Source organism: Eupeodes corollae, chromosome 3, assembly GCF_945859685.1.
Source record: "Eupeodes corollae chromosome 3, idEupCoro1.1, whole genome shotgun sequence".
Classification (NCBI taxonomy): domain Eukaryota; kingdom Metazoa; phylum Arthropoda; class Insecta; order Diptera; family Syrphidae; genus Eupeodes; species Eupeodes corollae.
The window spans coordinates 123171382-123240375 of NC_079149.1; the positions used below are offsets into that span (position 1 = coordinate 123171382).

Here is a 68994-nt window from a genome sequence, read left to right on the forward strand (position 1 = left end):
TTTGTTCAAAGAAAATCGATTCGCACAATTGAAATAACAATAAAAATTACAGCTGTCAAGATTGATCTTTAAGTATTTTTATGTCAGGGTGCTTCCGATTTTAATTTCGATTTAAACTCCAGGAGCAAATATCCCTACTTTCAGAATCAGTCTTTTATGATTTTTTCTCAAGTAAGCCTTTTAAAAAAGTAAACACAATTTTACTCCCTTAGAGCCCAAATTACAATTTAACGCGGCATAAATGTTAGCAGCTAGATTAAGAGTTCAAATGCAGAGTAAAAAGGTAGAATATTTTTGCACTGAGAGTGTTAGCACATTATATTATGTACGTTGCTGGTTTGAATGTTCCAATTCAAATACATTATAAGAAGACATGGTAAGACTTCGCAATTTAATTAAATACAAAAGTAAATATTCGCCCAGTGTGCAGTTAAATTATTTTTCCTATCTGTCTGCAAAGTTGAAAAATAATAAAAGATATTTTTTGTCTAAACAAAAGCAGATTGTAAGTATTAAAGAATCAAAGCCTTATGAACACATTATTTGTATTTAAATAGCATTGCCAAAGCAAATAAAACATGACTAAAAACAAAATTGGATTGGTGGAGTTTACATATTTTCATAGTTAGTTGGGAACATTCAAAGTTTTTGTTTCCTGTTTTTAAAATTTGAACAATTTTGAAAGTTTACGCGTCGTAAAAGATTTCGGTATATAATAATTTTTTTCAAAATGAAAATAATCAAACTATTTCGCTTCCACACCTCAAATCCTCGTGGATATGCCCCGAGGTGACTCTGAACTAATCGTTGTAGAGTGCAGTTTCAACATTACAAAGATTTACTTTATTTTAAGAAAAAAATTCGTAATTATTAAATACGTATATTTTTTCTATTAACTATTTATAATTAGGTTCAATTTATAAAAACAATTTACTTTTCACTTCATTTACAAGACAATTTTCTTTTACAACAATCTGGGTATGGAAGGCTTATATCCAAATAGTCTCCTTGAACACATCCTTCATAATACTCACTCACGCATCTATGGGAATAAAGATAATTTAAATACGTTATGTACATTTTTTAAACCTTTTTACTAACTTACGTTTGGTATTCAGCAAAGCTGTCACTTCCACAAATAAATTGACCACAATCATCAGCAGGGTACTTTATCGTTTCACCAGGAGAGAGAACTAAATTCGTATTGATCGTACATTTACCTGGGTGTTCTTTAAAAAAACAATATTAAGTTAAATAAATAATGTTTAATATTAATAAGTAGTAAATTTCCTCAACAAAAATTGACAACTGATTAATACCGTTATTATTTGCAAATCTGGAAAGCCTTTTCGATATATGTATGTCATATTTAAATTTACAAATATAAGAAACTTCAACATCTGTGTAATGTAATTCGGGATGGGAGAGAGATTCTGAATCAGTTGGAGCATAGACACACCATATATATATTGTTTGTCTATGAGTTGGAGTATCAAATAAAAGCGAACTTCATATACATATGCGCAAATCAATGTATGTACTAATTTACATAATTTAATCGAACCGTACTCAATACACGGAAAAAAGGTGAACACTATAATTGAATTAATCCGTTTTGTCAATGGAAAACCTTTTAAATATATAATTATACTTACTGGGATCCTTAAATTGTTGTATGGAAACAGCACCAAATGATAAACCGACAAAAACAGTTAAAAGAAAAACAAAGCAAATGGAAGACTTCATATTGACAGGTAGACGTTTCAAAATAAACTGCTATTTTGAATAAAAATTGCAAAGTTGATGCAAGAACCCAATTAAATCTTTTATTTTTTTGCATATGCAAATATACTCATCTTTATCAATAGCTATAAATTTGTATATTAGTTCTTATCGAAAACATACGAAATTTACCATATTTACACTTATATGAACAGTAAACACACATGCATACATAAAATAGAATTTAAAAAATAAATTCAAATTGTTAATCCGTATATTGTAGATTACTTTGTGACAAGTTCAAAATGTTAAGGTCAATGCCAATGTCACAAAACATCAACAATGATTAACTTAATATAATTGTGATAATTCATACTTGTTTAGAGATTCTAATTGCAACATAATAATTTTAATTTAAAATTTACACAAATTGCTGGCACTTGATTTTAAAGAAATCGGGTAGGTTCAGACAAGATAAAGGGTTTCATTTGCAGTCAGCTGCATTCTCTGAACGCAATTAAATAATAAAAGAACAATGTAAATAATCCTTATGTCATTAATGTCAAAATAATAGAGCTCTACTTGTTTACTAACCGACTGTTAATCGTGTATAAATGAACTTACTTATGTTTTCATTCAAGACTCAATCGTAATAAACAGAAAATATAATTTTTGTAATGCAAATAATTTGGAAAATTTAAACTGGTTGGTGTGTTCAACAGTTAATTGTTTTGATAAAAATAAACTTGACAGCTGCCCAATTAAATACTAGAAAGTTGTCTTACCTCTGGAGGCCTTATGTTGTCTGAAACATGTCATTATTAGGTGTCAAAGCGACATGAAATGTAAACAGGTATTTTCGAATAGAACTATATATATAAAACAAACAAAAATATATTCAGTTCAATCTTTGGGTATCCGGATACCTTTTTGTTAGTGTTTTACGTGCAAAACAACAGCTGTTCTAAAACAGCTGGGATGTCAAAAAATATTGATAATCCAGTTATTCATATAAACTCTCCTACTCTGTCAAGTCTTCCAAGAATATTTATTTAGTTATAGCCATTAAATAAGTGGACAATAATGTTTGTTGAATGAAAATCACTGCACAATTTAATAACAAGAAATGACAACTTCCGGTTTTGACGTTTAAATAAACTGATGAGTAAGTGCTCTGATTTACAATAAATACAAAATTGATTTATTGTTTATAGCACAGATAGTCATTTATTAAAAACATAATTTTAATCTATTTAAAAAATAAAACATTTTATATGGTATTTTATTGGCAAATCCTTTCTCGTTTACAACAATCCGGGTATGGCAGACTTTTATTGATATAATCTCCTACGATGCATCCTGGATAGCTGACAGCTCCACATCTACGAGTATGTATCAAAATAATAAATTATTTTTAAATTATATAAAAATTTTAAAGAAAATAATATAATTAATAACTAAAAAGTATGAATGATGGTAAACTAGGATTTTTGTGACAAAAAAAATATTTTTTGTGACAAATGAAACACAATTGAACTCTTATCATTATTATTATATTGATGCTCCTTTTATCCCGAGACTAGTGACTAGCAAAGTTCTCAACGCATATTTGATTTAAAAAAATTGCCATATTTGTATTTTAAACCATTGGTTTTAATGTAATGGCTTGAGAATGTGAGGATGATCTTTAATAACGTTTTAATTTGGAAATCCAAAATCTTTTTCCGATCCCCAATTAAATATTTTATTTTGTCACGGTTCTAAAGACTTGTGTGAATTTTATGTGAAAATTAAGTGAATTTTGAACTAACAACATGGTAATTAAACATTTTATTTCAAATAAAATTACAAATCTAAGACTGATAACTGTCGAATTTGACGTTTAAGTAAATTAATTTGTAAGAGCTTAGGTTTATTAAGGCATACTTCTCAGTCTTCCCAAGGGAATACTTTCAGAAGACATTAAATAGCTTTTGAATTTCCTAATAAATACGACAGTTATTATTTTATTTCATAAGATCAATCAACTTGAAGTGTTTTTCATTGGTAAATAACTTAACTAAATTAGAAAATAATACAAATTTTTCATGGCAAATGGAACCCGATTGAAAATTGATTGCTTTGATTGCTTTTTTCTTTTATGTTTTCTCAGTCTGTATATCTACCAAATTTTCATCAAAAATCGTCTTAACTTGGTCATTTTCAAAACAGTTTTTATATTGGATTAAAAAATGTTTCCAAAATATTTCACAAACAAAAATCATAAGACTGACAGAACTTTCTTGTATTGTTTCAAAAAGTTGCACATCTCTCAAAACGTTGAGATTTAATTAAAATAGGGGTTTTCCACCGGTAAAATAAATCAATTTATTCTTGATCTAGATCTGTGAAAACATAAATTTTAACTGATTTTGCATTGCATTGGGCAAAATAAATAGATTTAGATGAAATCTGCAGATCTCGATTTTTCGGCACCAATACTAATACAGTTTAAAAAAATAGCTGGAAATTTGACAGATTTGCTAACAGTACACGAAGTGACACTAAAACAATGACAAAAAACACAATTCTGATCGTTTTCCATGCGCCAAAATCAAGGAAATCTAAATGTACCCATGAAAAACCACATAAGATCAACAGAAATTAATTATTTTATTTTGGCCCATGAAACGAAAAAAGGAAAAAATCTGCCTTTTGACACATTTAAATAAAACAAAAAAATGATTTATTAACAAATGGAAACTTCAATCGCCTGCTACCAAAATATACACTATTTGTTTTCTCAAAATCGCTAATACAAAAATAGTAAAACTTTATTAGATTTTCTGAGAAATGTTATAATTTCCAAAGTTTGTGAGGGTTAAGGTTAGTTTGATGAAGATTAAAATTATTTATTTATTATTATTTTTTGCTTACGTTTGAAATTCTGCATTGCTATCCTGGCCGCAAATAATTCGTCCGCAAGCAATATCTGGATTCTTGATTTTTTCACCAGGTGAAAGAATTAAGTTGCTTTTGATTGCGCATTTACCTGGATGTTCTTTTATAAATAAAATTAAGAACAACAATAAAATAAAACAAATCACCCTTAAAAAATTAAACTTTCTTTTAAACTTACTTGGATCCTTAAATTGACCCCTTGAAATAGCAGCAGATGATAAAGTTACAAAAACGGCTAAAAGAAGTACAAAACTCAGAACAGACTTCATCTTGATGTTAATGGTTTAAAGTTTAGGTATGAACTGTTTTTTCTCAGATTATTAAAATATTTAATTTACTATTGAATTGATAACAGAAATTTTTGTAATTAGGTTGTTTAAATTTAAAAAAAATATATATAAACCATATCAGTATTTGGTAATGCAGACATATGTACCTATACGTATATTATATACACATGCTAATACAAATTTGTTTAACTATACAAATCTTTTTAAACTGATAATGAAATTTTAATTTTTTCTCAACTTAAAGCAGCCAATTGGGTTAGGCACTCTTACTTTTCAATAACCAGCGAAATTGAGACAATAATGGCCGTCATAATTAATAGCGAATCAAACCAAGCATTTGACTTAAAATTAAAATTAATAATTTAGGAAAACCAAGGTGTTTCAGTGAACATTGGTTTTGAGTTCCTGAACATAAAGCGTGGTAAGGCATTCCACATTCGCGAAGTACTACTAAAGAAAGAATATCTATACTTTTAAGTAAAGCCAAAGTTGGCATCAAAGTTAAACTGATGAATGATTGAAGCGCAAGTATATTGTTTTAATTGATTAGGGGGAATACAAGAGGTTATTTAACGGTAAAAATAGGTAAGGCAAGCAACTTCAGAAATGAATTATGACCAATCATTTTTCTTTTAATACTCTCCAACGATTTAGATATGTTGTTGAAATACCAGCTCAGAGATGGAAGTTTTATTCAAGTTTTGGGCAATACTGGTAGTCATTAAATGAGCTCATCATATTTTGTAGTTGGAGATCCATATGGATAGCCGAAAGGTGAACTAACGACGAACGTTGGATCCATGGGATCCAGAGCTGTGTCACTTGAGTTACCTTCTCAGGAAGTAAGAGCAAAAGAACAGATATTGCTCTGAAGAACCAGGTCTAACGATCTCAGTCATGCGCAAACCTCACAAGCCGTCTATGAAAGGAAATTTTAAAGTGTGATGAAAACACAAGTAATAACCTCAGATGAACGGACTGATAATGCTGTCGGAACTAGGATCTAACTAAAGAAGGTACAGAATACTTTAGTATGAAGATATTTTTTTTATAATGACTCTGATTTCAATTTCAAAAAACTTTCAATAATATTAACATATATTAACCTCGATAGTCTGCCAGCTTGTCAAGAGAGTTAGACTTCAGGTTCTAGTTGTTCGCCTGGATTGACTGTTCTTGGCTGTCCATCCTTATCAACGGCTTTTTTACCGGCTTGTGTTCTTTTCCTTAAAACGACCACAGGTTTGGGTTTGTTTATATACCTATGGCAGAAATGTTACCGTTACTTTTTCTGTTTTAATTTGTAAATTTCTGTTAAATGTGAACTTCGTTTTCCATAATGTCTTTTGAGCGTTGAATGGTCTTGATCATGCATTTGGTTGCAAGTGCGAATTTTCATATACATAATTGCCCATGTACACTACATCAAAAAATTGTAAGTACCGCAACTGAAAATAAATGGGTTTCCCTTACATTATGAACTTACTACCACAAATCTGAGCTTATCGACTTTATTTGATAAAATTATAATGTATAATAGGAAATGCAACAAAACTGCAACAAAATGTTCGAGCTTTGCCTCATGGCTTTTTTACCGTTAGTAGAATTTTGCCAGGAATGTCAAAAAATTGCTCGTACATCAAACAAATGTTAGTACACTGCTCTCTTTTTTAACAAAATGGAAATAAAGGTTCTTTTTAAAATGTAAATTGTGTACTGTAATGATATTGAGAGACCTAGGCTCATTATGCCGTGGTGTATTGAACTTTTCAATTGTTTTTTTTTTTTTTTTAATTTTGCGAAGTTTATTTTGAAAATGGAGACTTCTTATAAAAAAGTACCTCTTGAAGTAAGAAAACTGATTTTTAAACTAAGAAACGACGTAAAATGTTATGCTGAGATAGTGGTCTACCAACACGGTCTAAAGTTCAATATGTATTAAATAATTATATAAAAAATGAAAGCTTTGAAGTGGCCCCAGGAAGAGTACGAAAAAAATATTAGACGCTCATATGGAACGAAAACTTGAAAAGAATGGTAAAGCCTGATCCCAAGTTAAGTGCTACTAAAAAAAGCTGCTGACATTCAAGCAAATGATGGAATATCGCTTAACCCTTTTAAACTGTTCGGAACTTTCTGCATTCAAACAGATATAATGGTCGCACGATACAAAATAAAAACCTATATTTCAAAAGCAAGCGTTTCAAAACGCTTGAGCTATGCAAATGCATAAGTTTCAAAACCAGATGGTTTTTGGAAGAATGTGTTATTCCTTGACGAGAGCTAGTTTAATGTCTTTGGGTCTGGCGGTCGCAGATTTGTGTGGAGAAAAACAACAATGGATAAAAATAAATATTTACAAATTTTGAAAGAAAATTTGAAAGCCAGCGCTTTAAAGATGACTTTTTACTTGTGCAAGACATCCTAAGCATTCATCAAAGATAGTAAAGGAGTGGGTTCTCTATTATAATATTAAATCGCAATTTCCTCATCCTCCCCAATCTCCAGACATGAATCCCATTGAGCATCTTTGGGATTATTTAGGAATAAAGCCGGAAGTCACTTCAAAACTAGTTCTCTCTATGAAGAATCGCCTTCAGCATGTTATGAAAGCGAAAGATTATCACACTTGCTACTAAAACTTACATATATAATTAAGTTTTTATCACTACGTGCAATTTGACTTTTGATTTCCTACTTTGCCTAATTTGTTGCGTTTTTTTTCTTCATGAAGTTTGCACTAATTTATTTTGTTTTGTTTTTAATCCTCATAAAATAAACAATACCAAAATTGAAAAAATAAAGGTTGAACAATTTTTTGATATAGTGTATTTTTGAAACACGTCACTTAAATTTGCAAATGTCGCAAGTCTTAACATATTTGGGCTTCAATAAATAAAACAGTAGTGAATTATGTTTTTAATTGAAAAAAAGTTGTCCTCTTCAAAGCCTATTGTTAGTGGTTGCGCACAATTTTGTTTCGTATCGCTGGCTGTGAAGTTATCCTCAAATGCATTTTTAGATTTTCCTCAGCACTGTAAAATGCTCTAAAATTGTAACTTCAAACCATTGAACCTTAATTTCCCACAGTTAGATCTTTAAAAATTCAATTTGACAAAAAAATTACTTAATCAAATATTATGAAGTTTTATTACTAGTTTTTTTTTGTACTCACATTCAAGTGGGTGTTTAGTTTATATCAATAACAATAATATTTATAATATATTCCTAAAACGTTCTTAACATATAAAAATACATATAGGTACATATTTTCGTAACAACAACAAAATTATCTTCTATTCTATTTTTCATAATCTTTTAAAGGTTTTCATCATACCAGAAGCAAACAAAACTGAATTATATCTTTTCCTACGAAAAAAAAATAATAATTTATTGTCAAAATATTATAAATGTTTAATATCTCTTAAAGAATAATTCAGCTTTGCAAGCTTTTTCGGTTATGTGCAGCTTCATGAAATCACTCAGATCCTCTGCATCAACATCTATACAGTCCATATTTTCATGTGCAACATCTCCAGAATGTTCATACCATCTCTTCAAATCCCTGTCCACTTTGGATGTGTTCCTTTGCTCTGGTTGGGATTTTATCTCCACGATATGAGAGCTTGCTAATTGGTCTAAGGCTTCTCCTAAAAAATATCTCATAGAAAAGAAAAAGCTTTCTGAGTTTGATGTTTGACTTACTGTGGGATTCCATAAATTGCAACAAATCCATACTGTCTAGCCAATATTTACAAATAAAGTAGAGATAGTGTCGGGTTAGATAACCTTTGTGATCAAAGAGCTTCGTCATGTAGAAACGGATGTAAATCGTGTGCAAAAGCCGTACTCCAACTTTGGCTATGTTCTCAATGAGTTTTACTTCTGTGAATCCAAATGTTATATGACCTTCCTTTGCTTCTTATTTTGATAATCAAACTTCGTACTTACCATGTTGCCGTTCCATGCGTTGCCATTGTCGCATGACCTGATACAACAACTTAACCACACTGCTGCACATCATAACATAGCACTGGCACTTGACATTGACTCCAGGTTGCTGAGACATCAAACCTTCCTCATCCACGTCATCATCGTGTGGTAGAATATTGGCCACGAATCGTGGAGGTGATGGGAAGCAGCTCGTGAAGAAAATCACATGATTGTAGCAAATCTCCGAAAGCAATTTAAATTCACTCCTACTTAGCTCCTGGTTGGCGGGGAAAGCAGTCTCCAATAAGCACGCATAGACTTGGAGGAGACATGATTCTGTAGTGAATTTGTAGAGGACTTGAGACACACTAAAGTTAGGACTTCTTGAATTCCCGCATAGTTGATCTCGAGCGGTTGGTGAGAGTTTTTGCAGACAGAGTGTGATGAATTTGCTCGCCCATGCATTAGGCCTACAAAATACCAGCGTTTTGAGGAAACTCATCAAATGCTCTTCGTCCTGATCGCCTTCCGAGTGATTGTCCCACAGCGTGTCCAGGAGCATGGCGAATGATTCAATCACACCAAAATGCTGGCAGATTTCATTTGAAAATCCCAACTTGTTAAGTCCGTCCACAATGATCTGGATGAGGAGATATTCGTTGTGATGTACAGTGAAGAGAAGTGCTCCAGCTTCAGGGACCAACTTACAGATGATACTCAGCCCAGCTATGTAACGCCGGAGGTTTATAGCTTTTTCACTGGGAAAGAGGACTTCCGCTTGGAAGAGACTGCTCCGATCCGTTTGCTGTCTTGAATCCTTTGTGATGTCATAGGAGTGATGTGGAAGACTGTGGCTATGTTTGTTGTATTCCAAACTATGAACATACGTCCAGAACTCTGCGATTACACATTTCGCAGATTCAATGACACTTCCAGCCAACTCTGTTTTCTGGTTAGATTTCAATTGGCCAATGTATTGAGCACGAGTCATGTGGAATTGCAACCGCTCCATTTCTCGATGGAAGACATCCTTGCGAAACTTACTGTTCCCTTTTTCTATGGATTGATCGAAAATTTCGATGGGAATGTTGCACGCTGCTGGGACTCTTCTATTTAGACGTGCAGAACACTGGACATGGGTCATTCGTCGGCGGTTTGAAGTGGTCACTCGGAGGTTGGTTTGATGAGCCGCAGAGATTGAGCTCTCATTGAGATTGTCTCTCATGCTATTCTCGAATCTCATCGTCTCGTCAGCATGATTCATCTTCAACTTGGAGATTTCCATGGTTTTGAACTCCAGGACGGTTTGTTGAGCCTCAACTTGCTTCGATAACTCATTGATTTTATCTTGCCATTCGGTTTTCACAACATCGCTCGATTGGAGCTTCTCCCGTTGGGCATTCTGGATTTGTTGCTTCAAATGACGGATTTCATCGCGCAGCAACGATACCTGAAAGAAGGAGGAAATAATAAGTTTGATTTTTTGATGACAACGAGATGACTCTTACCTCTCCATCTTTGCTCTCCATTTTGTTGCGAAAGTCATCAAGTTCTTTGGTGATTTTGGCATTCTCCTTCTTCAGGGTATCAGCTCGCTTTTGGAGGAATTGTATTTGGCATTCGTGAGCTTTCTCCCGATTGGAATTCTTGTTGATTGAATTCGGTTGGGACATGCTTATGGGGGCAGAATTGAAGTTAGCCGAGTTGGTGTTAAATGCAGCTTGTGCCAGCATCGGAGTCGCAGATTTCGGAAGATCACTGCTGAAAGGACGTTCAGTTCTCTCTGACTCTTGATGTGTTCTCTTTGATGATACCGCCACTTCAGGCACCTTGAATACCGGTGCGTCCTTTTGAGTTGATTGAAATAATGAGGGTTTTTCGGAAACTGCAACGACGCCATCATCCCAGTCATCGTCCATTTCCGAGAACAGTTCCACATCGCGTTCAAAATACTTTTGTGTGCTTTTGACATTGGGAGCAAATTCACTAAAAGTAAATTCTCTCGTTTGACTTGACAATTGGATGGTTTGCCCGCCGGAACATTTCTCCACTACTTGTGATGCCATGAGGAGAACTTCATCATCGTCATCATCCCAGAAATCATCTGGACTTGACCTTGCTGGACTTGCTTGTTTGGCTACGATGTGATGTTAACCTTGATATCATGACTAAACCTTAAAATAATGTTAGTTCAAGCTTACCTGCATATCTTGACGTACTTGGGCCACCTAAAGCATTCTGATTAGAACGACCCTTCCCGACGATAATCTCGAGCTTTGGTTTTTTGTTAACTCTTCCATAATCTTTCGACGGTTCGTATCTTTTATCCATGATTCTTTTTCTAAATTCGAAAAGCTATTCTATGATTTGGGTATTCTTAATATTTATTACATTCATTTGATATTTTTTAACAATTTGGTATTCGTAAGTAATAGATTTTAAGATATTTGTTTATAATAACAAAAATATTTAGCTAAGCCGGGTGGAGGCATGATTGTTTTGGGGTCAGAAGAAAAAACCACCAATTTTTTGACAGTAGGGTTTTCAATGAAATTCTGTCGAGTTCACAATTGTACTTTTTAGGACCATTTAAAGCCACGCACACATTCTTAGGCCGATGATAACATAATTTGGCAATTTGTATGAAGCAGAAAATTCAATATATAATAAAAAATAATGTATGCCCGTTCCTCTAATTTTATCACATTAATTACGTTAGAATAATTTATTTATTTATTCAGCTTAATACAAGCTATCATAACTTAACTTAACTTAACACTAGCTTCCATTTCACCATTGGTTGCGAAATTTCAAAGTCTAGTGCGTATTTATGGAAAACATTTTTTATCTCGAGTTCACACATAAAATTGTGACACTTGACAGGTATAAAGATGTTCACACTTATTTAAAAAAAAAGAATAGTTTTATAATGTTGTGCATTTCGTCGTTTTAATCTGATTAGTCTGTCAAACTGCGCTGTTATTTGAAATGTCATAATTTTAGTTGAATGTTTGAACTTTTTGATAATGGATCGGTATGGAAATGTACAAAGCATTAACATGAAAGTCCTTGACATTGGTCTCGTGGGTGACGCTCAGCTTAGTGGTGAAGGACACGAACAACTAAGAGAGATCCAACCTATGACGGTGGAAAATTAAAAAACAATTTTTGTTTTGGCTTGATAGAAGTGACAACGCTTTAGCTTGGCATTACTTAGATTTAAAAAGAAAATGGAAAGCTTCAAATATTCAGGTTTCTCAGCCTTCTTAACCAGCGATTGATGATCATGACTTGGACAACATAATGTGGCTCCAACAAAGCTGTACAACAAGCCTCACAACACGATCATTTTGACCAAGTTTCCTGGTCACGTTCTGTTACGTAAATTGGACACCAATATCATACGATTTGCTAACGCAAATAATCTTCAAAATATAGACGCAAATATAGTACCCGTGGCATGATGGTTAGTGCGTTGGCCAGAGGCCTTGGGTTTGATCCCTGTATATGCCATCTAAAGTTTTTTAACGGGTATTGCCTCTCGCGAGGAATTAAAAAATTCTCCAAGAGTAATTCTTGTCATGAAAAGTGCTTTCTCATATTAGCTTATCGGATTTGGCTTAAAACTGTAGTGCCCTCCATCCCTGACAACACTACTCGCACACTATAATGGTTGAGAGTTTAATGGCTGAATCACAAACACGCTTCGGCTTCGTCTGCGTTACGGTGGCCATGCTTCGAGGTTGCTTTGAATGACATTTCTATTATTTTATCACTCCAAAGAGCAAATATTTTGTTTGTTGACATTTTTTTACAGCTGTTGAGCTGTCAGGAAAAAAGCAAATGTTCAGATAATTGAACTAGAGCTTTCGTTTGGAGTCACATTACGTTACATTACGTTCTTTTCCTTACGATTGTCAAATAGACGCATTTACTCAAGTTGAGGCCGAAATACCAGACAATGTGTTCGAAAAAAAGTTGTTAAGATTTGCTGTTGCTGTTCTTATCTGTTTCACATAACACAACTCATTTTAGCATTTCTCAGACAATTAGTTTCTAAATCATTGACAAATTTCTGCCTCATTTCTTTATCTTATTGATGATACGCCAAACTTTGAACTTATTGCAAAAAAGTAAAAAAAGGTTTAAACACTCACTTGGCCAGTTTAAATTTCTTAGATTTCAGGGATTTACATAAACCCAGAAATATACGCATCCGATGTGTAGGATCTTAATTTTGACATTTCTATAAATTTAAAAATGTCAAAAACTCGCTCCGAATAAATTCGCAACTTATTCGTCGGATTCTGTAATTTGCATGATAAACAAAAAATATCTCATACAATATTTTTACTTTTGCTGTCATTAATCTGAGAATAGAATTTTTATGATTCAATTTCTCAAGAATTCCCTATCGCACAATTCATAAAAGAGGAAAAGAAATGCAAAGCTAATTTTTTTGCTAGGTGAGAATGAAAAGTGAATTCTGTGTAAATTTTTTCTCAGAAACCGTAGAAATATAAACTGGCCAAATCGAAACATTTGCTTTCAAAGTAATCTGATGATCTCAAGAACTGGCTAATTCATGAGTAATTGTTTATAACTCGAAGCTAATTTTCTATTAAACACTTGAACATTTTGGAAAAATATGTATGTACATTAAAAAATTAATTACAAAAAGAACAATAATTGTGAATGTGCCTTGCTTCAATAAAATAACTCAAACGAACAAACCTTCCGTATGACAAGCACGTGTTTGTTGTGTTTTCTCTATTTTTGTGAGAATCTGTCACCTGCTTCACTCGAACAGCAGCATAACAAAAAATATTCTTTTTAAAAAGTTAATTTTTAAGTGAATTATTTTAATTTTAACATCATGGCAGATGTTAGAAAACCAAGACTCTACCTTGACGAACATAAATTAAAGCAAGATCCACATGATTATGGGTTGGCTGACGATGTCTGGAGCATGGAAAGTTTTAAGAAGAAATTCCAAATCGTAGTCGTTCGGTAAAAAGATTAATTCAAAAATCATCCTGATCCCTGAACTCCTTAACATTAATTTGATATCTCTGTTTTAGTTATGAAGGCTACGAATTGGAGTTTGATATGATTGGAGTACTTCCGGGGATTGCGAATGCTTTCAGACGTCTCATGCTGAGTGAAGTGCCAAGTATGGCCATCGAAAAGGTCTTCATCTACAATAATACCTCAATCATTCAAGACGAAGTTCTTGCCCATAGATTGGGTTTGATTCCTCTGCGAGCTGACCCTCGACTTTTCGAGTACAAAAGCGAAGAGAGCGATGAGCAGGGAACCGAAAACGACACTCTTGAATATGAATTGAAAATTAAGTGTACTCGTCGCAAGGACGTCAAGGATTCGGCAAACTTTGACGCGATCTACAAAAATCACAAAATCTATTCGGGTCAAATCAAATGGTTACCCAAAGGAAAGCAGGCCACGTTACACAATGAATCCGATGTCGGTCCAATCCACGATGATATCCTCATAAGTCAAATGCGTCCCGGACATGAATTCGATTTGAAGCTGTTGGCAGTCAAAGGTATCGGCAGCGATCATGCCAAGTTCTCACCTGTTGCAACGGCATTCTATCGCCTATTGCCTGAGATTAAACTCAATCGAACTGTTTCGGGTAAGGAGGCATTTCTTCTGCAGAAATGTTTCTCACCCGGAGTCATTGGCATTGATGATAATGATGTGGCGTTCGTTAAGGACGCAAGGTATGATACATGCAGTCGAAATGTCTATCGCTATCCACAATTGGCCGATGCAGTTACAATGTCCCGCATTCGAGATCATTACATTTTCAATATTGAATCGGTGGGGGCACTGAAGCCAGAGGTTATATTTATCGAAGCGGTGAAAGTGTTGAAAAAGAAGTGCCGAAAATTCTTGGATGAAATTGAAGCAGAGTGATCAGGGAAAGGAGGAAAATACTTAGATGTAAAATAAAATGTTGTTTTTTTAAGAAGAAAAGAAAGTGTTTTTTTTTTAACTGCTAAAGATCTCATCGTAATATGTACGTTCTTGGAGTCTAGAGTCGTTCATAAAGTCTTTAAACAACACAATTAAGTATGCAGAATAGACATTCCTGGTGACTTTACTTCCACAAAAGGTTTTGTTAAATGGGACAGGTTCAGGCGACATATGGGACTTGAAAGTAAGGCAAGTTACTATTATCTGATTGCCCAGCTGCCAAAAAATGCCTTCCAATTAAGCAACTTTATTGGAAAGTAAGTCAAGAAAAATCTCCCTAAATTGTGTGGATTTTTAAAAGATGGTGCCACTTGTATTGGCGTTGGTGTTGCGCACCACTCTTTCAAGAACAATATTGAGGCAGCTACATGACAGCGCATCGCCTTGTCGAATTCCTCTTTTGGTTTCGAAGGTTACGGTCGAGTCTCTTCCAATTTTGACGCGAGCATTTTCCAGCGTCATCCTGATAAATCTTATCAGTTTAGTAGGGATACCAAAACTCAACATGGCACGGTATAGTTCGTTCCTGTCTACACTGTCATAAGCTGCTTTAAATTCGATGAAAAGAATCCAGGATTTGGCGGATTTCTCGAGAATTTAGGTCTTAATAAGCTCTTAATTCAATGAAAACTATTCAAATCGGTTTATTAGCTCTTGAGGAAATTTAAAAGCAAATTAATGATCACATCAAAAATTAGTTGCTCTGGAGGAAATTCAACTTCTGCTTGTGGTTCCGCCTTTAAGAACTTAACCTACATCTGGCAGTGCCTCAGCTGATTGCTGTCAGTGAATTTGATTTTCGTTTTCTTCACTCCATTCTTGTGTTTTCATAACTCACAAATAGCATTTCTTAATAAATTCCTTTGCATTTCTTTAAAAAAAATAACTTGGTGCGTATTCTATATAATAAATATTATTAGAGACACTGCCTTGAACCTTTCAAAATACTTACCTCTAAAATGTATCCACTTTAATCTACAACATTAAATTTCTCTAAATGTATAAAACCTAACCTTTTTTCTATATCTCCACCCGGCCTCTGTTTTGTGTAATAGATAGATAGAGAGAATCATGTCCAGGAATCTAAATCGATTGCTTGTGTCATGCAACAAAAATTTCCTGAGTCAAAGAGTAAGCTCAGCTCAAAACTTCTTACGACAACAATCACAAGCATCGAATCCAACTAAAGGCAAAGGTCCAATATCATGGAAGAGTTTGGGTATTCTGTCAATCCTTGGAGCTGGCGGTCTTGGTTTTATGTACTATGTGAAAAATGAAAAAGAAGAAGCTATGATGCGGGAGCGAAAGAGGCAACTGGGTAAAGCACAAATTGGAGGTAAATGGGATTTGGTTGATTGCACTGGAAAGACTAGAAAGTCTGAGGAATTCCTGGGCAAGTGGCTATTGATTTACTTTGGATTCACGCACTGTCCAGATGTGTGCCCAGATGAGTTGGAAAAAATGGCATTGGTTGTTGATGAAATAGGTAAGCTAATCGAAAAATTAAGGAAAAACCCCTAATGACTTATTTTTAGATAAGGCCCCCAAGAGTCCAGGAATCCAACCAATTTTCATAACAGTTGATCCAGCAAGAGATTCAAAGGAAGTTGTTGAGAAATACGTTAAAGAATTCTCACCTAAACTTCTCGGTCTTACTGGAAGCCCTGAACAAATTAATAGCGTCTGCAAGGCCTTTAGGGTTTACTACAGTGCCGGACCTCGAGATCAAGATAATGATTATATTGTGAGTTAATTTTTTTAAGACTTAATTCGGTCTTAGGAGAGCCACCTTCGGAGACGATTAGTACTGCGAATAGCTAGAAAATACCAATTTTCAAGATCTCTAAATATTTTTGTAAACAATTAAGAAGCGCCACTTTTGTGTTGCCATTTGTGGTATAAATCTTCTCGAATGACGGGTTCTGTTACAGGCCAAATTGAGATACAAATAAATAATGCCATTTTTTTTCACGCAGGTGGATCACACAATTATCATGTATTTGGTTAATCCTGAAGGCGAATTTGTTGATTATTATGGACAGTCCAAAGATAAGAATCAAGTGACTTCTTCAATTCTTGTAAATATGGCTAAATGGGATCAGCTACAAAAAAAGTCTTGGTTTAGTTAAGTAAAGATTGTGTATTAGTTTTATTACTCACTCGATAATCGATAATGTATTTCGGGTGAAATTGAACAAAATAAAAGTAAATATTTGTTATTTCGGTCGCTAATAAAAAAGTTATAAATTATCAACGCTTCTCGGATTTCATACTGTTTCAAAAACAAAAATAAGTTTTTAAGTAAAAGAAAAATCTGTACAACGATGTTGTTATGGAATTCCAAGCATATCTATTTCAAACAGTTATCTGATGATGAATAATTAAAGAGTATAGAACAAAGCACATGCTATCATCAAGAAAGGACCTACAACATTGACGTCTCGGTCAAAACGTCACTGCTTAAACTTCGCTATGAATGCAGAAAACAAAACTAACGATGAAGTCAAACGGAGAATTACTCATTCTTACAACTTAAGTTTTCTCTCTTGCAACCAAATTTTCGCTATATAAGACATTCATCACCCACGTCCTGCTTGCAGATGCATGGACTCATACCCGGAAAGTCTTCGAACCCCCGCCCACTGGACAGAGCATATAAGGATAGGAAGGTCACGAATCATGTGGCGCGCACAAGTTAAGTGTGACCTCACACAACTTGGAGTGCGCAACTGGAGACATCTAGCTAGATAGATGGAAAGTTTGTTGTGATAGATTTGGAGTAAACAATTAGGGAATACAATTATCTTTAAAATATGATATTAATGACGTGTAAATTCTAACACGCGAATTAGTTCTAAAATTAGACCGGTTCAAAGTTAATTTGTTGTCACCAAACTTTCAAATTTTGTTTAGTATTTAAAATTTATTGAAATGTATTTCATTCGGGAAAAACAAAGTACATTTTAGCGTTTACTGTGAGAAGCACTTTGGGCAATCAATCAGACCTTGGCTCAATTGGAGCACCGATAAATGCACAGAAGACGAAATACGATAACGAATGCAACTTAGCTGTTAAAGATCACTAAATACAGAAACCTATATAACTCCTAAATTGCTGCTGTACAGGATCATGGTAGTACACATATATGAATATAAGACTTAGGTTTTTAGTAAAAGGCACTCAGACCTCTTATCCGCGTTCTATTTCATAAAAACTTGATTCCCGACTATTTCATTGATTCCATGATGTTATGGATATATCTTTCCACCATCTATAAAAAAAGAAAATAAAGCTCTTTTATGTTTTCAATTTGCAGAGACTAGAGGGGTTATTCCTACTCTTAACGTGTTTAAACATCCTGTGAGAGTTAGACAAAAATAGGGAAGAATTTAAGAGAATATACAAATGAACATTGGTCTTAACGCTTTGAATATCAAAATAGAAGGGATTACACCTTCTTCATGTGAAGCTGAAAAACGAATCTCTATACGAATCAGTACTTTCAAAATTGAGCTAAAGGGTAAACTGTTGGGTTTTCCTAGGAGTTCAAGTGTTACGTCAGAATTGCTTAAATGCTACAAATGCATTTATAAAAATATTGATATCGCAAATTTCTGTTATTTGAGAATTTTTCGATACCCAAGAATTAGCTTCAAGTCACAAAAGAACAAGTTATGTTTATCATTTATTTTCTTGAACAAATTTTACATTATTATAGTTTTTATTTATTTATATTCGGATACTTAATCTTATCTTTTTTATCTTAGTACACATTTACCAGTTTAATTCTAAAATTCAAATGACAAATTACCACATCCATCCCCATCATCATTACCCTGACCCGGTTCATCACTCTGAAAGAAGTCAAAAGACATATCAGCCGACCTATCAAGTTGATCCTCTTCTCCATCATCTTCTTCGTCCTTTGTATCACTCGTTTCGCCAGCGAATTGTGATATAAATTCTTCGAAACCATCAAATTGTTTTTTTGATGCTTTTGTTTTAGGATTTGTGCCTTTCTTTTTTTCTATGGTTTCCTTGGTCTTTTTCTCGGTTGGTTTTTTAAATACTTCATCTTCAGAAGGAGATGGTGTATCTTTGGATAATTCCATAAACATTTCCATAAAACTCTTCGAACCGAAATTCATTGAGTCTTCAGAAGGAGAGAACTTCATTTTGGTGGGTGGTGATTGACCATGTTTTTCCATGTTCTCCTTGTCTGCCTTTCTTTTAATGGTTGTGGTCGCTTTGGGTTGATCGGTCTTGGACATCTTATCAGCTGGTTTGATTAACACATTTTCTGTTATTTCAATTTGTTCGGGGTTTGTTTTAATTTCTTCTTTCAAACTCTCACTCATGTCAGAGACATTCTCAAATTCTGAGTAAGGAATATCTTGAGTTTCAAGGCTTTTATTCACCTCGTCTTTATCGGGATTATGTACATTTAAATCGAAGGAAACTGATTTCTGTGAACCTTCTGTCGAATTCGAATGATCACCTGGAGTTTTTAAAATACCAGTTAGTTTGGGAGTAGCGAATTCACAAGATAAAGTTATGGGAGCTGTTTGCATTGACTTGCGAATAACTTCTGACTGTTGCAGAAGACGATTCAAGCCATTTATTTGATTTAGTTTTCGAATTCTTGTCATTTGGGGAACTGTAGGAACTTTGAATTCTTTAAAATTCACCAGTAACCTTGAGGATAATCCAACTCTTTGTTTATTCAGTTTCTGTTAAAAAGGAAACAAATGTAGATATTTAATAATTTAAAGGGAGACAACAAAAGTTGAACATACATCCGAACGAACAAATTGACTTAGACGTTGACTTCCAGAGAGCTTAATCTGGGATTGTGATTTTTGTGGGTACAATTGCGCTAGGATCTGTGAACATACAAAATTTAATCAATGAATCCATACAAAAAGATAGAGACAACTCTTTCTCACAGTTTCCAACTCGACCGTGCCTTGAACCAACTGAATTATTAAAATTCTCTCTTCTAGACGTCTTGCTTTGAATTCCTTGGCTTTATTAGCCTTTTCTTCTAAATGAAGACGTTGAGTTTTAATTAGGGAAAGATTTTCTTGTGCTTCTCTGTATTTTTTAACTTAAAATTTAAAATACACAAATATGTAAAATGTAACAACAAATAATAAAATTACAAACAAATAAACAACCAATATTTCGTTCATCCATTTTCTTGGCCATTTTAAGTTTACGTTCATAAAGCCTCTGGTATTTGTTAATTGAGTCTCGAGTTTCCAATTCAAGTTTGATTTCATCATAGCTTGCGAGTTTTTCTAGTTCACATTCGTCGATATCAAAAGAATATTTAAGATACCTGCAATAATTGATTTTAATTAATATATTTAATAATTAAAAACAACATCTATTTGCAAATCTTACTCATCGTAAAATTCCATAAGAAGTGAGTCCAGCTCTGTTAGGGCTTCATTGCTTTCATTTACTATTCGGTATATGGATTCTAGATTTCCAATGTCCAATTTCAGCATTATATTCTCTTCACGATTATCTATAATTATTATTTAGAACATTAATTAATTAAGGAGGTATAAGAAGTCATTTAGGTGCGTACTTTGGGCACGTATTTCCATTTTTGCAGAATCCAAGTATTTAGTTGAAACTTGAGAGCAAAGTTTTTGTAATTCGGTGTTTTCTTCACATTTTTCACGAAGCAAACTTGAAATTAAAGCGAATTCTGCCATTTTTTAAAGAAATTTATCTTTAGTTGGTATTATGAAAAACGGAAGAGCTCTAAAAACATATATTTTATTTTTGTCGGAAAACGAAAATGAATATGATTGCGTTTTTGGAGAGTTTTCAGTTTCCGCTTCCGGAATATTAAGACCCCGATGGCACTATGGATGGGGTTCATTATATGTCTATTTGTTATTTAAATCTAAAAATTGATTGTTTTAAGTTATGAATTGTACAAGCTACAAGATAAATGATTATTCAATCAGATTATCAAATCCGATGAATGAGTTTTGAAAGGATTCGGAGTGAATTTTTGAAATATTATATCAAAATGGACATTTGGTTGCCTCCACATTGTAATTAATTTCACAAAATTGCATTGCAGGTGGAACAAACAAAGTGTTCTCATAAATGTAAAATTGATTATATACACATTTATTTTTGCAAATGGAATACATAAAAGTGTATACTTTACTAAGACAGAAATAAAAACCAAAATTGATAAATTTTGTCAATGGAAAACACCATCACATTTTATTTTGTTGACCTAAAAATGTATTGATTTGATGAAATTTATGAAGTCTGCTTTTTAATTAATTAAGAGGTTTTGTTCGTGTATAAAAAAGGAAATGAGGTGATCAAACATTTTTTTAATAGAAATTCTAGAAATATTTTATAAAAAAGTGTTCTAAAAGGGCGCGACGTGTTTTTGTAAATTAGGGCGCGACGTGTTAAGTAAATTTGCTCGCAGAATATCTTAAAGTAAGAGCGTGGTGCATTGTACGCAGCTCGACCTAAAATTTAGCTTACATAGCCATAGCCTTTCGGAACCTAAAAGAAGGGTTACGAAAAAACAAATTTGAGTTCTGACTAGAAAAAGAATGTTTTGTGAATGTAATTTGGAACTTGGAGGATAGTTTTCACGAGATCAATTGTATTTCCTAAATAACGTTCTTCTTTTACAAGCTCAGTTTGTAGCTGAAGTTTGGAGCACAAGCGTGAAATTTTTATGAAATGAAATTTCAGCTCTCAAGCTTCGTACTACCCTTACACGGAAATCTACCGATGACATGTATATTGCTTATTGCATACAATTTTATTTTCGTGTTCAACATGGCTTAAGATTTGAGTTAAGCTCAAAGTTGCTCACGATTTCATTCTATTATCGGTAATGCAAGAGCTCCAATATATTTTCGTCTGTCTGTAAAGATGAAATTTTTTGATCAGTGAAGATGTTAAATAGGATTTTCCACGTGTCATAATTACACCTTTTTTCTTTTATTTATCTGATTTTTTACTTGCGCTTTTTGCTTATAAAAGTCAATGAATATGAATTAAAAAATTCAACTCAAGAAATATAAAAAACGGAGTAATAATTAAAAGAAAATTCTCTTATTTGTTTAGTATGTGATGAAAGACAACAACTTAGATAACTTAAAGCACTTTAAAGTTGCTCGCAATTAAGTTTATCTGTGAGTAATACTTTCATTTTAGAACACAAAACATTTTGACACTGAAATTTAGACAGAAAGTCAGTGTCGTACCTTAATTTACATTTGAACAAATTTTGGAAATGTTAGGGGTGTTCACGATTTGGTGCGAATGGTCCTCTATCGTTGCAAAAGTGTAAAAATGTAATATTTTCTTGCACTAAAACATAATATACAGACCACACTTTTGCATTTTTAATTGATAATTTTGCTCAATAAAATCAGAATAAAGATGGAAAATAAAGTTTTGGATTCTACAAAGAAGCGCTTTGGTCCATGGAAAAAGTCTGTGAAAAAATGGATGGTAGAGCACAATGGCCAGTTGAAGTTCAATTGAAAATTGTTTGCACGCATGTTGTTTTTGGAAGTCAATATCATCACATCACAAATAAGGGAAAGTCAAACTTTCCATTCTCGGCATTTGGCGGAAGCGACAATGCCCATTGTTGATCACGCCAGACACTTGATTTAGGCACAATGCTCGTTAATAATCGACGAGTAGCCAGGACGAAAACAAGTTTTCGTTTAGTTCATTTAAGATTTCATCGACGTCGTCCTCGTTTTCAATTTCTTCGCTATATATAAAAAAGGTTGGTATTATTTTAATCTTTGCATTTTTATATCCGTTCATTGTTTTAAAAATCAATTAAATTTTCTTTTTTTGTACATCTTTTTAAAAATAAATAAAACAAATTTAAATCAAAAATATTTTTTGTTTGTCTTGAAAAATGTCAGTTTTAAACTGATTTTGACATATTTACTTTGGTTTTGCTATAGACTAGAATTTTTTAATTTTTGGTTCTACCGGATCGTGAATACCCCCATTGAAAAATTATTTCCGAAGTAAGTGCAGTGTAATCCAAACAGTAAATTTGCTTGAAAAAAAGTTTTGACCCGAAAAAATGTTCGTGGGACTGGTATGGAAGTAAAAAACAAACATGGTTTCCGTCGTCGTATAAAACTCAAAAATGAGAATAAAATATTTTTGTTTATTTTATGCGTTTTCAAACAGAAACTTGAGCCACCCTTTAGATCTATCAGTAGTGTAAGAGTAGCCTTACCACATTTTCGGATTTCGGGCAATTTCGGGACTTTTGTGCATTTTGTTTTGTTGTGTTTTCTGTTTGTTTTTGTTTACAGGCGTAATTTACACCCACCGTACCGTTATATTAAAGCATTTTATTAATGAATTGTAATGTGGTGATGTGGCTTCGGATTGTTTTTAATTTAATAATTTCTTTTTGGTTTTAGCAATTTATTTTGCATATTTTAATATCTAAAATATTTTAAAAATAAAGTTTACCTTAAACTTAAAGTGAATTAAATAAATAAAGTGGTAAGTTCATAATTTTTGATTTACTAAACATAAAGACTCCAAAATATCCTCATCGTTTTTACAAGTTTTATTTACATATATGGGAAAATTATCAATATGTTTTAACTTCCAACTATACATTGTTGTACATTTTCTTAAACTTGAATGAGAATAGTTAAAGATCGTATAATCTTTCACTAAGCTAAGTAAGTCTTGAACTAAATACAGATTAACGGAGCTCCTGCAAATGAATTTTGGAGAGCTGCATGCATGAAAAGTAGGAGGCGAGAGAGCTGCTCATCTTCTGTGCATATGTCCTAACATCATATCATCCATAAGTTAGAGATTTATAGGTAGTATTAGAAATTAAGCTGAGAGTTTATGGCAGAACAGTAACATTCGTCTGCCAGGACGTAGTGGCTGGGCTGCACTTCCGACAAAATTGCATTAAAAGTACAACTTTTCTGAAATTCGAAATAGAGGGGAAACCACTTCAAATGCATTGCATACCTACGCCTTCGTCTGGGCTTTTGTAGAGGTTTGAAGCGTGAAAAAAAATAAAATTGCTCTCAACCGGAAGCCGTCGGGACCTTAATATATGTATGTACATGACAGACGTCTAGTTATCTCTATTTTCCGGCAGACGTTGGCAAAAAAGATCTCTAGTGTTGAAAAGCCCTATACTTTTTGAGTTTAAATATGTACATAACAGACGTATAGATAGCCGCATTCTCCTGACAGACGTGATTAATATTGCTGATTGAAAAACAAAAACAAATCTCTTAGATACCTTAATGAACAGATGGGGAGCGATTTTTTACAATTTAATTTGTATTAATGTGATTTTGAGGGAAACCACAACAACAATTTCGCAATTTAGTCAACACGAAGGCTGAAAATTATATTCCAACTTTTATGCGTCAAAGTTTAACTAAACTTTTGACAAAAAAAAAACAGGAACAAACCGTTTAACCCATTTTCTGTTTTTAGACTGAAGAATTTTGATCGACAAGTAGGTTAAATTTTAAAAAAATTAAACGCTGTAAAATGTTCATTTCAATGCTACAATTTTAGAAGAACGAATTCCTAAAACACCAAATGCCAATATATTAAATAATATAGTCTCAAGTCGGTTTATACTTTAAAAACAAACATATGCACATTGATTTCTATGAACTAATTTGTTTGATCCTGAAAAAAAGGAGACCCTCTAAACTGCACCAACTATAGAGGAATAAGTCTACTTAACATCGCCTATAAAATCTTCTCTGCCGTAATATGTGAACGTCTAAAGCCCATCGTCAACAACCTGATAGGTCCTTATCAGTGTGGTTTTAGACCAGGAAAGTCCACAGTTGATCAAATATTCACATTACGGCAGATCCTGGAAAAAAACTCAAGAACACCAAATCGACACCCACCATCTTTTCATCGATTTCAAGGCCGCATATGACAGCATCTACAGGGACTAGCTGTATAGAGCCATGTCTAGTTTTGGCATGGATAACCATGGAGAATTCACCCTGCTCCATAAAGGTTGGAAACAACTTAACAGAACCTTTTGATGTCAAAAAAGGTTTTAGACAATGTGATGCGATGATGATTTTAGGGATTTCAATCCAATCTTTTGTTATTGTAAATAATTAATGAAATTTTACTTAAAGATTGCATACATTGCCTTTCCCTTCAAATTAAGGCTGAAAATATTTGTAATTTTTTCCTCCTTGAATAAAAACACTGCAAGGACTGCAAATAATTTAAATATGTATTGCAATTGAGTCCAAAAGAACGCTTTAATCAATTGAATACAGTCAAAAAAGATTGCAATCTTTTAAAGGTTAAATAATTTGTGATAGAAAAATTTGAAGGCCCATTTTTAAGGTGAATTTGAAGATTGAAGTTTTTAAAATGGAGTCATTAGGTTAGGTTAGGTTAGAGTGGCTGTCCAGATATCATTGACACACGTAGACCTCAAGGGTCCATTGTGATACCACTAATGAGGTTACTCATGGGAGAGTAATGAATTTAAACAAACCATTTTGTACTTTTAATAAAGTTAGAGAGACGTTTTGTGTCAATATTTGCCAGTTCACTGGTATTATCGAAGAAGGGATTACCGAGAAAGTAATTCCTTCTAATGGAGAGTGCTGGACATGTACATAGAAGGTGTTGGACTGTTTCCTCTTCCTCCTCGTCCATGCAGCTTCTACAGAAGTCATTTGTGTAGACCCCTAGCCTCAGAGCATGTCTACCTATGAGGCAGTGTCCCGTTATTACTCCAATTGTAGAGCTTATACTTTGTCTGCTTAGTGATATCAAGCCTTTTGACCGTTTTAAGTCAATACTTGGCCATATTTGCTTGGTTGCCAGGCAGGTGGTACTTTGTGACCATCTAGTATTTGTTGTTTCTAAAGCATATTGCTTGAGAAGATATTTGCATGTAGCAAGTGGTGTTCCTATGTTATGTTTTTGTCTAACATAAGGCAGAAGTGTTCCGTTTTTGGCGAGCTCATCGGCTTTGCAATTTCCCGGAATGTCTCTGTGGCCCGGCACCCAAATGAGGTGAATGTTAAACTGTTCCGTCATCTCCTTCAGAGATGATTGACAATCGTGGACTGTTCGAGAGTTTGTGGAGACAGACGCGAGAGATTTAAGAGCGGCTTGGCTGTCCGAGAAGATTCGTATATCCTTACAAGATATAACGTTTTCTTTGAGCCAGGATAGTGCTTCTTTAATCGCCATTACTTCTGCCTGGAATACACTACATTGATTGGGAAGTCTATAGGATAGACTGAGATTCAGTTGTTCTGAAAAGATACCACTTCCAACTCCGTGATCGGTCTTTGAACCGTCAGTGTAGAAGTGTACCGCATCGTCTTCCAGGGGTCCCTCTTCTTCCCAGGAGGATCTTGAAGGGATGGACACATGGAATCTTTTACCAAATACCATTTTTGGGGTGGTATAGTCTAAGCGATCTGGGATAGATCTGAAATTGTCTAGAATGGTTGTATGTCCAGTATTGTTACTGGTCCATTGAGAGGTGGCTCTAAGCCTTACACATGAGTTGGCAGCCACCTTTTTAGAGAAGATGTCAAGTGGTGTAAGGTTTAAAAGCACTTCCAGTGCTGCGGTTGGTGTTGTGCGAAGTGCTCCTGTGATGCACATACCTGCTGACCGCTGGACTTTAATGAGTTTATTTAGATTTACCATCTTATCCAGTGCGGTCAACCATACGACGGCTCCATAAATGAGTATCGGCCTGATTACCGAAGTGTATTGCCAGTGGGTTATTTTTGGGGAGAAGCCCCATTTTGATCCTATGGCCTTTTTACAAGTAAAAAGCGCTACAGTAGCCTTTTTGACTCTTTCATCAATATTTGCCTTCCAATTTAGTTTTTTGTCTAAAATGAGGCCCAAATATTTAGCTTGGTCGGAAAAGCTTAATGGTATTCCTTTAATCTTGGGTGGGCTAATCTGAGGAATTTTATATCTTCTCGAGAAGAGTATTAATTCGCTCCCAGTTGGTATTCCGGTGATTTCGAAATCCCGTAGATGTATTTGCTACATCTTTGAGCTCAAACTGAATGTATTTGTCAGAGAAGGAATTCTCTTTTGAGACAAGCCAGTTTGAAATCATATTGTGGATCGAGTCAGAGGTAAGTGTAATATCAAGTACCTCTTTCCTATTCTTGGTTACAAATGTGGGTTCATTACCAATATTACTTATGAGTAGGTTAGTGCTTAGTAAATAATCAAATAAGTACTCACCTCTCTCATTTATATAAGAGCTACCCCATACCGTGTGATGGGCGTTAGCGTCTGAACCAATTAGGAGACCAACTTTTTTCGATTGCGCGTCCGCAATTGCCTTCCTCAAGGTGTTTCCTGGAATTGGGCTGTCGTGGCCAAGGTAGGAGGATATGAGCCAGTAGGTGGCTTTATCTGTTGTTAGGACAGCGGTGGTGGTGTCCTTGTCGCTGTAATTGGGGAGTAAAAATATGTTTAAGTCATTTTTTACTAACATGCATGACCTTGGTTCACCTTTCTCCGATGCATATAATATTTTATAGCCAGGAGTCCTGAGACCTCTGATGATAGAGTTTGAGACCCACGGCTCCTGTATTAAGACGATGTCTTCCTTGTTCATATGCAGTCGGAGTATCAGGTTGTTCGTGGCCATGATGGCCACGGGAGATTAATCTGTACTAAACGCAGCATTGCTACTATTAGTCAGATCAACCTCCACCACTGTTTTGTCGGCGTTTTCCTCGTCTGAGGAGGACCTAAGCAGGTCTTCCTCACTCTGGGTGATGCCTAAGGTGGCGTCTTCAGTCTCCATGTCGGAGTTACTGTCGACTTTAGTTTTAGCCTCCACGTCGGATGGCTTATTTGGGGCAGTGGATGTCGATGGTTCCACTTTTGGTGTTGCATCGACCTCCATTTTCGTTGCCAATGAATCGCTTCCCTCCGCTGAAGAGGCTTCTGTGGGGGGCGTGTTTAGCGTATCTTCATCTTTTTTGTATATACGCATCATGATTTCATCGAAACCATACCTAATCACACCTTTGGTCGCGGCCAGTGGAGCCAGTGATTCCCTATTGATCAGCACGAGAGCCGATCTATAGTGACCCACTGTCTCCTTCTCAACCTTTGGTACTTTCCAGTCGTGAGTAGGCAGGTCCGGATTACTTGTTTTGATCAGTTTCATGATCATGTCTGGACAGTTGTGAAGAGCCGGGACCATTATACGTGCTCTTGGCCGGCAAGGAATATTCTCCCTTGCAACAACCTCGAGCTTGGCACCCGGCCAGACTTCTAGCAAGCCATTGACAGCAGCCCTGTATAGATCGAAAGATCTCTGATCACCACAGGCGATGAGTTTGATACGATTTTGGTACCATCCTGCATCGGCTGTGTCTGGGAGAGGCCCCGGATTTTCCTCGATAACAGATAAAAATCTGAAACCGAGGTGAGCCTTGACCTCTGCCCAATGATCATGAGAGATGTTACCATCCACATGACTCCTGTCAATGACCGCGGCAATGATCTTACCTTTGAGCGCGTCGCTGAAGGAGAGATCTTTGTTGACGGCTGATGTGCTGTTGGAAAGAACCTTCTGCCTTTTTGGTTCGGGCTTGTCACCCTCGAAAGACCTATCTCGCTTTGACGTTGAGTCGCCGCAGGTCGGTTTAGCTTTTTTGCTAAGAAAGCCACTAGCCCACTCGAGTTTACGCGTTTGCTCTGGGGTTCTTTCCGCCGCCGGTATGACACCGACTGCGGCTAGAATCCTTTCCGCATTGCGTTGGTCTCGATTGGCCTGTGACTTCTTGGACTTCTTTTTGGCCGGCCCAGAACTATGTCCGTGTGTCACAGATGTGGGTCCACCTCCAGATTTAATCGCTACCGATGCCAATCCGGGTGTGCCTTCAAGTATATGTTGCGGCTAGTAGAGGGAGAAGGACTCTCGCCACTAGTTGCAACCACAGAGTTGACAACACGTTCACACACCTGATTTGGCTCGACAGCCTTTTCAGGTGATGTGACCGCATTGGCAGCCTTGGTGCGATTTTTTTGTTTAATAATAGTTTTGTTTGTTTGTTTATTTTTAAATTTTTTCATTGTATTCCCACGAGTAAAGCGGAAAGACGGTCAGCCCCGGCAGAGCCGCTTGCCGGGGTAAGGCAGAAATATGACGGACCTTGCCACAGCATCCGAAAGAGCTCGTTAACGGCTGGTTTATCCCCCAGCCTTTCATTCTTCGGCACGGTTTTCGTACTAGTACGCTCACGCCACCACTGAAATTAGGAACCTCTAAACTATGATTAAATTGGGTTTCCGAACGTTGCACTATTGAGGAGTTACAACAATTCAGCGATCCAACTTAACCTTAGCTAATCACCATCCTGCCAAAAACGCACAGGACTACTGTGGTGATCATTGCCCGCCTGGCACCCACTTGGAGGGTTTGAATGAGGATTTTGCCGGGCAAAATGGAGTCATAAAAGATTGAAAATGTAATCTTTAAAGTTGCTTATAATTCTTTTAAAAAATATTTTTCCATTTTCTTTAGCATTTTTAAAAATCGTAAAATTATAAAAGTTAAAAAAAAATTACCTTAGTCAAATTTTAAGGAAAGTGCTCATGTTAAATATTAAAATAAATTATCCCATATTTCCTTTTTAAATCTATATTTAATCAATACACATTTTAAAAATTCAATAATTTATTTAAACAAATTATTTGCTTTACATTTCTTTTAAAGTTTCCCAGTTCCTTACAAGATCAAAGTATTGTTTACATTCCTTAGCATCTTCATCTTTTTTAATTTTTTAACTCACCCTGCAATTTAGAGTTACATATAGAAGAGCTAATATTTATTCACGATCTATCTCTTATAACACTAAAACCTAAGAGATCTTATAGTCAGGTCTCATGTGCATTTCGTTCATTCGCTTTCGCATTCCAGAAAATCTCGCTCCTCTTAAACAAATCCAAAACCGAACCGAATCCAAGAGCATAAACGTCATGTTCATATTTTGTTTATCTTTCTCTCAAAATGCTTTGTTTTATGCTGCAGCGCTCAGCTACGCAGTTTTTGAAGTTCTTCTCGTTTTTGTTGTTGTGATTTTCGTGTTGTGTGCGGGTGTATTTGTGATCCAACAACCAACTTCATCATCCTAATCATTGCACTGAAAATTGAAAAGTGTTGTTTTGATTCACAATTCCACACGATCCGAAACTGTGTTCCCGAATATGCGCCAGTCGCCTCGCCACTAGATAGAGTAGTATCGTGCCGCAGTTCGACAGCGAAAGATCGTCTCGTCTGTAGTTTTGTACACTACTCGGTAAGTAATTTTTTTTAACAAGTGAATAAATAATAAGAAAGAAAAAAAAAGAAAAGAAATATAAAAAGTGTTTGTTTGTGTTTATGTTTCCGTTCTCGATAAAAATCTCACATTCATCTAAAAAAGCGCCCCAGATTAACTAATATAAGAAGAAGTTTTGTTAACTAAAGTAAAAAGGATTTACATACTTCGTATATCTGAGATGGTTTTTCAATCATTTCGTCAATAAGTAAATTTTCTTAAGTTTGAACACAAGTGGACGACCGACCGACCGATCGACGACGACGGCGAAGACTTGTATTCGACTCCATTTTGTTTCTTCTCCCTTTTGGAGTTGTGCAGAATTTTCTCAAGAAGAAAAAGAAGTCTATCGAATCGGGAGGAAAAATCTTTACACTGTTTAAGTCAGTTTCAGTCTCAGTCATCAGTGATCATCTAACAGTGGCAGATCTTTAAGCATTTGTAAGCATGGTAAGTTAAATTTAATTACACACATTTTTCTTTTATATTTTTTGTGTACTTTGTTAAGTACCTACAGACTTTGTTTCCATGTTCTCTGTGATTGTGGTTCAGTTCATAGGAATATATAAAAAAGATAAATGTAAAAGATTCCACTTGAACATAGGTGGGGTTATTTTTACGATTCGATATTTATTGGAGGAGCCTCTGAAGTTTTGCAAAAGAAGATTTTTGTTTATAAGTACCTTGCCCAAAGGGATCATTGATCACAATTGGGATGACCTCATTTTTGGTCCCAAATAGGCACTGAAATCTCTTGTGTTTCTTCTGCCATACCACATATCTTCTCTTCTTCGAGTGTGTTCCTATTTTCGGCACTAAAAAGGTCAATAAGGGAGTCTAAATTTGGAATATTTAACTGATAAGAACAAAAAACAAAAAGAAACGAAACAAGAAAAAGACTTGTTGAAGAAGTGAACAACATTATTCTAATCTTTCTCTATGTAAGCTTTGAATTCCTATTATTGTTTCATGTTGCTGGTGCTGCTACTGTTGCTGATATCGTAGAATAATAATAATTGCAATTCCATATCACTCCCTCTCTAAGTAGTGTCATATTTATTAATGTATGTTATTTTTTTTTGTATTATTATTTACGAGTTGCAACGAGCGCTAGTGCTTCACAAAACAACGACATAGTGCTTACTAAGCAGAGCATGAAGGAAGGTATTCAAAGTCGTACATAAATGGATGTCTGGTTGGACGAATGGAAACAAAAAATATATGTGCACTAAAACACATTGCACAGTTCAAGAAACTGAACTGATAAATAAAATATTTAAAGTTTGTTTGCTTTTCAGTTAAGATAAGCGTTTTGCTACTATTCCATTATCCACTTTTAATTAATTGGTTTGTATCTCTCACTCGTCAATTAAACTCAGAGAACTTCGGATCGCCTGTCTTTTGTGTCCAGTTCAGTTCAGCCTAGCTTAGCTCAGACTATTAATTGTTTAAACGTACTGCGGTTGTGTGTCTCTAAAATATCATTTAAACCATATGGAAAGAGGCACTCCCCAATTTTTTAACATCCATCTGTCGATCTACAGTTCTACAGTCTTTATTTATAGACTTCTTGCCGCATGTTTTTTGTGATTCTTTTTTATTTGTTTGCCTCTTTTTTTTCATTTAACTGAGTTTTTTTTTTAATTCTTTTTGATTTTTTTGCATACTCGTATGTACTTATTTTTGTTGAAATTTACTTCTTTGCGTCTAATGTTTGTTTAAGTAATGAATTTCAATGTTATTTGTATATACATAAGTGGTTAATATACTGTTGAGTGTTGAGTCGGTCGGGATTACGGGGAGGAATGAGCGTGTGGTTGGTTGAGATATGACACCATCGAAATGTTTGCCGAGCCTGCTTATTTTAATAGAATTGTTTAAATGAAGGTATTTATCTATATCACTAGACAAAAGTTATTCTATATCTTAACAATGTAATCTCAATATATGTATAGCGTTTACAGCTCAATTAAATAATTTAAACTAAATGACCTCAGTGAAAGGATTACGTCGCGTTGCATTTTTTGCCTAGTTTTCTAATTAAAGTTTCTGCCATCATCATAATAAACTTTGCTCTAAAATGATAAACTAATGTAAATAATTTTTTTTAAACCTTGAAACTAGTATTCGATCGAGACATGATGGAACCGTTTCTTATTTCTGTAGATCATAATTTCTTGGAAAAGTATATACTAGCGGAATAACTCAAGATAATTTGCTTTATCTTGTTTTATCGGGTTGTCTATCCTAATAAATCTTGTCTTCATTTTGATACCAAACAGCACAAAATTAACTTTATTATTCACATTCGAATGTGGAAACATAATTTTCAACAATGAAACCAGACTAGTGCTATCTTTTTGCCTTATTCAAGTCAAAATTATAGACATTTTCGATCTGCCCAACTTTACATAAACATAGTTTTTGTTTAAACATAAATATTGGTGTAAACAAGATTTTAAAATGTCGGCCTCCATTCATGAAAACAATTTTGTTCTTTATGAATAAAGGATACATTATGCATTTCGAAATATATTCCCGTAAGTCATCTTCTAAACCTAAACAGAACATATTATTTCAAATCCTAAAGCAATTCTTATCCTGTTACCTTCAAATAATCCTTTCAGAGTAGTTCATGTCACGAAAAAGTGATTCCCAAAAATTTGACGTTTTGGATTTTGCCAGAAATAGATTCCCTCTATAACCATATTTGAGATTTATAAGTTTTTACTAGGCACTAGTTCTCTACAAGGTGTAGCACTACTAAATGTCTTAGTATTTTAGTCTTAACTGTGGAAGGATTTGCAACTTTAAGCACTTTTTTTTTACATCGGCCCAAAGGTTCTCTTTCTCTCAACAAGGAGCAGCCCTTTCTAAGTGACTCAATTATCGATGGAATGCAACATTTTGATCGAATTCATTTTCAGGTGAAGCCAATAAATAAAAGTAATCTTATTGACCCTTAACAACCCTTAGTCTTCGGGTCATGTTCTTGTAAGAACAGAAGGTAGCATAATAATCGGTCATACTATTTAATCATTTTACGGGTTTTAGCGATTAACTTAGAACACATTCAGCATTTGGTGTACTCGTAACTTGTACTGTTACCCCCAAGGGCACTCTTAACTGAGGCTTTAATTTCTCAGATGTTATTTTCGAAGTGAAATACATGTGTATGTAAATGTCGGAAGAAACTACAATTTTTGTTGACCGCAATTGTAAGTGCGTGTGCGAAGTAAAATTTTTCCGCCAGAAGGTTAAAGGCTCTATAAAATAAAATTTTAAATATTTTTTTAATGAAGGACTTTACAGTATTTTCTTTTTTAAATTTATTTAAATTTAAATGTGTCTTCCGCAGATATCAACCAAATGATAACCGATTTTGAAACTATACTCATAGTGCATAGTTGTTTTTGATTCTTCCACAATCCTCAAGAGCTTCTGGAAAGGAAACTTCACACAAATCTTTCGAAATATTGAATAATTTATTCTTTTCTTTTCAAGCGGTTTTTTAAAACACCTTTAAAAACGCTTTCTTCAAATATATACAAATGTAACCTTTTACGAGTTTATTATGTTAATATTTTTTTTAACTAAAAATAAGTTTTGGAATAAAAACAAAAAAAAACACTCAAAATTCAGTTTAAACAAAACCGTTTCGGGTTTTAAATTTGTGGCTGACAAAGAATCTTGGCTATCAGTATACCTTCGAGGACAACTTGGGTTATTCTGTCAAGTGCAGAGACTTATTGCTTAGCCGAATGTTTAATACTTTTACACACTCTGTCTTTCCCAGTCATTGATGTAGTAACAAAAATCTCTCGAGTGTAGAAAAAAGACGTGGGTCTGTTCTCCGTTCTTGTGGTCTTAAAATTACAACTAAAAAAGTATTTTTTACCTATTTAACGTATGGTATTGGAACCCCTTGAACTTGAGGCTTTGTTAAAGTCGAAGTTCCTGAAGGTTTTTTCAAATTGAGTTGATGGGCCCAAAAACAATTGATGTTCTATAAAATCTACTTTAGGCAATTAGTGCGCTCTGAAAATTAGAACTCGTCAAAACATCCTACAGGGTGCTATGAAAGTAATAAATTATTCTTTAGAACTGTTTTTTTGTTTTTATTAAACCCAGATTTAAGCGCTTGTAACTCACAATTTTTTGAAATTTACAGCGATTTCTAAGGAAATCATAGAGCTTGAAAAAGTGGTCTAATGCTAAATAGTTTTTAAACCAAATTTAAAAGATAAACTGAGAGTTATTACATCGAGTTTTAAATTGATTTTAGAACTTTTTTCAAGGAAGTGGCTGTAAGTTTAACAACTAAATAAAATAAAATTGGGTGGCGCAACAGTCCGTTTGAGAACTAGGGCCAAGTGACTCACAACTCTCAACCATTCCTGTGTGCAAGTACTGTTGTCAGGGATGGAAGGGACCTACATTTTAAGCCGAATCCGAACGGCAAATTTGAGAAAGCACTTTTCATGACAAGAATTACTCTTGGAGAATTTGTCAATTCTTCGCAAGAAGCAGTACAGGTAAAAAAAACTTTAGGTGGCATAGGCAGGGATCGAATCCAAGACCTCTCGCATGACAGTCCAACGCACTAACCATCATGCCACGGGTGCTAGTTTTACAACTGGAAGTTAAGAAAAAAAAAAAAAAAAACAAATCAAACCCAAACAAAAGTGTTGTTAAAGATGATTTAAATCAAACAAAAGTTCTTCGTGTTTCTTGCCGTTACTGCAATTGTGGCCACCATACCACTTGAGAAATTGGAAACTATTAATTTGGAATGATTTACATGCATTTGTTTCCCAGAAGTTGAATTGTTCTTCATTGTGGAAACGCAAACCCCCAAATCTATTGAAAATGTTGATTTTTTGAAGACTCGAAATTTTAATTTGCTGAAACATTCACGGTACGGTTTCGGTCTGACACCAACCAACAAATTCTTCTTATTTCCAAACATAAAATATAAATTACGTCAACAAACATTTTTCTACGCCAGAAAAAGCTGAATTTTTCGAAAATTGGTTCAAACTTCATCGTTGGATTAGAAATTACCTTTCTAACCGTTCTTACAAGTTGTATTGCATGGTTCCAAGTCTGAAATTCATAAAATAAATGCTGGTTTTCCCCAGTTGGTTATGTCTCCGAATCTCTTCCTTATACTCATAAATGATTATATATATATACAAATCCATTTAACTGTTTCGCCGACAACAGTACTCTCAGCTTCTCATACTCGTTTCTAGAGTCACATCCTTGTCCAACTTAAACGGCAGCGTATGTAAACCGTGTAGAATTTAATGCTTCGAAAACTCAATGCTGTTTCCTGTCGTTAAAGCTTTTTTTTTTAAATTAATTTTTATTAATTCAATCTTAAACCTATCTTAAAGCTAGACAAAAATTCATATAACTAGCCTAATTATCCATAACTTACAACTAACTTAATTCAACTCTAAGTTGAAGAATAATACTTAATGCTAATGCCTTTCGGCCCTAAGATCTATTTTAACTTCAATTCAATTTTATTTATTTTTGTATTCATTAGAAAAATTAAAACTAATACAGTATATGTCGTTAAAGCGTAACAGACCCCCGATGGCACTATCTATGAGTGGCACTTGCATCCAAGAAACTAATCAACTGTCAGCACTCGGTATGTGTATCACAGATCACCTTTTATGGCATGATCATATAATTGATATTGCCAAAAATGCTGCCAGGTTCTTAGGATTTCTCCGACGGTGCAAGAAATTTGTCACCCCTTCTGATCTAGCTGTAATTTACAAAGCTTGAATATAATTCGCATATCTGGGCAGGTGACCCTAAAACAAATTTAAATCTCTTGGATAGAATACAAAAACAGCTTTAAAAATGAAAGGCCATAAAACTATAATCGAAACATTTACATCGCTAGAACACCGCCACAATGTTTCATGTCTTTCGTTGTTTTATCGATATTTTTACAAATAATGTTCTGTCGAATTAGGCAGTTGCATTCCACCCCTTAAACGATTCAGCCGTAATACTCGCACTTCCAGGAATGCTCATCAGTTTACCCTTGAGCTCAATCTCGGGCGTACTGTCAAGCATAGAGATTCTTTCTTAAATCGCACATCGAGAATGTGGAATGCTTTACCCAACTATGTTTTTCCCTCCCACCGGTATCTCCTTTTAAATCCTTCCCTATTTTCCTAATGCTCGCACTGTGTTTAAATATAAACATATAAAGGGTACTAATAACCCCTTGAGTGCCTGTAAATTATAAAAATAAACTATGCAAGCATGTTTTCATTGGCTTGAAAAAAAACATCTAAAATTACATATTATTGTGTAATCATAATTAAGTTTTAAATGATAGAGGCAATCCATTAATAATATTTTTTGTATTGGTTTTTTATGTTTCTTAGTTACGATCGCCTTTTTTTCTTAACTTTCGAGCCATTTCCATAAAAACTTTGGGCCTTTCAAAAAGATCCATACAAAGATCAGATCATACAGATAATTAAACAGAGACAATTCAAATTTGGTTTGTTAAAAAGGAGTATGGATTGATATTCCGTGCGGAACTAAGCTAAGCTCGAAGCATGAAATTGATTTAAATTGAGTCCTACATTAATTTGCAAATATGTGAGTAATCTCACACGCATCGATCAATATCAAATGTTTGTTCCATTAAATTCTCAAACATGTGTGTCAAAAGTTTAAATAAGGCGTGGGAAGAAGTGTGACTGATTATTTTCTGTCTATTGCTGTTCTCAAAACTATAAGTACAAATATACTTAAAGCAAAAAAATAAACAAAAATCAATGAACTCATAAAAACTATCGCATCTTAATTAAAAATATGTGTATGTACTTATATTTATGTACTGTACAGTGTACATACTTCTCTTCTCCAAAAGATTATATTGTAATCACGGAATGTTTGTGTTATGAAATCACGATAGCAATAAAATGTTTAAATTCAATCCATTTGCCGCACATCCGTATCTCTACTCAATTTCAATATTTTTATATTTTGTTTTTACATACACATTTCTCAAGAAGAATCTTATTCATAAAGTTTTGTTTGAGCGCGCGATAAGGCTACATACGAGTAAACTTAGTGCTTAGTAATTAAGCAAACAGAGAAATAAAAGCCGCGCATCCTAAAACTCATTCTCCGCATTTCAAAAAAATACGTAAGATGATTCTTTCGCATCATGATCATCATAGTCGACGTCGTCTTCTTATTATGTAGCAGCAGGGAGGGAAATAATATGTTCTGTTCATTTATTGAAAACCCAGTAATAAAGACAAGAAAAAAAGAAGAAGAATTGAGTCCAAATGTCGCGGCTGATAACTCAAGTATTCCATTCCCCATTAACAAAAAAAAAGAAACTATGAAACACTACAAAAGAGTGTGACAGAGAACAAGACTCTGGAAGTCTTGAAACTTTTTATTTCTTTACATTTTGTATCGGTTTAGCTTTCAATTTTTGAAACTAGTGCTTTAGTTTAAGATTGGATTTCGCTAAGAGTTGCTGTGGGGCAGAGAAGATAGGAGACGGTAAAAAAAAAGAAAAGGTTTGAATCACAATCACAGGAAGAGGAGACAAAGCCCCTACCGCCTTCCAAAAGACTAGTTCTATTTTAAAGTTTACAACTTTCTATAATTTCAGTGTTTTACTAGATGCTGAATCTAAAGCTTATAAGCTAAAGGTCATCAGGCTCAGAGTCTATTATCCTTCACGTTAAAAGTGAGTTTTTCTTTTCCCTCTCAAGGTTCGCAGTTATTGTCCTTTTGTTAATCCTTTTTCAATTCTAGACTCTTGTGAAGGATAAATAGTCGTCAGAAACAAGGAGAAAAAACTCTATCACAGAACGCACAAGAAAAAAAGAAAAGAGATAGCAAACCGGAAGCCAGAACATTCATAAAAATGGTTTGGCATCAAATGTGCCAACAAAGCCAACCGAGTCACAGACCGCTGATAGCTCTTATCGCTCTAGCTCTACTATGTGCGGCAATTGTAAATGAGGCTGCTGGCCAACAGCATGGGCGACGTGATCGTGCCCGCGATAAACCACTACGGAAGCAATACACCAAAGAACAATCATGTGAGATGGGGTCATGTTATCCGGCAACGGGTAATCTACTAATTGGACGTGAAAATCGTTTGGAGGCATCATCTACTTGTGGTTTAAAGGGACCCGAGAGATTTTGCATTGTCTCGCATTTGGAGGAGAAGAAGTGCTTCTTGTGTGACACTCGTCCCGAAACCGAAGAAGATCCATTGAAGAATCATCGAATTGGACAGATTGTTTATACCACGAAAAGAGGAACACGTACTCCCACCTGGTGGCAATCGGAGAATGGAAAGGAGAATGTTACCATCCAGTTGGATATGGAAGCAGAGTTCCATTTCACTCATTTGATCATTGTTTTTGCCACATTCCGACCGGCTGCCATGTTGATAGAGAGATCTTATGATTTTGGAAAAACCTGGCATGTGTATCGTTATTTTGCCCATTACTGTCACGACGCCTTCCCAGGAGTGCCGACAGTCTTGAAGAATATCACGGATGTTGTTTGTGACAGTCGCTATTCGAGTGTGGAACCTTCGAAGAACGGAGAAGTTATCTTTAGAGTTTTGCCCCCAAACATGAGGGTAGAGAATCCTTACGCCGAGCATGTCCAGAATATGTTGAAGATGACGAATTTGCGTATTAATTTCACGAGATTGCACAACTTGGGTGATACTTTGTTGGATGACCGACAAGAAATTCAAGAGAAGTACTACTATGGTATCACGAACATGGTTGTTCGAGGATCCTGTTCCTGCTACGGACACGCTTCGCGTTGCTTGCCACTCGAGGGTACGACGGTGAACGAGGTGGACATGGTGCACGGGCGGTGCGAGTGCACGCACAACACCAAGGGCCTCAATTGCGAGACTTGTGAAGACTTCTACAACGACCTACCATGGAATCCTGCATTTGGAAAGCAATCGAACGCCTGTAAGCGGTGTGAGTGTAATAACCACGCTTCAAGTTGTCACTTCGACGAGGCCGTATACGAGCGGTCTGGAAAGATAAGTGGAGGTGTCTGCGACAATTGCCAACACAACACTCAGGGACAGCACTGTGAGGAGTGTATGACTTTCTTCTACCGCGACCCTCGGGAAGACATTCAGAGTCCGTACGTGTGCAAGCCGTGTGATTGTGACCCGATTGGATCACTCGATGAGGGAATCTGCGACTCGGTGAATGACCCAGAGAACGGCATCGAAGCAGGTGCCTGCCACTGCAAAGTAAATGTAAAAGGACGTCGTTGTGACATGTGTAAGGATGGGTACTGGAATTTGACCCCAGAAAACCGTGAGGGATGTCAGGCTTGTACTTGCAACACCATGGGAACAGTCGACAACTCCGGCTGTAATATGTACACCGGAGAATGTACCTGTAAGCGTTTGGTCACTGGCAAGGATTGCAACCAATGTGCCCCTGAGACTTTCGGGCTCTCTGCGGCTGAGGATGGATGCACACCATGTGCATGTCACGCTGGAGGTTCATACAACAACTTCTGTGATGTCATCAGTGGTCAGTGCCAATGTCGTCCCCACATGACCGGACGTACCTGCAGCACTCCCAAACAAAACCACTTCATTCCCCAATTGCACATAGTCTACGATGCCGAGGTCACAGACGAATGCATAACGTACTCGAACAATGGAAACTGCACCAGAGTAGCCTACCAGGTTCCCGGAGGAGATCGTCAGCCTGATTTCACAGGCACCGGCTTCGAGAGAGTGCCTGAAAACTCCCAGATAACATTCACAGTCGACAATGTGCCCAACACCATGCCTTACGATATTGTGATTCGATACCATAGCACGACTAGGGGTGATTGGGAAGACGCTTACATAACCCTCGTCCGTCCAGATGAGATCGACATTAATGGAGCATGTGCTGGGGAAGATGTCTCGTCGTCATATGAAACCAGAGTGCCTTTCAGTTTGCCAGAGAATCAGCGCGATGTTGTGGCACTCAAAGGAGTCTGCTTGGAAGCTACTAAGGTCTATAAATTCAGGATTCGCTTTGAACACCATCGCCGCAATGAAGACAATCCAGCTGCCCAAATTTTGATAGATTCTTTGACATTGGTGCCACGTTTGGAGAAGACTCAAGTGTTCAATGGATCGCCTATGGCAGAGAACCGCCTGAGGGAGTACAACGACCTCGGATGCAACCAGTCCTACTACAACCTCCACTACAACACATTGGCCAGAGAGCGCTGCAAAGAGTTCCTCGACATCGCCAGTATTTCGATCTATGACGGTGCCTCAATGTGTAACTGCAACCCCACCGGATCCCTCTCGAAACAGTGTGACCCTTACGGAGGCTACTGTCAATGTAAACCGAACATCGTCGGTCGTCAGTGCGACCAATGTGCTCCAGGAACGTATGGTTTCGGGCCAGAAGGATGCAAGGCCTGCGATTGTAACAGCATCGGTTCCAAGGATAACAACTGTGACCAGATCACCGGACAGTGTATCTGCCATCCCAACACTTACGGTCGGGAGTGTAACCAGTGCCAGCCAGGATACTGGAACTTCCCCCACTGTCAGTCCTGTGAGTGTAACGGTCATGCACAGCTTTGTGATGCCTCTACTGGCCAGTGTTTGAACTGTATGGATTCTACAACTGGATACCACTGCGATGCTTGCTTGGATGGTTACTACGGTAATCCTTTCCTGGGCAGTGATATCGGTTGCAGGCCGTGCCGTTGCCCCGATACCATGGCAAGTGGAAATTCTCACGCTTCATCTTGTGACTTGGATCCAAGGAATAATAACATGGTGTGCCGTTGCCAGGAGGGCTACGATGGAGGCAGGTGTGAAATATGTGCCGATAACTACTTTGGAAATCCAGAAGTTCCCGGTGGAGCTTGTGTTCCATGTGATTGTAGCAAAAATACCGACCTGTATGATACCGGAAACTGTGACAGGAAGTCCGGACAGTGTCTTAAGTGTCTGTATGATACGACTGGCGACCACTGTGAGATATGCCGTGATGGTTACTTTGGTGATGCACTTAGGCAGAGATGTGACAAGTGCGATTGTGACATCTTAGGCACAAACGGAACCATCAAACATTGCGATAGATTCTCAGGACAGTGTCCCTGCTTGAAGAACGTACAAGGTGTTCGTTGTGACCAGTGTATTGAGAACCATTGGAAGATTGCCTCAGGCGAAGGCTGCGAGGAATGCGCATGTGACCCAATCGGCTCAGAGTTGGAGCAATGTAACCCCTATGACGGACAGTGCAGGTGTAGGCAAGGATTCGGAGGAAGACAGTGCAACCAGTGTCAGGCAACCTACTACGGTAACCCTAATATCGAGTGTAAGGCGTGTGAGTGTAATCCCTATGGAGCCGCAGACGATCAATGTGACCGAGAGTCTGGAAAATGTATTTGTCGCGAAGGAATCGGCGGCAAGAAGTGTGACGAATGTGCTCGAGGTTATTTGGGACAGTTCCCATCATGCTCGCCTTGTGGAGAGTGTTTCAACAACTGGGACTTGATTTTGACCGCCCTGGATGAAGCAACCAATGCAACAATTGAACGAGCCAAACAAATCAAGTTGATTGGTGCCACAGGAGCTTACACATCCGACTTCAATGCTCTCGATCAAAAGTTACAGAAAATTCGGGATTTGCTTTCGAATACGACAATCAGTTTGCAAGATATCGATGGATTAGACAAAGAAACTCTAGAACTGAAGAACAAACTCCAGGATTCTCATGAGAAGCTCATCGAAACCGAAAGCAATCTGGAAAAGATCTACTCCGACTTGTCGCTGTCTTCAGTGCAATTGGAGTCGCTGCAGAATCAAAGCGCTTTGGTAAAGAAACTGTCCAAAGAGCTTAAGGAGAACGGAATACAGTTGCAAGAGTCGAATATCGAGGGAGCATTGAATCTGACGAAGAATGCCTACGAGAGGGTTCTTGGATTATCGACGGTGAAAGACGAGGTACTAGAACTGAGTGCAAATATTTCGCGGAACAGTAAGCGTGTGGAGACCTTAGCCAACAAAATGACTGACGACTCCAACTCTGTGGAAGTAAATGACAAAATGTTGAGTGACTATCGATCACAGCTCATGGAGCTATCCGCCGCCATTCCAGATCTCAATAACGATATGTGCGACAAACGCGGTGATCCCTGCGATAGTTTGTGTGGAGGAGCTGGTTGTGGGTCGTGTGGAGGTCTGTCTTGTGAAGCCGGAGCCTTGACTCGTGCGGAAAAGGCACTCAAAGTCTCCCGAGACACTGAGCAGGCAATCAAGGAAAAGAAAGAAGCTGCCGATCAGACCATACGATCTCTGCTCCAAGCAAAGGTTAACGCTTCAGAAGCTTACACCAAGGCTAAGGGAGCCTTCGACGATGCCGAGCGCTATTTGAACAACACGAACCAGAACATCAAGGCGGGCGAATTTGTGATCATTAAGCTCAACGAGTACATCAACAATAACACCGATCTGCCAAAGGAGAGCAAGGAATACGCCGAGAAGACACTGAATTTGGATTTAAAACTGGATCCCGAGGAGATTCAGAAATTGGGTGGACAGATCAACGAGGCAGTTGCTTCGTTGAACAACGTCGAATCGATCATTCTAAGCACCACATCCGATTTGAGGCGTGTCAATGAATTGCAGGAAATAGCAAATACCACCAAAGCAAAGGCCACAGAGATTCTCGATACAGCCAACGCAGTTGTCAAGAATCTAGATGATGCCGATGTATCACAGCTGAAGGCTCAAGAAGCCATAGCAAAGGCGAACTCAAACATCGAACTTGCCGCAAACGATCTGAACGAAATCGATCAGGAGACAAAGGAAGCCGAAGCTCCAGCCAACAGTACGGCTCAACAGGTCGAAGAACTGGCAAAGAAGGTCAGTCGTCTGCAAAAGAACATCGTCCGTAATGAAATCGATGCCAAGGAAATTAAAAAGGAAGCCTACAAGGTAAAAGAATCTGCCGATAGTTCTCTGATTCAAGCGAAGGGCCTCCGTTCCTCCGCAAAGATTGCCAACCAAACTCTAACCGATCGTGCTGCTCGCTCGGAGAATGCCCGTGAAAGAGCCAAGAAGCTCCTCCAACGCGCCTCCAAATTGACTGTCGATACCAATGAGAAGCTTCAGGAGTTGCGCCAGATGCAAGAGACCTACCATCTGAAGGACGAACAACTCGAGAAGCTGAAGAGCCTCATGAAGCCTCTTAACGACGAGATGACAATCTACTTGTCCGTTATTCAGCAACACGCCGATCGGTATCGATTGTGTACCAGTTAAACATCTATGTTAAGTTTCCCAAGATTTTTCCACTTCCACGTTACCAGTTACTTAAAAAATTAATTAAAAAAAAAATAAAGAAAATTCTTTGTGTTAAGTCGAGAGAGATTTAAAAATTTTAGTTTATATGCAACACTTGTAAATATGAACATATAGCTTCTTTTTTTTTACATAGAATTAGTGAAGATAAAAATGCAATATCCGCCATTAATTAATTATTAACTGAACAAAATAAAATAAAAACAGGCAACCAACGAACAATGTCCTGAATCTATGATAATTTTAAGACTTTAAAAAATATAAGTGCCTTAAACAAAACATAAAATAATTGTCTTCAGCATAAAAAAAGAAAAAACAATGTTTAGTATTATGTATTAGTTTTCATAAATGCTTTGTATGTCAAATAATAATAATAGCCATAGAAGATATATAAAAAAATATCCACAAGAAAAACTCAGTTTTTTTTAACATATTTAAATTTTATCAATATAAAATAATTTATGTTTCTTTTTTTTCAGTCTAAAATAACCTAAAACCACCGCTTTGAGAATGATTTTTGTCTAGTTTTTGTTTTGTGAATAAAAAGCATGCGAAATAAAAATATGTCTTAAAATATTTCTTCTTTTGTTGTTTTTTTCTCTGTCATAATATGTGTAATAAGAATGCAATACAAATTAATAAATTAAATCTTTGCCATTTTGTGTTAAATTGGAGATGATTTTTATTTACTGTTTTGAGATTTTCTGATATAGATGAAGGTACTACACAATCATTCTGGGTAGATTTTGAACCTTCCCATCAATATATTTTAAAACAATCTAGTAAGAGGTGTCTCAAAACTGCCAGAAGTCAATTTGTGTTTTTTTTCGGGTTTGACAACACCCCTGTTGAAAGACTCCTTCAGGAATGGCGGAATATATGATGGATGCCTATACAAGCGATATCCACGATATGATAAATACTTCCGAAATATGTAAAAACCCGTAAAATAAGTGGCTTTAGCATAATAGGATGGGTTTCCTTTTCTTAGTATAGTGTATGGCCCACATATTAAACAAATGGTATGATAATTTAGCAAGTTTACGTTGACAAACAATTTGCCCAACGCAGAGGATGGTTATGCTAAAATGATAGAATTACGACATCTAGTAGTCGTAAATAAAACCGAGTGTCGTAAAAGCTAATCGCGACAAAATGATAACTTGAGGTTTTTGATTTGTAATACAGTACAATTGCAATTTTCACAATTTTTATGAGTACTGCTGTTATTTTAAACGCTGCTGTACGTTTACATATTTCTGCAGGTTGAATAACAATTAAAAAACTCATAAGCTTCAACCAAAAAGGAAATAAATAAATAGTTTTGGAAACAAGGAGTAATTGGGACGTTAAACTGCTACGGAATTTGTGGAATTGTTTTCTGCTATTAGAGTTATTGCCGTAAAAAAACACAGCGTGTGTTTGGATTATGTTTGGTTTATTCTTGTAATCTTGAAAATACAACCTTAAGCTAAGTATGCACAGTTGGAAGATTTTCCAATATTGGCTGAACTGTCAAAAGTCTAAGAATTGCATCCAATTAGGTGATAATTGACAAGTGAAAATTTTCAAATATCAGAAAATTTTTTGTTAAAAAATCGGCTGACAATTATCGACAGTTTTTTATTTTTCAATTTTCACGGTTGGAAGACTTTATTAAACAATACAATTTGTAGAGTCATTGAAAGACAATTTTCTCGGCAGATGACAGTGAATTAAAAAATTTATTTTAGAAGTGCAGAACATTTAAAAAAATATAAAATATAAAAAAAGTGAAATAAAATTTGTCCATGCGTCTAATCCTTTCAAACTTTTTTTGCATAACGTCTTTTTAGTTATTTTTGCCAAATGGTGACTTCTTGTTTCTTTGGATTTTTTCAAATTCTCTTAAAATCCTATAAGATTTTGTTGTTGAAAAAAACAATAAAATTGTGTGTTTAGACGAGTACAAACGAATGTTAGAATTCGGTCAATTTTTTGATAGAACATTTTTTAACGATTGACTGTCAATTTTGACAAATAAAATTTAGTGTTAAATTGTGGATAGAAAATTGTTTAAAATACTTTGCGAAGAATCTGCCAATATTGAAATATCTTCCAATTGTGTAACTTAACTTTAGTTTAGTTAAGAGGCACACTACATAGTAGGATTTGTAATATGGTGACAAACAAAAGGATTTGTTCGACAAAAAATATCAACTATGTAACTTCGGCTATTTTTGTTTATATTATCATATTTATGGAGTTCTCCGGAAATTCGTTTTGTTAAGAAATTAATGTCTACACACTTTAATTTCAAGTTTAAGCTAAACGTTAATTCTGATATTCAGGTCCAGCAATAAGAAACCCTTTCAAAAACATCAATCTTGTACCTCTTAAACCATAGCTTCGTTATGTTTGTAGTATTATATTTTGTATACTACTAAAAATGCCATTAAAGGGGTATATTTGGATAAGAAACAATTTAAGTGTGTTTATATAATCGCATTTTTTTAGATGCACTTTTCTTGAGGACCGATCTTAAAGATTAGAATCCGACAGGATACATGTCACACGCTGACGTGTGTTCTTTTTTTTTTAACTCCATGCACCTTTTCTAGTTCCAATTGGAAAAATAATTAGCATTTTTTGTTTTGGAAAGTTCGACCGGAATGGAAAGAAATGAAAATGGATAATGGATGGCCAGAAAATCAAACAATACTATATTCTGTGTAATCCAAATTATTCACTAGGTGAATTTTCTGACGTTTGTCCAGATTTTTTTTTATTTGTATTTATTGCTTTAAGTAATGTTCACGCAAAAGGCTCTTATTAATACGAGTATGGTCTTACTATAAGTTACTTAAATTTATAAAAGTTAACATTTTAGAAAACGAATAAAGAAAGCTTACTGTTTTTATAAATGAATACCTTTGCGTACAAAAAACCACCTGCTAGTATTTATTTCTTTTGTGTGTATTGCACCTACAATTTTTGCAACAGCCTATAAGGCTTATTAATTAATTCGTTACCTATCACAATATTCCCTATAATTCAATTATGACTCAATGAGCAGGTTGAGGCAACATAAGGGACTTTATTTGCAGCCAACTTCATTCTTTGAACGTAAATTTTGACCAAGGCAACTAGTTAGTTTTCCAAGTGTCATGAATTTCAAATTCAGAACTTTACTTCTCAAACCTCTACTTTAAGTTCATAGTACAAGAATTACCAAACACATTATTGTCTGCAAAACACTCCTCAGACAAGCTACAAGTCCATTACGATTCGTCTTTTGTATTGTAAAGAATTATTACTTATTTCTTTTTTAAATTGATAAAGAACCCTTTTACAGAAAACATTAAATGGAATTGTGGAGAAAATAAATAAATTGTTATAGAGTAGTAAAGCTGAGCTTTTACTTGAATGAAAAAACATGATCAGTTGTCATTTTGATATAAGTTGACTTGACGTCATAGTTAGGGAGATTTTTCTTGACTAACTCTCCAGACAACTTTCCAATAAAGTTGCCTTAATTGGAAGGTATATTTTTGGCAGTTGACCAATCAGATAATAGAAACTTGCCTTACTTTCAATGCCCTTATGTCGCCTGAACCTGCCAATGTTTTCTCTACAATTCTAAAACATTCAAAATAATAAATGTATTTCCATCTTCTCAGTACTCTCACCTAAACACCATGGATTCGGCCAAAATAAATAACTTAAATGAAAAATCCGAATTAAAAGCATTCATGGCCAAAATACGTGCTGGAAATCTTGTTAGACTAATCGAGGCTAATCAACTCCAATTCGAAGAAAAATGTTCTTACTTAACTCAAAAGTTAAAAAAATCCGAAGAAGAAATGCGACGAAAAATATCAATTTTACAACAAAATTCTCATTTAATTGAAAAATTTCAAAAACAGTAAGTTAAACTGAAAAAAAAGAACCAACAAATTCTAAAAATCATTGTTTCAATATTTTGCATAGACTTCAAGAACTTTCAGATCAAAATACTGAGCTTCTAAGCCAACAACAAGAAATCAAAGATGAAAATGAAAATTTAAACGCCCAATTACAATGTTCCGAAGATAAATTTGCCCAATTGGATGTTTTATATGATCAACAAATTACCGAATTGACAGAGAGGAATAATGAATTATTGGAAAAGAATAACGAGTTAGAACAACAATTGTCAGCTTTAGAGTGTTCTCAAGAGCAAAGCATTGATCAGGTTAAAAATTAATAAAATTTTCAAAAAATTGAGATCTCTTGAATCGCCAGGGTTTTTATTCTTATAGTTTGACAAGACTCAAAGGAATTTCAATGAAATGCTTACAAAATCTGAACAACGTAATACCAATCTTCTAAACGAATTGAATAACTTACACGCAGAAAAAGGATCAGAAATTGAAAAATTGAAATCAGAAATATCACAGCTCAAAGTAAATTAAATTAAAAAATAATAAAGAATTAGTTCATTATTCGTTTTAACAATTACCTTAGGATATTTTAAATCAGAGGACTATCGATTATGAGGAGAGAATTCAAGATTTGCAAACTAGTCTTTCATCGGCAATGGATGGGAAGAAAGAAATTCATGAATTGGAGGTAAAAGCGAATATCATTCGTTTTTGTTTAAAACAAAACCTTAATATTTTTTCACTAATTTAGCATCAAATTGAAAATTTAAATCATGAACGTAAAGCAGATCAAAAGGCTTTTGATTCTGAAAAATGTCGGGCAACTGCTGCAAATGACGAATTAAAGGTATGTTTTTAAAGTTTACGTTTAAATCTTTGGTTTAAATGAAGTTTTTGAAGTCCAAAGTGGCATGAATATTGTTATTTAAATTTATTTTCTGTTTTTAATTTTATATATTAACTTCTTAGGCGACTATCGAGGAATTGACAAATAAATTATGTACGAAAGAAAAAGAAGTTCAGGAAGTTTATTTGAAATTCAAACAAATAACACGTTTAGGTGCTGCGACTCCAACTGCACCAGCTACGGTTTGTTTTTTTTTTTTTCGATCGAACGACCATCACTTTGACGATAGCTATCCATCGTTTGATTGAATCTTCTTAAGTTTATTTACAATTTAAACTTCTTACTTAAAATAAAAAATAAAATGAGTACCTTGAAATGTAATGTAATGTAATGTAATTACATAGATGCAATCAGCAAACTTTGTAACTCGAAAACGTGCCAGTCCTGATGATCCCCAACCATTTGATGATTCAACCGATTCTGATGCATCATCTGTTTCGTTTTATAAGGGCAAATGTCGACGTAATTCAACAGATCTAGATGAAAAGTTCGAAAATGTAAAAAAGTCTGAAGCAGCACCGAAGAATCAATTTAGAAAACCTACTTTTGGATACAAAAGGAAGGTGTCTAAAAATTATGAACCAATTGTAAGTTAGTTTATAGTATTTAAGGCTTTTCTTTATTGATGTTGTATTTTTTTTTTAGGAAATACCAGAATCTCCAGTTGTGAGTTCGTCGGCATTTGGAAACCATGACAAGAAGTTGTGAAGTTCAATTAGTATATTTTTACTATTTATTTTGTTTTATAATTTGTTAAAATTGGAGTAGTTTTTTTGTTTTCTTTTTTTTAAATATTATTTTAATAAAATCTATAACATTTTATTATAAGAGAGAGTTTTAAAAATCTTTCAAAATATGCCAACAAATTTATAAATTCAATTTCTTTCCTTTGTTCAAACTGAGCCAGGCTATAAAATAACCTAAGTTAAAAATTAACATGGGTTAAAAACCAACATAAGTTAAAACCCAGGTTATTTGTTGTAGTGTTTACATTCGATGTTGTTGTTGGATAGATGTTCAAAATATGAGCGTTACAACACGGACAAGTAGTTGAAGCTTAAATTAGGAAGAAGGTGCTGGTGTGTTCTGATTGTGTGACCAAGTCGAAGTCTAATGCTGTATTTCTAAAGTTATTACTGTGCTACCTAGAGTTCCTCAGGGCGGTCTTAGTGGAATTCTGCTCTTTTTTGTGTGCATTCATGACATTGTCGAAGATCTTCTATACTAAAAAATCTTTATATTCGCTGAAGACTAAGGTATTCAATAGTTTCTCAAATTTAAGGAATATATGTTTTCGAATGTTCTTTTCATGTTTTAATTCATATCTCGATCAATTTGTTTGTTCGTTCTTAAAGCAAAAACTTCTAGTAAAAATCCAAATCTTGTCAATTATAAATTTGCAAACCACAGAGAAAACAAATATTTAAAATGTATGTAAGTTCTTTTGTTTTTTGGTTTGAAAATTTTAATAACAAGTTTCTTCTTTAGGGTAAAAATGACAACTTCCAAACAAATAAAATGTCTTGTGGAGCTCATAGAGGCAAATAAAAGCATATCAAAAAAGTTCAACAGTCAACAGTCGTGTTCACAAGTCAACAAACAAAATTGGAGTCTTTGGCCCAGGAAATAAATAGTATTAGACCTCTAATACGAAACGGAAAAGAATCGCAGAAATTAAGAAAATTGGTGAAGTATGAAAACAAGTAAACATTTTTTTTTAAGGTTTGCTTTGACGTCAAATTCAGAAACTATAATTTAACATAAAAGTTTTCGAAGCGACAGGCTTGTCCCACAGATTCGTGGCAGTCGTTTCCTATCATTTTGCTGCTCGTTAACCAATTCTCTTCCTTTCGTCAAACCAATAAATCACCGCTTTTAAAACTTCTTCAAATGATCTGGGGTGGAATCGGCTAAGGTGATTGTTGATCAATAACAATCAAAATGATCGAATTTGATCTACGTAAGGTGATAGTCAAATTGATACCTAAAAAGCTTTCACAACAAAAATATGATAGTCATTTTCAAACAAATATGTTTATTCAAAATCAGCCAATTTGATACTTTTATTTATATATTTTATAAGAACCAATTTAAAATTTCACCAAGGCAACAACGAATTTTTAAAATTTGAATCTGAAAATGTTCAATCGAAATGAATTGGGTTGAATCATCTTACACAGACGGAATGAAAATGATAGTCAATTTGATTAACAAAAAAATGATAGTCAACTTTCACCTTAGCCGATTCCACCCCTGATTCTTGCTGTAATGTAAGGTGAACCAAATTCCAATGAATTGGTTTAAAAACATTTAGCATTAAAATGGTAAATAAATAAAAAAACGGCTGTTCATTGAATTTAAAATAGTCAAATTGTCAGTTGTTTCAGTGAATCGCAAGTGGAATCTATAAGCTACGAGTAGCAATCGTCTAAGCTACATACGTAATACCGATTAAAAGGCGACACAACTAAAAAAACTACAACTGGCGTTAAAGTGAAATGACTTTCAATAGCAAAAAAAGGTGAATATACCTATGTTAAAATATTTCTCGGTGTATAGAATAATTTAACTTAATTTCATAATTATCAGGATAATTAATTTTTGCCCCTACTTTAAATGAGTTTATTTGTATGCATATACTTTTCTTTCCATTTTATATTTTTTTAAAGACATTTATTGCATTTGACTTCATCCAATGACTGTTGGGATGTATAATTATGAGGCCAAAATCTGAAAAATTATCAAATTTCTCTGTACCAAGATGGGTGGAAATATAAAATTCATTCTATACATTTTAAAGTTCTTTTTGAATTAAAAACTACTTGAACATCCAAACAGTTGAAATGTGCTCCTCAATAACCCTCAGACCCTATCTAGTGTCATCGGCCCATAATGACACATAATCTGCAAGTTTTCTTGTCTGCAAAGCTCTCTCCCCCACCCACTCACCCGCTACTTGTTAATAACAAACGTCAACCTAAACAAATAACAAAAGAAACGTCAAACACAAAAGAGACTTGAAGATAAAAAAAAGACTTGAACAAAAATTTCCTGAAATGTCATCAAGTTTTTCAGAATTTTCATCAATTTCAATTCAAGTCGTAGCAACTACGAACCACGAACCTACCATCGTCCGATCGTCGTCGTCGTCGTCGAACGTCGAAGGTAGAGGATTTTCTTTTGTATTTTCCTCCTAAATTCAAAAAAAAAAACACTCACAATTTTTCCATCGCGACGGTATACAATATTTTCCTTATTATTTTTCCCTTTTTAAAAATCAACAAAAGAAAAGAAGTTTTTCAAATTAAACAAAAAATCAAGTTTTTAAAAAACGAAAGAAAGAAATATAAAACTCATAAATGGAAACGTAATTCCAAACCCAACTTAAAAAAAAATTATTATCAAAACGGATTACGGAGTGTGCAATGAAGAAATAGAAAATTGATTAAAGTGCAAGAAATCAAAAAATAAGAAAAAGAAGTATACAACAGAAAAGAAAAGCGAAATCAGTGAATTTTCTTGAAGGAAGAGAGACCCCCCACTAATTGGAGAAAAATGGTTTCACTTATCAAGAATCAACTTCTCAAGCATTTATCACGGTATGTACTCGTTTTCGTTTATTACTGTTGTAAGTCCTGATTAATTGAGACTTCTGATTAGAAACTGGAATGTTAATGTCCCTAACGGCTGGTCGCTCTTTTGCACTACCTTACCTATCTCTGGGGGCATAGTCTATTCGTGAGTCGTTGTGGTCGTTGTTCATTTGGTGGAACTGAGACTGGGACGACGCACAACTCGTTTCCTGGCTGTGAATAGGTAGAAATCGAGTCTGGGATACACTAATTTTTCCCTCATTGAAATTACTGTCTCTTTTTTTAATAATGGGTATTCTAATATAATTGTTTCCAACCCCATCCCTTCTCACTCGGTTCTGTGCCATTCATCTTCTTCCCTATTGGATGGAGTTGGTGTTGTTGTTTGATATGAAAGCAACTTGACTTTTTCTCTATCCACAGATGAGAATTTTTGAATTGATTTTTCCACACCACATCGCGATGCGAAGCGAAACAAATAGAAGCAAAACGAAGCGAAGCGAACATTCAACCATCATAAACAAGAAGACATAAAGCCCACATTCAACCAACATTTATCGAATAGAAACCCGAAGCCGAACAAACCTCAGGCTCAACACTTGCTATCGTCGTTGTCGTCGTCATCGTCGACACTTCCAATGTAGAACAACACAATTCATCTTTTCCACGTTGCTGTTGCTTTTTGCTTTTGTTTTTGTTGTTGCTGCCTATGTGTAGCTGGTAGCTGTTGCCATTCGGTGCTTGCTCAACCCTTCGCACTGCTTCCAGGCGCATCCAACACCTCCTGAATTCCCATCCCTATCTTTGTGTCAATGCCCATGCCCATTCTCATACTCATCCTCAATGAGTTCGTTCGTCATGTCTCTTAGTTCAAAAATCCCCAACACCAACAAGACAATTTGTTTTTGTTAAAGTAAAAGTTAATGGGGTGTTTTTGGGGTGGTTTCCTCTCTTTTGTCAGAGTTCGCTGTGCTGGATCCGAATCTGGATCTGGTTATGGTTCTGCTGGATGATGTCGTGTGTCGTTGGGAGGTTCAATTTGTTTGTTGGCGTGATGGAGGTGGGGTTTTATGGGGGTTATAGGTTCAGTGAGTCGAACGAATGCGTTTGTATGAAAGGGAAATTAGATTTCTTTAATTTGTTGCTTCGTTTCGTTGCCGTTCCTGTTTTCGTTCTCGTTCGTCGTTCGTAGCCGTCCGTCGTTGTAGATACTTGTCATCGTCATCGTTGTATCGGCCGCGTTTCGGTTTCGCTACACGAGTACCTACAAAAGAAGAGAGAAGGATGGTGGGTTGGTTTTTTGGGTGGTGTAAGTTGTTGCATTTCTGTTCAGTGCAGTGCATGCATCGCCATATAGTTCGTGGCCATGGGACATTGTTCAAAGGGTTGCCACAAGGTCGATGGAATATTTTTATTTTGTTTTTGGTTGGTACCCGACCACGAGGTAGATGAATTATAATTGAATTTTAACATCACCTGTAAAGATGAATATTACATACCTACATACATACCCATAGGTTAGCCAAGTTAGCAGGTGATGGAAATGGAGGAAGGAAATGAAAACATACTAGCTCTGAGAATGCAATTTCAAAGCTTTTTATGGATGGTGCACTATGATAATGCCTTACCTGCCTTCAACCGCCTTCTACCTGTACCCACCTACCTACCAATGTGTGTTTGGTTTGTAGGTAAAAAAGGAGTGCGTTCTTAAGGAAGCAGTCAACGGTACGCAAAAACTATTGACGCTACTCCTGACGAGCTATAAGCTTGAGGGCAAAATGCAATTAGGTCATGACTGAAATTTATTTTTGAAAAAAAAAAAATGATTTTTAATGATAAAAATAAAAAAATGCAAGAACTATCAGAACGTTAGGTAGGTTTAAGTTCTGCTGGTGGTACCTGCCTCGGTGTCAGGTGGTGTGTTTAAATTTTCAATCTTTGCGTTGGCGTTGTTGTTTTGAAAAGTAGTTTTTTTAAATTTGTTTTTAAGTTCAATTTCCATAGCGATGCAATTCTTCTTTTTTTTCCTACAAATTGGATTTGCTTTAAGATGGAAAGGAATGAAAACAGAATTCTAGGTTTTGAGCACTATTTCTAGGAATTTTTCGATATTTTTGAGTTTAAGACGTTTAAATTAGATTTGTTGTCGTTTGCTTCTATAAAAGTCGTTTCCTGGAAAAAAAAGTAGTATGCTAAAGCTTAAGTCAAAAGGCAAAAGAAAAATTCTTGGCTCTTTAGAATCAGGCAGACAGGTACTTGGCTAGGAGAAGGTAAGAGTGAACCGACTCGGAAGGTCCTTTGTAGCAGCACATTCTTTTGTAGAGTGCCGAAATCCTTTGAATATGGAAGTGGATGAAGTCGTCGTCGGCTCACTTACAATTGGGATGGGTGGAGAGACTTGTTAAACGAGGCTAGGACCGGGCTTTGACTTTCAAGGTGATAATGATTAAAAACTCGATTTTTAATGAATAAATGGTATGTCTTCTACATCAACAATTTCAGTATTCCTATCGTTTCAATAGGAATTTTAAGTATTTTGATTTGAAACGTAAATAATTTCTATTTCCAATTCTAAAATATATAAACGTTTGTAAGCTACGGCAATTGAGGTGTTTCTTTGATTAAAAATTGTTGAGTTAGAAATGTTTAGGGGGTGCGGAGGACAAGGGAAAAAGAGCGATGAGTAGTGATCCTCAGTAGTTATAAATTGATGTACTAATTCCAGGAGTGATAAACATTAACCAAATTAGTGATACGAGTAGTTTGAGTGTTGATGCATCAGATAGGGATCGAAGCCGATAGGAAGTGTTTGAGATGAGGTCTAGTGTTACATTCTAACACTTCCTTCTAATTGCTAAATCCTTTTCAGATTCTTTTCTTTCATACATCCTATACTCCTATTTTGACGCCCAATGTTCGTCCCAGTCCTTTCTGAGTCCTTTACTAGTCTACTATTCGCATCCTCACTTCCTAAACGAACTAAAAGTAACTATTTTTACTAAGGCCAGTTATGTTGGTCAGAACAATGTTTAGTTTTGGTCTCCTGTCAAATTAATCCGTATGAGCATGACGACGATGCAGAATCCACGCTGCTCCATCAAGTTCAGAAAAGATCTCAATAATGCTTTTGATGTCAAAAAAGGGTTTAGAAAAGGCACTATCATGCGACTACTTCAACATATTAAAAGAATTGTACAATTCAGTCAACGCTAGAGAAACAATTTCCCAAAGTTTGTCCAATTACACAGATTCGCCGATGTTTTTAACAAAATTGGAAGATCTACGCGTATATGTTGTCATCAAGAAAGAACATTCAACGACGACTGACGTTTTGGATAAAACATCACCAATGAGAGTTTCAACTTTGAGTTAGTTCAGGACTTTGTCTACTTAGGCACCGCTGAACTAAAACAGAGAACAATTCTTTCAAATAATTTCTCCTTTCGACTTAGAAGGCAATTGAGCAGTAAAGTCCTCTCAAATGCAATTAAAGTCAGCCTCTGCAAGATCCTCATCACGTGGGTTCTCATTTATGGCCCTGAGGCTCTGACTTTGTCAAGGAAAGATGAGACCGTCATAGGTTGCTTCTTCGGGTGATTGTTGGCCCCGTAAAAACATAAAAGTCCACTTACTTTGATGGTTGGGTCATTAAGAGAATAGACCGCAATTTTGGTGGGGCACGCATGTGGGAGAGGACCTCAACCAACTTATCGTACGAATCTAAAGACCGAGCTGGCTGGAGAGAACACAGATGACTATAGCGCTACCTTAAGTAATTAAAATTGTTGGTCTACTTTTTGAATCGGTAGATTTTCATCAAGACAAAGTGTTAATTGCATTTAAACAAAACACACAATATTTACATTCGGATAAACTCCTGAGGCCAAGAGAGGCTAAATTACTAACTATACTAGGCTAAGAAATAATAATCTAAGGTTGATCAATAACAGGTCACTTCAAGTAAAATAAACCCTCAGCATTCTAGAATTGGGAAGCAGTATTATCTACAGGTTTTTGTAATGCTCACAAGAGGTTAATGTTATGCCATTATTTACTGGAGCAAAGACGTCTGGGATATTACCTAATACAAGAAATGGAATTATCCTCTCTTAGCAATCCAAATACACTTTAAAGGAATTGACTAGAAGGACGAAACCCAGAATGAGTACACTCATTCAGTTTCTTGGCGAGGAACAATTGATCTCTAGGTCACAGTGCATCAGAATACCTCACAACACATTCTCCCATTTCGAAAATAAGCATCCTGCTATAAGAACATCCCCCTAAATAAATATGAGTCTGAATGAATGAATATCGATTGTGGGCTCCGCTATTCATAACGAGTGTCATAACCTTATTTCTTTTTAAAGATAGACAAATAATTTCTCATTTCTTCGAGTACTTTTGACCTCAAAAATTTAGAAGTTCAACAAATGTCTGACATTATTTTGATAATACTTCTTGCCTTCTCAATATTCACAGTTGATAACTAGAGTAGTTTTGTTGCTATTTAAGTTTCATCTTCTTCAGTAGTTTAAACTTCCGAATATTCTGTTCTGATATGGCGTTCAACTTACGTATGTATAAATTATTTTATACACTTTGTAGGTATGTTATGTAAATTGTATACAAAACAATCGGAAACATAAACAAAAGAGACTGATAAAAAACAAATAAAACACAAAATACAAACTTTGAACGATAAGAATGGATTCAAATATTTTTGATTGTTGACTTTTTCGAGCAGAGGAGGCACGATTGCTATAATTGTAGATGCAGCCTGGTTTGCTTGCTATTGGCAAAGTAAATGAGTATCGTCTGTTGTGAATGTATATTGAAATTATTCATCTCTCCTCTGTTCGATCTTCCACCAATATTTGTATGCAATTTTAATAAACTTTTAAATGATTAACAATGCAAATCGCAGGTAAACTGAAAAGCGAAATAATAATACAGATTTAAAATTGAATAAATTCCTCAATGCATATCTCATCGAATATCCGCTGATTGAGTGAATGATTCTTCTCCAGAAGCAATCGATTGAAAAAATCGTTTCTCGTTTTTACCTAAATTATAATAAATTTGCTGATTAAAGAATATTGAATCAATAATTATGTGCTGCATACGTTACACAACATTATTGTATTGTTAATTGCAACTATTAATTTGTTTTTTTTTTTTATTTTTCTCTATCTTTTTTCCTGTGGGAATAACAGGAAATTACTAAAAATAAATATAATTCTGCATAATTTTGCTACATTTCATATTACATGAAAACTCATACACCAATAATAAATGTATGATTCGCATTGGGGACTTGCACAATTGGAAAATTGGGAAAAAATGCTAATGTGCAAAAATAAAAGAAGATATTGATGGCTTTTATTGAAAGCTTACATTTTAAATTGATTGCCTTAAATTCGCGGAGCGGCGCCATCTACGCAGTCCACCGCCGCCGAGGTGATTGATTAGAGGAGGCCCATTGGTCTGGTATTTTTTTGTTTTATATTACGGATTATGTATTTGGCAAAATAACAAATATGTTGGGTTGGTATTTGAGTTTTAAAACAAATCGAATATACATATGTATATTATTACCTACTGAAAATTAGTGTTTGGTCTGCTAAGCGTTAATTTAAACTGAATATTGATCTGTCACTTAAGTGAATAAATGTTTTTGTAACCCATTTTGTATTTATAGCTTTTTCCAAACCATTTTAAATGTGTTTCTATTAATTAGGAACTTAGTTACGTTATGTTGCTCAACATTAGATTATCGTTGGTTAAAAGGTAGAAATTTTAACTAAAAAAAATCTGGATTTTACAAACAATTCAAAACACAATAAATTTAAAGTTTAATACTCACCAATAACAGTACAGGTTAGGGCGTGGAACTTTTATTCTATAGGTATCGGGTTTAAACCTTGCCTGCATTACTCAAAGTGTTTGTTTGCATTGTTATTGCCTCTTTGGGGAACCGACAAATACTCCATAAGTAATTGTTGTCATGAAAAGTGGTTTCTTGAATTAACCAATCAGATTCGGCATAAAAACGGTAGGTCCCCTCAATCCTTGATATTACTCAAACATATAAATGGTTAAGAGTTGTAAATCCCTAGGTTCTGATTTTCTACTGCGTATTGTGACAAATAATTTAATTTTTTATTCTCCAATAACAAGCTTAAGCTATTTACACAAATACAGAAGTTCATAATTTTAGATCAAGCTGAATCATCAGCACTTAGCCTTGGTTTTGATTGACTTGTGGCGCCACCTTTTGATACAACTTTTAATGTAAGTCCCTATTAAAAATTTTGGATTGAACGAAGAAAAATTAAATAAAAAATTAAATAGCACTACGTGAATTTAAAATAAATTTAGTTTTTTTTTACCAAATACAAGAAAATCAATAAAATCAACTCAATTTTACATAACATATTTAGAGTTGGCCTTCAGCGAGCCATAAGACTTACTGAGTTAAATTGCTTCGAGTGATTTGGAGCTATAAATATATTCGAGTTGAAGAATATTAAATTGATTCGGTCGAGAACAATCAATACACAACTGGCATTAAAGGGGCATTTTGTTTTCTTGAAAGTTAGAAATCTACAGGATTAATGTTGTTGTAAGTCCTATATAACTATAGAGATGTAAAATAAATCGATTTGAAGTAATAATTAGAGAACAAAAAAACAGGTTAGGCTAGGTTAGGTTAAAGTAGCTGCGGAAACAGAACCCACACACTTAGGCCAAAAGAAAAGGGCCGTTGTGTAGAGAATTACTTCTTACTAGTCGAACCATGTTAAGCTTTTTATAAAGTGAAGAAGATATTTGATATCCTTTTTTGCTAGTAAACCCCGATTATCGAAAAGGTAGTATCATAGATGAAGTCTGCGTCTTAGTGAAAGAGCAGGGCAATGGCAGAGAAGTTGAGAGATTGTTTCCTCTTCTTCCCCATCGATACAGCTCCTGCAGAAGTCATTTGAGGCTACACTAAGCCGTATTGCGTGTCTGCCTATAAGACAGTGTCCCGTAAGGATACCTATTAGGGAGCTAATATGAAGTCTGCTTTGAGATAACAAGCGCTTTAGGTCCAGTGTCGCCATATGTCGCTGCGCATGTTGGTAAATTGTGCCACCCAGGATTTGCTATCGCAAAAGCTGTTTCTTTTAGCAGAAGTTTACATGTAGCTATCGGTATACTTATCTTCTCCCTTTGAGGTGAAATAGGTATGACGGTTCCATTTTTAGCGAGTTCATCGCTGTCTCTGTGCCCCGGCACCCAGAGGTGAATGTTAAATTGCTGCGCAATCTCCATAAGAGACGATCGACAATCGAAGGCCGTTTGAGATTTGGTTGTGACACCTTAAAGAGATTTAATAGCAACTTGACTGTCAGAGAAGATGCGGATATCAGAAGTTGATATCACGTTTTCTCTTAGAAAGGAGAGAAACTCTTTGATCGCTAAAATTTCAGCTTGGACGACGCTACAATGATTAGGGAGGCAGAAAGAGATGCTTAGATTTAGCTTTTCTGCATACACACAACTACCAACTCCCTCATTTGTCTTGGATCCATCTGTGTAAAAATGAATGCTTTTGTCATCCAGGAGTTTTTTGTCTTACCATTCATCTCTGGATGGAATGGATACCTGGAAGTTTTTACCAAATTAGTGTATTGGAATAGTGCAGTCTATGTACTTTGGTATAGAACCGAAGAGTTTCAAAATGATGGTGTGCTCCACATTATTGTTGGTTCATTAAGATGAGGTGTTGAGTCTTCTAGCTGTACTCGCTGCCACTTGTTTGCTGAAGATGTCGAGGGTTTTCAGATAGAGGAGAGTGTTTAACGCTGCTGAGGGTGTGGTTCTCTTTTAGGAAAACATAGAAAATTATAGTTTAAGAAATTTTAATTTGAAGTTGGTAACTAGATTATACTTTTCCAAAGTAGTTTTGATGGTCATGGTTTGAGCCCGGGTTTAAAAATATTCTATGAGGAAAGTTCTCATGAATTTAACATCCCATCTTGCTTTAAGCCAATTCCATTCCTTCTTCTATATTTGAAAAAAGAAGTGTTTGCAATTGGAATGGGAAAATTCTCATCTACAGGTCGTCCTATGAACATCCTTCCCTTTTAATCTTAAATATTTTCAAAACTTACTTAAAAAAAAATTACTAAAATTAGGCTGCTGTACAGAGACTTTTTGGACTAAGTGTAGCTAAAAATTTACTTTAAAACTTTTTTTTAGTCACAATTAAACTCTTAAAACACCGTTATTGTAATTTTTGTTTTAACATTTTAAAATGTTTTTTTTTTAGTTTATTTCAAAAACCTTATGTGATGGAAGAATATTCGAATTCATTGCAACTAATCCCTTAATACAATTTAGTTCGGTTTATTGGACCGGAAAAATATTAACCATTGATGTCGTCTCTAGGTATCCCGTATTTATTAAAAAATACTTGGGACATTTTCAGCATATGTTTTGGAGGCAAAGTGTCACTCACAACTCACGCTTGCGTTTATTTTCATTTGGAAAGAGTTTTCTTATTTTTTAGTCGATTATTTCAGCCAACGTCCATTGTTCCATTGTTAAAAACTAACAAAATACACGAAAATTGTTATACTAATCATTTCTGTAAGTCTCGTTTTGGCTGCTAATTAGACCATGGTCGCTACTCTGTAATGGGTTTCGAAAGCCAATACGATTTGGATCTAATATTCGATGGTTTACGAATTCGTACTCTGTAAAATGTCCGAATCGAACAAAACAATCATCTAGTACTTTTGCGGCAAGGCAAAAATACAACAAAAAAAAAATCATTTAAAGATGACGATAGTCTTTCCCACAAACTGATTGAAGTGTTTCAAATTGCTTTTGTTTGGTATGCACATTTTTCGCTGCTGATTCCCTGTAATGAAATTTTGAATGAAATATTATTTCCTTACTTATATTTTATCTATTTCACACAACTTAACTCAATTTGTATTTTGTGTCCTTTAATTTTTAAACTTTCGAATTAAAGTCCGTTAGCTTTCTTGGACTAGAAACAAAAATTTCTGTTTTCGAACGCTAATGACATTTGGAAACGCATTGCTAGGTACGAAAAATCCGTCATTCCGGAAGTACTAGATTTCTTATGCGCATTAGAAATAGATAGTACAATTTATTCGTTTTCGAAAATATTTGCTTTCGAAAAGCATTAAAAAGTAGGGCCCAAAATCTGGTAACTGTTCATATTGCAACATAATTATGACCGATTCGAATCCATAAGTTTGTCGTGCCCGACTCAATATAAGGATTTCGACACAAAAAGCTTAAAAAATTAACTTTTTGGAGTACGTCGATAAACCAACAGTTTGCCCGAATTGTCACTTGTGAAAAACCAAATTCTGAGTTCTAAAAATAAAAAGATAGGAAGTACATTTTATTGCTCATAAAAGTAGGAACCACGAGTGTACATCAACTCAAGACAAACAAGAGGTCACGAGCCTTGGTGAATTTTGAAGAGTGTGTAACTATTACATCTGATGCACCGAAGAACTCATCAGTGGGAAAAAAACTCCCAACAGCAGCACTAAAGTGCAAATCATGTATCACTTGTTTCAATGATTGACTGTCAACTTAGGGGTGTCTATTAAATAAAATAAAACCCCCCATTTAAAAATAAACTGTTTCTGTTCCATTTTTAATTGGCAAGGTATGTGTGTATAATGTATATGTTTGAGTCAAAAACACGAAAACCATCTCCCTTTTTTAAATCAAATGTTCGCCTGTTTCAGAATTTGTAAGCTTCAAATAATAAAGAATGTAAAACCAGTGAAGCATAATTCTAACAATTAGAGTTTAAAAAAAGAAAAGAATGTCAACATAAATTCAAATCCACGTAGGCAGTTAAAGTCAAATGCATGCTAACAAAATGCTCACGTATTTATAGAATTCCATGTAGGAAGATATAAAAATCCGCGTTCATTCCTTTCCCTATGAACTTTATGATTTTAAATCAAACACAAGAAAAACAAATTATAAAATGTCTTAATTTAAATGCCAAAGTTCCTTTAAATGCATAATGTTTTTTATTCATTTTTTAAAGAGAACTAGACCAGAACCGTTGTTTACAATTATTGCGAACGAAATTCTTTATTGTCTGGTTAAACATACTTCAAGCATTCAAAGCATGTATTTTCCTCATACAAACAAAAAAGTCAAGAAGAGATAGTTACGTATGGCTTCCATTATTCGTTTAATATGACTCATCCAAAAGTGAAGAGGACGAACTTTAAACCAAACATGTACACATTTTGTACACAGAAATAGTCTATGCGAAAGGTAGGCATAGTCAAGTCAGTCTAGGCGGCTAATAATAGCTTCACATTGAAGAACGCAATGCCTGCAACAATCGGTAAAGGTTGCGCGGATAATGCGACAATATTAATTTCTAGACTATGGGTAAAGGTATGCACTTATGTTGTTTAAAGCAAAGTTTTCAGCAAAGACGAAGAAGACTTAAGTATCACTGTTAAGTTTTTATACCTTCCATGCCTTTAGTACCGACTGAACACTACATAGCGCATGAAAAGTATGAGGTAAAGTTGCAATGCGTATCTTTTAACAAGCCTCCATTCACCCCTTTCGCTTTGTTCTACTTACTTTTTTTCCTGGTGGCTAAACGAGAAGGTACCTCTAGAAGCAAAAAACAACTTGGTAAATGCCTGAATCATTATTCAACCAACAAAAAAAAAACTTTTTGTAATTTAAACAAAAAGTGAAAGCTACTCGTACCATCGACCGCCCACAAACTTAACCGTTAGCAGAAATTCAATTGAATCGTTTTATCAATTAGTCCATTAGTTTCCGCTTTTAACGAATTGAATATTAATGGGGAAACATAAATTATCTTCTCTGGGATACCATTAGAAGCAACAAAAAAAAAACCTTAAATGTCCTGGGTCCTCCCTCCACCCACTCTATCTCTCTTTCCCTCAATCAAATAGTCATTTTGTGAGAGGAGACACTGTCGCCGCGTAGACAATTATCTAAAGTAATTTACTTGTGTTACGTTTCTCTGCTAAAGACAGATACATTTCCATAAAACTTCCGGTTGGTTGGAATGGGTTAGGAGTATCTAAGAGCTACGACCTAAGTGTATAGGCCCAAAATGGATCGATAATAAAAATGAATACCTACCTAGAATATAATATATTTAAATGTAAGGCACATGACTACATGAGTCTTTCCTCTCAATGAGACTTAATAAAATGGGACTTTCTGTTTTGTTGTGATTGCAATGACAATTTATACCCAATAAAATTAAGTTACATTTAATAGGAGTCAATTCCCAAGGTTGTTCCTATATATCCAAATCCAAACCACTATTGACACCAGTTCATGGTTGCTGACCCAAGCAACAAAAACACAACATAACATGACTTATTGTAGTCTTCAAAATAAATAGATTTGGATATACTTGTCGGTCGTACATCGTCGTACCTAACCTATGTCTGTCTAGAAATAGAAAAACTTTTCTTCCCTTAACTAACTTAACTTAAGTCGTTTCAAAAGTCGATTTAATGGATTTTCTTCGTGTCCTTGTTGTGTAAATGATGACCATTACACGGAAGAAAAGTTTGTTCTTTCTTTTCTTTTCCCTCCTCTCCTCAGTTTGAAAGTAAATAACTGTCATTTGAATCCTAATTCAATTCATCCAGGTACTGATTTGTGCATAAATTTTATATTAAAAGTTCTTTTTTTGTGTTGTTTGTTTGCTTTTTCAGATACACGAAAAATCTTTCATCGGATAAAATTAATTTGAGCACATTTCGAGGTGAAGGCGAATTATCAAATTTACAATTAGATGAAAATGTCCTTACTGATTTATTGGAATTACCATCGTGGCTAAGATTGACATCAGCATGGTGCAATCATGTTTCATTTCGTATCAGTTGGACAAAGTTGAAAAGTGTTCCTATAACTTTGGTAAGTAAAGTCACCTTAACATCTTGTTGAACTTTACCTAATTTCAATTTATTTCTTTTTTTCTATTAGACTCTTGACGAAGTGAATATATCTGTAGAAACATGTGATCCTAATTCAAGAAATCAAGATCCTAATTCACCAGGTTTGCAGCCTATACAAGTCCCGCCTGGGAAGTATAGTTTCATACATAAAGTTGTTGATGGCATAACAATAATCGTGAATACTGTAAACGTAAAGTTCCTAAGTCCAGCCTTTACATCAACAGTTCAGGTATGTCAAATGCATAGCACTCATGATCATAGCCAACCTCTTTTAAAATAATTCAATTCAAAACTCTTTTCTTGTAGATGTCCCGAATTCGTGTTGAATCAAAAACACCAAAATGGGCTACTGCCGATCTGCGAATGACACGATTGAAAGATCCCCAACGCGGAATAATTTTGATATTCAAAGAATTATCATGGCAAACAGTTCGTATTGAGGCGAGTTCAACTCAGGATAAGACACTGACTCCTTTACGTTTGTTAACAAATCAAGCTCGTTGTCGAATAACGATACGAAAACGAATGTCAGATTGTAGTGTTTTAGCATCTCGATTGGTTTTGATTTTGGATGATCTTCTATGGGTACTAACTGACTCACAATTGAAAGCAGCTCTTCATTTTGTCGATTCACTATCGGGCCTTATAAAAGCTGCAACACATGCAACTCAAAAGACCAAAGCACAAAAGAAACTTGAGGTAATTCAATGTGATACATAAGCAGAGGTAAAGTAAAATCATATTTTTGTTTTCATAGACACTTCCAGAGTATCAAGCACAATTAGCTCAACAAACCCGCCAACAATCTGATCTTGCACATACATCGTCTACGCAAAAAATGTTTAATGCATTCGATGTACGTGAGACTTCCTATCATTTTTTCAGTCAACGCATTGATTTGCATCTATGTGATGATGAAGGGGGTAAATGATTTTATTTTATTGATAATTTCTTGATTGAATTGTTTGATATTAGATTTCCTGGTAATTATGTATAGTTGTGGTCAAAATATGAGCAGTGTAATCTTTCGAGACTTCGATAGATTATATTTAAAAATAATATAAAGAATGAGTTTCATTGAAATACGTTTTTCAGTCTTAAAAATGTTTCAAGAGTGTAACAAATTGCCAAGTAAAGGGGTTGTACTAGCGAGGGGGACAACCATGGCAGGGTGGGTCGAGGCAACATTCTCGCGCGTCAAACAGAAAATAATTTGTTTGTAATTGATTTAGGTTCAAGAACCCATGGCAGAGCTAGTCAAAGGGGTATTTTTCCGGCAACCAGAACCGAGGGCAAATTAGTCAGTTACAAGAGACGCGTTTATTTGCAATCAGAAAGATGGCAAGTTACTTTAAAGTTTATTCTTATATGCTAATTCAAAAGACGTTTAAAAGTTCTGGAAAAATGACTTTAAATGAGAAATGTTGTAACGAAAACTTGGAAACATGTGGCAAAAAGCCTCTCCTAACTTTCAGGCGTCTGAGAAACAGCAATTTAATTTTCTTGCGAGTATGGAAACTAAAAAAAAATTGAGAACGAGACCAAAAGAGAAGAAAATTTACGCACAAAAAATCAATACCAATAGATTGTAGTTTGCTTCAATCCCTATACTGAATAAATAGTGCAAAGGGTCCGCATGTTAACGTTCAAGGCAGTGCAAAGTTCAAGGCAGTGCAAAGTTAGAAACGTAATTACTAATCCAACGATGAAGAATGTAATCGTTACCGAATTCACGCATTTTTGATAAGAAAACTTAATGTCAAACTCTGTCAAACATCTCTTTTTATTAAGTGCACGGTCTTAGGGGTTTAAGTACCCTTGTTATGTTGAGGAGGAAAGAAAGCGAAGAAGAGGAAGAAGAATAGGCAAGGATAGAGTGTGCTTAAATATTCCACATTCGCCTGGTACGGCAAAAGAACGGATTTCTGTACTTGATAGTGGGACCGAATTTGAGCTTTGAGAGTGTACTGATAAGCATTCCTGGAGACGCGAGTATTATGTCTAAACTTTTTATAGAAGAGGAATACTACTAACTATTTTGCTAGAGCATTTTGAGCCAAGAAATATTGTGATATTTTCAAGCGACTGAAATGAAACGATGAATTTATGACCAATCATTTTAAAAGGTCATTTTGAATACTGTCCAAAAGGCTCAAGTTAGTTTCTGAAGCTCCTGTCTAGAAATGTGAGTTATATTTGGGTTTTAAATTTTAGCCAGAAAAAAGGTGGGAAATATGTTTTGCATCGCCTCAGGAAACCCAAACTTCTTGCGGCATTTTTGAAGATATTGTTTATTCAATCATTTCACAAGAGGTCTTTTGTAATAAAAATACAGAAAATTTCGAAATTTTAATGGCCACAGTGAAAAAGGTAATATTATGGTTTCGACCCATTAAATTCTGTACGATTTATGAATTCCCCATCAAACAATTTGTTCAATATCAAAATTTAATGATTTTATCATGTATCGACGTTAAAAGTCCACGAATATGAAAATCCGAGGGTTCTGTCGTTAGTGAAGCAGATAAATTTGTTAAAAGTTTCAAACTTGAGATTAATAATAAAAATAAGAAAGCGTTTCCGAGACAGGAAGGAGCCCTGGGCTACACCAGCATTTATTTTGATTTTTCAGACTTGAACCTATGCAATTGTACTATTATTGAAGGATCTGAGAAATGAAGGCACTTTTGAAATATGAAACGCAATAATATTAATTTCTATAAAACGATGTACAAACTCGATCCACTGTTTCGTGCATGATGAGTTTGGAAGAAAAGAAAGATTTAAGTTAGTAGTTGAAGATGCATCGAAAACAGACCTGCAAAATAGGCTAAATCAGGTTTTTGGCAGCGTTAAAAAAAACGCCTCTCCAAAATAATAGGAAGGATAGTTTTCGTTGTCTGGGTTTTTCCTACTACTAATTGCCCAAGTGAGAAAGATGAATTCTGATACCGTCGAATTAATTGTAAATTGTGAAGCAAGCTAACTTTGCCTATCGGGCTTGCAAAAGGAGATCATCAAAAACTAGTTTTGAAACTTAGGAAAAATTGGTTTCGGTTTTTTAGCCCGAATAAAACTACGTCTTTAGGTCTTGTTCCTAAATTTATTCCGTGAAGTGACGGGTTTTTGGCCAAAAAAGCAAAGCTAAGAAAAATTGTCTGCATTAAAATTGCTCTCACCTGACGATTCGAATGAAGTCGGAAAGATCATAAAAGTCCTTTAAAGCTGACCATACATTTTATGGGATATTTTCGATGCACTTGCTTACCTGCTATTATTACGACCGTACCTGCACATTAAATAAAACTCAACTTTGCCTTAAAAATTGTCTTAGTATTATATTTTAATCGAATGCTTTATGTCTGTTTTTTTTTCAGATGGCCGTTCTAGTTATCCTGATCTTCATAAAGGTGGAGCCCTACAGATCTCTGTGCAAGCATTTCAAATTGACTACTATCCCTATCACTTGGCGAAATCTGATCGATCTCATTGGGCAAAGTAAAAATTGCTAAAAACAATCATATGCCTTTAAAAAAGTCTTAACGCAATTTTCTTCCTTTATTTTTTTCCATTCAGATATAAAGAAGCTTCTGTTTTACCAGCCCTTTGGCTTAAAGAATCTCTCAACTCTTTTCGTGAAGCAATACTTAGTTTAAGTCAACCAAATCGTCCATCCACACATGCCCCTCTCGAACGTAGTGCACCTACATCGCCTGTAATGTTAAATCCAGCCAATTCATCCTCTGGTATTACCACAACCTCATCGGGACAATCAACTCCAATTAATTCAAGTAGTGCTCCAACATCACTATCACAATCAATCCAACAAAAATCAACATTGGACAATCTTGCAAAATTGATGAGTGCATGTGTAATTCTTCGTATTGAAGATTTCACTCTCTATCGAGTAACTACTTCTGGAAAGAAGCAAATGCCAAAGGAATTTGTCTCAGGTAAGTTTGGTTATAAAATGGATGGTCTTATATTTATGATATTTTGTGAGTGTAGCACTTTTTGTGTGAGTAAAATAAAGTACCATCGCACAAAAAATAAAATACACAAATATTTTTTTCATTGTCTATATCACATAATAATCGCAAACAAAATAATTCTAAAATCAATTCAAAATCATGTCTGATGCTTTTACAATTTAAATTTAGCTCAACACAAGAGGAAACCCAAAGCAGGTGATTTTTTTAAAACGCTCATTACATGTGTAGCATATTTTGAGCAGCGATATTGTTTAGCATGTGTTCTTTAATTATTTATTTAGTAGTTCCAGTCCTTAGTAATTGTGTTCTATTGTGTTCCAAATTGGATTCAATTGAAATTCAGTATGTTTTCAAATAGGAAATTCTTCTTTTCTAGGAGACAAAGATCGTTACTCATTCCCGCCGGAAATGCCGATTGTGCATGCTGAGTTTACTTACTTTTATTATCCAGGAGATTTTATATTTCCACGTGAGTGTATATTCGCTCTTCTCCCACTTTCGAATCTAATTGATTTTCTTTTCGTTTTTAGTTCCTCCGTCCAAGGTATTCGTACACATCAACCCATTGCAGGTTCACTTTGATCTTAGCAGTGTTTTGTGGTTCAATTCATTTTCATTGAATCTGCATGAAAGTCTTTTGCGAACAAGTGTTGGATCTCCCACAGCTTCAGCTTCGTCAGCTGCATCTTTGTCAGTCAACTCGGAACCCAGTTTTATGTATATGGATGTCAAGGTAGAAGCAATAATGCCTCGGATTGTAATCGAATCAAGCGTCGATGCACCAAATCAGAAAGATCGCCCTAAAATTATGCAAATTCAAATCTCTCGATTCGCATTGACTAATATCCGAGAAATGGGCTCGTCTCGAGCTGATCTCGCTAATGCGTTGCATTCACTTCAGGAGGGAACTTTGGTGTTTGGCAGTGGATT

General features: G+C 35.2%; 9 protein-coding genes across 18 annotated transcripts in view; 5 read left to right on the top strand and 4 right to left on the bottom strand.

Annotated features, from left to right (window-relative positions):
• Positions 1–864: 864 nt before the first annotated feature.
• Positions 865–2309, bottom strand: LOC129952511 (uncharacterized). Its single transcript, XM_056065119.1, has 4 exons — positions 1915–2309; positions 1656–1776; positions 1106–1229; positions 865–1042 (listed from the first exon to the last, which is right to left on the bottom strand). The coding sequence occupies exons 1-4, from the start codon at positions 1954–1956 to the stop codon at positions 943–945; spliced, it is 387 nt and encodes a 128-aa protein (XP_055921094.1). The 5' UTR covers positions 1957–2309; the 3' UTR covers positions 865–942.
• A 613-nt stretch (positions 2310–2922) lies between these two features.
• On the bottom strand, positions 2923–4999 carry LOC129952512 (uncharacterized). The gene is made up of 3 exons (XM_056065120.1): positions 4841–4999; positions 4639–4762; positions 2923–3104 (listed from the first exon to the last, which is right to left on the bottom strand). Exons 1-3 carry the CDS (start codon positions 4929–4931, stop codon positions 3005–3007), a joined length of 315 nt encoding a protein of 104 aa, XP_055921095.1. The 5' UTR covers positions 4932–4999; the 3' UTR covers positions 2923–3004.
• Positions 5000–8101: 3102 nt separating this feature from the next.
• LOC129951849 (ATR-interacting protein mus304) lies at positions 8102–11768 on the bottom strand. The gene is made up of 5 exons (XM_056064197.1): positions 11087–11768; positions 10394–11022; positions 8904–10335; positions 8658–8837; positions 8102–8602 (listed from the first exon to the last, which is right to left on the bottom strand). The coding sequence occupies exons 1-5, from the start codon at positions 11214–11216 to the stop codon at positions 8367–8369; spliced, it is 2607 nt and encodes an 868-aa protein (XP_055920172.1). The 5' UTR covers positions 11217–11768; the 3' UTR covers positions 8102–8366.
• A 1869-nt stretch (positions 11769–13637) lies between these two features.
• On the top strand, positions 13638–14889 carry LOC129952389 (DNA-directed RNA polymerases I and III subunit RPAC1). Its single transcript, XM_056064944.1, has 2 exons — positions 13638–13895; positions 13967–14889. The coding sequence occupies exons 1-2, from the start codon at positions 13762–13764 to the stop codon at positions 14823–14825; spliced, it is 993 nt and encodes a 330-aa protein (XP_055920919.1). The 5' UTR covers positions 13638–13761; the 3' UTR covers positions 14826–14889.
• Positions 14890–15639: 750 nt separating this feature from the next.
• Positions 15640–17139, top strand: LOC129949890 (protein SCO1 homolog, mitochondrial). Of its 2 annotated transcripts, none has more exons than XM_056061604.1 (4): positions 15640–15775; positions 15941–16371; positions 16421–16629; positions 16862–17139. In XM_056061604.1, exons 2-4 carry the CDS (start codon positions 15957–15959, stop codon positions 17012–17014), a joined length of 777 nt encoding a protein of 258 aa, XP_055917579.1. In that variant the 5' UTR covers positions 15640–15775; positions 15941–15956; the 3' UTR covers positions 17015–17139. The 2 variants fall into 2 exon arrangements, with proteins under 2 accessions (XP_055917579.1, XP_055917580.1); XM_056061605.1 differs by having other exon boundaries at positions 15654–15775; positions 15945–16371.
• A 1535-nt stretch (positions 17140–18674) lies between these two features.
• On the bottom strand, positions 18675–20634 carry LOC129950778 (synaptonemal complex protein 4-like). The gene is made up of 6 exons (XM_056062695.1): positions 20483–20634; positions 20293–20419; positions 20064–20227; positions 19833–19993; positions 19683–19769; positions 18675–19616 (listed from the first exon to the last, which is right to left on the bottom strand). The coding sequence occupies exons 1-6, from the start codon at positions 20610–20612 to the stop codon at positions 18675–18677; spliced, it is 1611 nt and encodes a 536-aa protein (XP_055918670.1). The 5' UTR covers positions 20613–20634.
• Positions 20635–23256: 2622 nt separating this feature from the next.
• Positions 23257–49296, top strand: LOC129948793 (interaptin-like). The gene is made up of 9 exons (XM_056059826.1): positions 23257–23430; positions 47313–47557; positions 47623–47866; positions 47934–48077; positions 48139–48243; positions 48307–48402; positions 48525–48644; positions 48807–49049; positions 49108–49296. Exons 2-9 carry the CDS (start codon positions 47331–47333, stop codon positions 49168–49170), a joined length of 1242 nt encoding a protein of 413 aa, XP_055915801.1. The 5' UTR covers positions 23257–23430; positions 47313–47330; the 3' UTR covers positions 49171–49296.
• On the top strand, positions 30132–44229 carry LOC129948792 (laminin subunit beta-1). 4 transcript variants are annotated; one of them, XM_056059822.1, is made up of 4 exons: positions 30132–30254; positions 30381–30725; positions 37945–38022; positions 38091–44229. In XM_056059822.1, the coding sequence occupies exon 4, from the start codon at positions 38203–38205 to the stop codon at positions 43612–43614; it is 5412 nt and encodes a 1803-aa protein (XP_055915797.1). In that variant the 5' UTR covers positions 30132–30254; positions 30381–30725; positions 37945–38022; positions 38091–38202; the 3' UTR covers positions 43615–44229. The 4 variants fall into 4 exon arrangements, with proteins under 4 accessions (XP_055915797.1, XP_055915798.1, XP_055915799.1 ...); XM_056059823.1 differs by having other exon boundaries at positions 30209–30725; XM_056059824.1 differs by lacking the exons at positions 30132–30254; positions 30381–30725 and adding an exon at positions 31958–32162.
• Positions 49297–51510: 2214 nt separating the features above from the next.
• Positions 51511–68994, top strand: part of LOC129949030 (bridge-like lipid transfer protein family member 3B) — a 32457-nt gene continuing 14973 nt past the window's right edge. For 2 of the 6 annotated variants that reach the window (XM_056060224.1, XM_056060228.1), the window contains exons 1-10: positions 51512–52061; positions 63830–64031; positions 64101–64301; positions 64379–64771; positions 64830–64995; positions 67450–67570; positions 67649–68025; positions 68233–68259; positions 68441–68533; positions 68595–68994. The exon at positions 68595–68994 is cut by the window's right edge and continues 625 nt beyond it. In XM_056060224.1, the coding sequence (XP_055916199.1) occupies positions 52018–52061; positions 63830–64031; positions 64101–64301; positions 64379–64771; positions 64830–64995; positions 67450–67570; positions 67649–68025; positions 68233–68259; positions 68441–68533; positions 68595–68994 (2024 nt within the window). In that variant the 5' untranslated portion in view covers positions 51512–52017. Of the gene's footprint in view, positions 52062–63829; positions 64032–64100; positions 64302–64378; positions 64772–64829; positions 64996–67449; positions 67571–67648; positions 68026–68232; positions 68260–68440; positions 68534–68594 lie in introns of all 6 variants that reach the window. The other 4 variants (XM_056060225.1, XM_056060226.1, XM_056060229.1 and 1 more) reach the window with 4 other exon arrangements.

What these genes read in the sequence shown, in the direction of transcription:
- LOC129952511 (XM_056065119.1), bottom strand. Translation starts at nt 1,956, where the DNA reads ATGTATGCATGTGTGTTTACTGTTCATATAAGTGTAAATATG. An exon ending in TTCATATAAGTGTAAATATG is followed by an intron (nt 1,777 to 1,914) that starts GTAAATTTCGTA and finishes TATTCAAAATAG; the next exon opens with CAGTTTATTTTGAAACGTCT. An exon ending in AGCTTTGCTGAATACCAAAC is followed by an intron (nt 1,043 to 1,105) that starts GTAAGTTAGTAA and finishes TTATTCCCATAG; the next exon opens with ATGCGTGAGTGAGTATTATG.
- LOC129952512 (XM_056065120.1), bottom strand. Translation starts at nt 4,931, where the DNA reads ATGAAGTCTGTTCTGAGTTTTGTACTTCTTTTAGCCGTTTTTGTAACT. An exon ending in GGGTCAATTTAAGGATCCAA is followed by an intron (nt 4,763 to 4,840) that starts GTAAGTTTAAAA and finishes TATTTATAAAAG; the next exon opens with AACATCCAGGTAAATGCGCA. An exon ending in AGCAATGCAGAATTTCAAAC is followed by an intron (nt 3,105 to 4,638) that starts GTAAGCAAAAAA and finishes ACATACTCGTAG; the next exon opens with ATGTGGAGCTGTCAGCTATC.
- LOC129951849 (XM_056064197.1), bottom strand. Translation starts at nt 11,216, where the DNA reads ATGGATAAAAGATACGAACCGTCGAAAGATTATGGAAGAGTTAACAAA. An exon ending in ACGCATGGAACGGCAACATG is followed by an intron (nt 8,838 to 8,903) that starts GTAAGTACGAAG and finishes TTGGATTCACAG; the next exon opens with AAGTAAAACTCATTGAGAAC. An exon ending in GCAATTTATGGAATCCCACA is followed by an intron (nt 8,603 to 8,657) that starts GTAAGTCAAACA and finishes GATATTTTTTAG; the next exon opens with GAGAAGCCTTAGACCAATTA.
- LOC129952389 (XM_056064944.1), top strand. Translation starts at nt 13,762, where the DNA reads ATGGCAGATGTTAGAAAACCAAGACTCTACCTTGACGAACATAAATTA. An exon ending in TTCCAAATCGTAGTCGTTCG is followed by an intron (nt 13,896 to 13,966) that starts GTAAAAAGATTA and finishes TCTCTGTTTTAG; the next exon opens with TTATGAAGGCTACGAATTGG.
- LOC129949890 (XM_056061604.1), top strand. Translation starts at nt 15,957, where the DNA reads ATGTCCAGGAATCTAAATCGATTGCTTGTGTCATGCAACAAAAATTTC. An exon ending in ATTGGTTGTTGATGAAATAG is followed by an intron (nt 16,372 to 16,420) that starts GTAAGCTAATCG and finishes ACTTATTTTTAG; the next exon opens with ATAAGGCCCCCAAGAGTCCA. An exon ending in ATCAAGATAATGATTATATT is followed by an intron (nt 16,630 to 16,861) that starts GTGAGTTAATTT and finishes TTTTTCACGCAG; the next exon opens with GTGGATCACACAATTATCAT.
- LOC129950778 (XM_056062695.1), bottom strand. Translation starts at nt 20,612, where the DNA reads ATGGCAGAATTCGCTTTAATTTCAAGTTTGCTTCGTGAAAAATGTGAA. An exon ending in CTTATGGAATTTTACGATGA is followed by an intron (nt 20,228 to 20,292) that starts GTAAGATTTGCA and finishes CAATTATTGCAG; the next exon opens with GTATCTTAAATATTCTTTTG. An exon ending in GTCAATTTGTTCGTTCGGAT is followed by an intron (nt 19,617 to 19,682) that starts GTATGTTCAACT and finishes CCTTTTTAACAG; the next exon opens with AAACTGAATAAACAAAGAGT.
- LOC129948792 (XM_056059822.1), top strand. Translation starts at nt 38,203, where the DNA reads ATGGTTTGGCATCAAATGTGCCAACAAAGCCAACCGAGTCACAGACCG.
- LOC129948793 (XM_056059826.1), top strand. Translation starts at nt 47,331, where the DNA reads ATGGATTCGGCCAAAATAAATAACTTAAATGAAAAATCCGAATTAAAA. An exon ending in ATTGAAAAATTTCAAAAACA is followed by an intron (nt 47,558 to 47,622) that starts GTAAGTTAAACT and finishes TATTTTGCATAG; the next exon opens with ACTTCAAGAACTTTCAGATC. An exon ending in CTGCAAATGACGAATTAAAG is followed by an intron (nt 48,403 to 48,524) that starts GTATGTTTTTAA and finishes TTAACTTCTTAG; the next exon opens with GCGACTATCGAGGAATTGAC.